General features: G+C 41.4%; 1 non-coding gene and 1 pseudogene across 1 annotated transcript; both read left to right on the plus strand.

Moving 5' to 3' along the window:
- Window positions 1–40,854: 40,854 nt before the first annotated feature.
- Window positions 40,855–41,357, plus strand: LOC118675211 (annotated as a pseudogene).
- LOC118677898 lies at window positions 41,191–41,292 on the plus strand. The gene has a single exon (XR_004974614.1). It is a non-coding gene; the product is annotated as a U6 spliceosomal RNA (small nuclear RNA).
- Window positions 41,358–72,089: the final 30,732 nt, after the last annotated feature.

A 72,089-nucleotide genomic window follows, 5' to 3' on the forward strand; every position in this document is an offset into this window, starting at 1 on the left:
CAGCTGTCAGCCCAGTTTATGGCTGAGCAGAGCTCACCCTGTGGGAGCACACTGACCACCAGAGGGCAGCTCCTGCATTGAGCATCTGCCCCTGGTGGTCAGTGCGTGTCATAGCGACCGGTCATTCCACTGTTAGGGTCAATTTGCTTATCAGCCTTTTATTATATAGGGTTGGTAATAATCCCTCCCATTCCTTTCTTCATGAAGATGTTGAAGGAATCTTAGCAATTTGAAAAAAAGTACTACCTCAGTATATTCAACACAGTGCTTCATCAAAAATATTTCAGGGTCAGTATTGGCAATTAGCCCCCACTGTGCCACTCATGAAAAGAGAGGCCCTTTTCCCTCATCCTGCAATCATTTCCCCGCTTTCATCCCTGAATCCAGTTATAACTCCTTACTTGAAACCTCAGTGCTGAATCACAGGCTTCCCAAAATATTCGGTTGACCATTAGAATCAGCATTTCTTTCTGCTTCTTGGAAATAGCCTGATAATTACCTGATTTCTGCCTGAGGTGTTACAGGTTTAAACTTGAAAAATACTTTGAAGGAAAGTAACAATTTGGGGTTTTGAATTATGATCAGACCCCACTGAGAAAATGCAATGAGTATACTAGAAATTCAGATTAAAAAGGAGGGGGAAACACAATAAGGAGAAGGAGGAGAGACAGATAAAGAAGGGTGAAGGACAGATAAAGGGAAGAACAGAGAAAGAAGTTACAGAAAAGGAAGGCTTTTTCTTCCCATTGAATTGGGCTACTTCAAGCAAGCGCATGTTGCACTCGTGCTGCCTCTCGTAGTGTGACCCCCTGTGTGTCTTTTGCCTCTTTCTCTGGGCCTCCCCACTCACCAGCGATGGGCAAATGTCCCAAGAACAGAGGCTGCCTACAATCTGTTTCTGTGTTCTGGAATCTTGCTCTCAGGCTCCCTCTTGGGACTTTTCTGACTGTAAGTAATTATTCTATTTCCTAACTAGAACAATCACAAGTCAGGGAGGAATTTCCTACATAAAACCCAACTAGAACAATCACAAGTCAGGGAGGAATTTCCTACATAAAACCCTGTTAGAATATTTCCTCTCTGGCCTCTATCCATCACTCCTCAATCCCACTACATCCCATTCATTTTACTCTGAAAACGGTGAGCATGAAAAGGAGCTTTGCCTATTCTGAAAACCAAGAGCTATAGCAACAGCCCTCATCAACTTCCATAGCAGTTTGTGAATCTGGCTGGTAAAGCCTGAGCAAAGCAAGCAACTTATTTCCATTATCTTGGGCAGCCTCCTGCCAATGGCCTGTCTAACCTTTTCAGTGTCTGCACAGGAAGCCTCACTGGCCACTAGCAGAAGGTGAGGGTCTACCTCCACCCCATCCTCCAGCTTCCAGGAGTAGGACAGGATGTGCTTAAACAGGGGGGGAAAAATATGATTTATCCATTGTTGAGTGCTAAAGGCTGGGATGGAGCTCAAAGGGGAGGACCCATGTGAGGCCAGGCGAGTAGTGTCTTCTCCCAACTAGGGCTTGGGGAGTGAGCCAGGGAACATCTCCTGGAGGAAGTGATGATTGGTTTGGGTCCTGAAGGACAGGAGGAAAAGGACTGATTAGAGGGTAAGGAGGTGGTGGGAACATTCAAGGCAGAGCAGGGAGCTAAGAAAGTGTGGGTGCATACACAGAGGACTATAAAAATTCAGGTCATTGGCACATGGTGTGTATGAAAGGAAGAAAGAAGGCCACATCTGGAAGACTTCACAGACATTGGAGGGACTCTGACTGCTGGCAATGGGGAGCCAACAGAGTTTCCAAGCAAAGAAGGGTTTGGCTGTTTCCTTTCAAGTTTCCTCCTTGTCAGTGATTGACACAGAGTTGATTGGTATATATGAGATGAGGCCCATTTTCTGTCAACAGCCATTGATCCACAGGTACAAAACAAAAACAATAAGACAACCTGATAATTTATTTTTTAAAACAAGAACTACTAAATGGTTTACTTTTAAAATTAACCTTTCTATTTTAAAATTATAAGAAATAATAAAAGAATTGAATAGACCCTTCAAATTTGGCTTCCTCCATTAAGTTTTCCCTACCCATTATAGGCAGCATGTTCTGGGCCTGCCAAGATGTGGGACAGCTTCTCTGGACTAGACTACTTTGACTGCAATGAAGCCAAAAGCTCAGGAAATCCAGAGCCAGGTGGTTTCATGAGTATTTTACTTCCATGTGTCTTCTGACTGAAGGGGGAGTTGGATCTCAATTATTTTAATCCTCTGGCTAGTATCACCCACTCAAGAAAATGGATTACCTCACATATCAAGAAGTCATAACATAGGGCAGCTCTGAGCAGGGCTTCCTCTCCATAGTTGCACAAGTCCATCACTGTGTCCTTCAAATGTGTACATTGCCCTCAGACTGGCTTTGTGGCCACAGTTGCCAACAGCAACAGAAACAACATGCTGCCTTGTTAAGAGGCTCTCCTCCAACTGTAGAATAACAGTTCTTCCTCTCAGTCTTATTGGGTCACTGTGGTCACTTGCCCATTCTTAGACCAATAATAAGCAGTTGCTGGAAGAATCCAATGTCCTGAGTGGGTTAAGCCTGGATCCCTGAACCAATCACTGACAAGGAAAGGTGGAATGAGCATGATGAGTTTATTTAAACTGATCAAGACCCATCCGTGGAGTCTTGGGTCATGGAATCATGGGTCAGCTTCCCTTGGGGCACTCAGCCTGCAAAATCTAAGTTCTAAAAAAAAAAAAAAAAAAAAAAGGAAGGACATACAGAATACTTGGCGACAACTAAGAGGGTTCACAACTCTTTAAGAGCAGTAGTCATTATCTATTAATCCCCTTAGATCTCAATTCTTGGGAGTGCCTCATTTAGGGGTTTTCCTGACACTTTTTCATAGTTCCTCAGTGATGTCCCTCTCTTTGGTTTTCCTCAAGAACTCCTTGTCTGAACTGAATCTTGTATTTATTTCACTGTTCTTTTATGTTTTCTTGTCTTGTCTCTCACTAAAATGTAAGCCTTCTGAAGACAGGGCCCAGGACACATAAAATAAATCCTCTGGCAAAGACAGTTTATAATCCTATCTAATAAAAGAGAAACATGGTAATTAGCGTATGACCGCTACCCTTCCCATTGGCTAATCAGGATGATATGCAAATTAACTGCTAGCCAAGATGGCGGCCGGCAGCCAGGCAGCTTGAAACTAACATGAGGCTTGCTTGCTTCAGTGACAGAGGACTCCAACGTTCCCTGCCTGCTGCTGCCGGCCTCTGAGCTGCAACTCTAAGCAACTATGTTACAAATATAGAAGCTAAACAAAACCCCAGAAACCTGCTTTAGTCCGCCGGACTTCAGCCAGCAGGATCACAACATAGTTTCAAATACAGAAGGTAAACAAAGGCCAGAAACCTGCTTTGAGCAGCGGAGGCCTAAGAGCTGGAGCCAAGCCTCAAAGCTAAAGCTGGCCCAGAATAAAAAAAAAAAAGAAAAAAAGGAGCGATTGGGAGCTTCAGTCACCCACCAGCCTGAAAACAGCCCTCAGGCCCTCACCCAGACTGGCCAGGTACCCCAGTGGGGACCCCCACCCTGAAGGGTGTGTGACCAGCTGCAAACAGCCATCATCCCCTCATCCAGAATGGCCAGGAACCCAAGCGGGACCCCCACCCTGATACAGGACACCCTTCAGGGCAAACCAGCCAGCCCCCACCCATGCACCAGGCCTCTATCCTATATAATAAAAGGGTAATATGCCTCCCAGCACCGGGATCAGGGGAGCCTCAGGGCCTCCCAGCACTGGGATCAGCGTGACATGGGGCAGCGCCCAAACACCCTAATTGCCCTGCGGCTCTGTGTGTGACAGGGTGCGGGGCCACAACCTCCCTATCTGCCCTGCTCTGTTCATGACAGGGGAAAGCGACCCAACCCCCTGATCAGCCCTGCTCTGTGCCTGATAGGGGGGAGCTCCCCAACCCCCTGATTGGCCCTGCTCTGTGTGTGACAGGGTGCGGCGCCCCAACACCCCCCTCCCCCCCGCGGGCCCTGCTCTGTGTGTGATGGGGTAGAGCCATAACCTCCCCATCGGCCCTGCCCTGAGTGTGACAGTGGCGGCGCCCCAACCCCCTGATCGGCCCTGCTCTGTGGGTAATAGAGGGTGGCGCCCCAACCCCCTGATCCGCCCTGCTCTGTGTTTGACACGGGGCGGTGCCCCAACTCCCCTATTGGCCCTACTCTGTGCACCGGGCCTCTAGTTACCTTATAATATGCCACATGGTTTACTTATATTTTTTTAATGTTGACTGCTTTTATTTCTGTCTTTTTTTTTACCAAAATGGGAGTGCCATCATGCAAACATGTGATGTATTCTAACTGCTAAGAACAATGCCTAGCTCATAGTTGGCCCTCAATAAATGTGTTGAATGAATAACAGTAGTTAAAGGTTGCCAAATGAGAGAGGGATTCAAGTTGGTGACAGAGTAACCATGGATCTTGTTTACAACACCTCCTACACCAAACTGGAAGTTACAGCTAAATTGGGGAACAATTAACCTGAAATACTAACTGTAGACTATCTGAAGAGGAAACTTTTGACCACACACTGCAGAAGCCACATCGAGACTGTTCTATCAGCACCTGTATAACAACTTGCATGATGTGGTTGGAGGTAAGCCTCACAGTGAGCTACCCTGAGGGTGGATCCCACACACAAATAGGCCAACAGTGATCAAGATCCAGTTACAACAGAGGGCCCACATAATACACACAAAGGACATTCCTATATCATACAATTCTGGAGATCAATGAAACTGCACTAGTGGGCCCCACAGGACACCTACTAATAAGACCACCCCACAAAGACTGGGAGTCATAGCATATCTATCTTATACATAGAAGCAAACACAAAGAGACAGCTAAAATGTAGAAACATAAAAACAGGCCCCAAATGAAAGAACAGGGGGAATCTCCAGAAAAAGAGCTAAATGAAATGGGAGGCAAGTAATTTATCAGATATAGAATTGAAAGTAACAGTTATAAGGATACTCAAGGAACTTAATGAGAATTATAAGGAACTTAGTGGGAACTACAATAGCATGAACAAGGAAATAGAAACCATGAATTAAAAAAAAAAAACAGTCAGAAAGAACAATATGATATCTGACATCAAGAATACACTGGAAGGAATTAAAAGTAGGTTGGATTAAGTAGAAAATCAAATCCGTGATTTGGAAGACAAGGTAGAAAAAATTACCCAATTAGAACAGCAAAAAGGAAAAGTAATTTAAAAGAATGTGGATAGTTTAAGTAAACTTTGGGAAAGCATGAAATGTGACAACATCTGCATCATAGGGGTTCCAGAAGGAGAAGAAAATAAGCAAGGAATAGAGAATCTGGTTGAAGAAATAATGACAGAAAACTTCCCTAACCTGGTGAAGAGAAAAGTCACACAAGTTCATGAAGCACAGAAAGTCCCAATCAAGATGAACCTAAAGACCCACACACTAAGAAACATCATAGTTAAAATGGCAAACATTAAAGACAAAGAAAGAATCTTAAGGGCAGCAAGTGAGAGACAGAAAGTTACCTACAAGGGAGTTCCCATTAGGCTGTCCACTAATTTCTCAACAGAAGCACTTCAGGCCAAAGGGATTGGCATGAAATATTCAAAGTAATGAAAAGCAAGAACCTGAATCCAAGACTATTCTATCCAGCAAGGCTATCATTTAAAATTGAAGGTGAAATAAAGCACTTCCCAGACCAAAAATTTTTTAAAAAGCTAAAGTACATTACCATCAAATCAGCATTGCAATAAGTGTTAAAGCAGTGGTTCTCAACCTGTGGGTCGCGACCCCTTTGGGGGTCGAATGACCCTTTCACAGGGGTCGCCTAAGACCATCAGAAAACACATATATAATTACATATTGTTTTTGTGATTAATCACTATGCTTTAATTATGTTCAATTTGTAACAATGAGATTGGGAGTCACCACAACATGAGAAGCTGTATTAAAGGGTGATGGCATTAGGAAGGTTGAGAACCACTGTGTTAAAGGGACTGCTAGAAGAAGAAGAAGAAGAAGAAGAAGAAGAAGAAGAAGAAGAAGAAGAAGAAGAAGAAGAAGAAGAAGAAGAGAGAGAGAGAGAGAGAGAGAGAGAGAGAGAGAGAGAGAGAGAGAGAGAGAGAGGAACATAGATAAAAAGAATAAAATGGCAATAAATTTTCATCTATCAGTAATCACTTTAAATGCAAAGGGATTAAATACTCCAATCAAAAGACATAGGATAGCTGAATGGATAACAAAACATGACCCATGTATATACTGTCTACGAAAGACGAAACTCAAAAAAAAAGGAATCAAACAGACTGAAAGTGAAGGAATGTAAAAATATATTCCATGCAAATGGAAATGAAAAAAGTGGAGTAGCAATATTAATATCTGACAAAATAGACTTCAAAACAAAGGCCATAAAAGAGACAAAGAAGGTCACTACATAATACTAAAAGGATCAATCCAACAAGAAAATATAACTCTTGTAAACATATAGGCACCCAATATAGGAGGACCTAAATATATTTTTAAAAGACTCTTTATAAGAAATATTGACAGCAATACAGTCATAGTAGGGGACTTTAACACCCCACTGACGTCAGACTAGATCTTCCAGACAAAAAACCAACAAGGAAACAGTGATCTTAAACAACACACTAGATCAGATGGATTTAATTGATATTTGCAGAATATTACATCCCAAAGCAGCACATGCAACATTCTCAAACATAGACCACATGTCAGGACACAAACTAACAAATTCAAAAAGATTGAAATCATATCAAGCATCTTCTTGGATCACAATGGCATAAAACTATAAAAAAAACTACAATAAAAAACCTCAAAAACATTCAAACATGGAGAGGCTAAATAGCATGTCATTAAACAATGAATCGGTTACCAATGAGATCAAGGAAGAAATAGAAAATTACTTAGAAACAAATGAAAATGAAGACACAACAACTCCAACTCTATGAGACACAGTGAAAGTGGTCATGAGAGGGGAATTTCATAGCATTACAGGTTTACCTCAAGAAACAAAAAAATTTTCAAATATGCAATCTAACCCTACAATTAAAAGAACCAGAAAAAGAACAACAAACAAAGCCCAGATTAAGTAGAAGAAGTAAATAATAAAGATCAGAGCAGATATAAGTGGCATAGAGACTAAACGCACACACACACACACAAACAAAAGATCAGTGAAACCAATTCCTGGTTCTTTGAAAAGATAAACAAGATTAATGAACAATTTGCCAGACTCATCAAGAAACAAAGAAAGAGTACCCAAATAAATAAAATCAGAAATGAAAGAATAGAAGTAATAGAAGGTGAAGTGCTTTATTTCACCTTCAATTTTAAAGAAGTAATAGAATTATTCCAGAAATACACAAGATAGTAATAAAATACTATGAACAGTTATATTAGGAAGGATCAGAAAACCTGAAGAGACCAATAATAACTAATGAAATTAAAGTGGTAATAAAAAATTCCCAAAAAACAGAAGTCCTGTACTGGATGGCTTCACAGGCCAGTTTTACCAAACTGTCAAAGAACAACTAACACCTACCTTCTTCAAACTACTCCAAAAAATTCAAGAGGAGGGAAGTCTTCCAAGCTCTTTTTACAAGACTAGCTTTAGCCTAATTCTAAAACCAGACAAAGACTGTAAGAAAGAAAGAAAATTATAGGCTAATATCCCTAATAAACATAGATGCAAAGGTACTAAACAAAATATTAGCAAATCAGATCCAGCAATAAATTAAAAAGATCATACATCATGATCAAGTGGGATTTATTCCAGGGATGCAAGGTTGGTACAATATTTGCAAATCAATAAATGTGATACATCACATAAACAAAATGAAAGATAAAAATCACATGATCATATTAATAGAGGCAGAAAAAGCATTCAATAAAATTCAGCACCATTTTTGATAAAAGTGGGAATAGAGGGGGTCATACCTCAACATAATAAAGGCCATTTATGACAAACCTACAGCCAACATCATACTCAATGGGCAAAAACTAAAACCATTTCCCCCAAGAACAGGATCAAGGCAGGGATGTCCGCTTTCACCACTCTTACTCAACATAGTACTGGAAGTCTTAGCCACAGCAATCGGACAAGAAGAAAAAAATAAAAGGTATCTAAATTAGAAAGGAGAAAGTACCAGGTAAATCTGTCATTATTTGCAAATGACATGTTATTGTACATAGAAAACACACAGGACTCCAGCTAAAAACTATTAGACCTAATAAATGAATTTGGCAAAGTAGCAAGATACAAAATTAATAACCAGAAATCAGCATTATTATACACCAATAATGAACTATCAAAAAGATACACTAGAAAACAATCCCATTTACTATACTATTGCAACAACAACAAGCTAATGTACCTAGGAATAAACTTAACAATGGAGGTAATAGAACTGTACTCAGAAAATATAGGACATTGAAGAAGGAAATAGAGGATGATACAAACAAGTGGAGGCATATACTGTACTCATGAACTAGAAGAATTAACATCATAAAAATGTCCATACTATCAAGGCAATCTTTAGATTCAATGCAATTCCTATAAAAATACCAATGGCATATTTCATAGATCTCAGACAAATATTCCAAAAAATTATGGTATGAAAAAAAGATCCCAAATAGCCTCAGAAATCTTGAGAAAGAAAAACAAAGTTGGATGGATCACAATACCAATGTCAAGCTATAATACAAAGCCATTGTAATCAAAATAGCTTGGTACTGGCACAAGAACAGGCATATAGATCAATGGAACAAAACAGAAAGCCCAGAAATCAACCCATGCCTTTATGGACAATTAATATTTGACAAGGAGGCAAGAGCATACAATGAGTAAAAACAGTCTCTTTAATAAGTGGTGTTGGGAAAATTGGACAGGTACATGCAAAAAAATGAAACAAACTACCAATTTACACCATACATAAGAATAAACTCAAAATGGATAAAAAAATTAAATGCAAGTTGCAAAATCATAAAAATTCTAGAAGAAATCATAGGCAATAAAATCTCAGACATCTAGCATAGCAATTTATATATATACTAGAGGCCCGGTGCACAAAAATTTGTGCACTCGGGGGAAGGGGGGCCCCTCAGACCGGCTTGTGCCCTCTCGCACTCTGGGACCCCTCGGGAGATAACGACTTGCTGGCTTAGGCCTGTTCCTAGGTGGCAGAGGGCAGGCCCAATCCCTAGGTGCAGCCCCTGGTCAGGCTCAGAGCAGGGGTGATTGGGGAGTTGGGGCGCCTTCCCCTGTCATGCACAGAGCAGGGCAGATCGGGAGGTTGTGATGCCACCCTCAGTCACGCTCAGGGTAGGGCCGATTAGGGGGTTGGGGCACCGCCCCCTGTCACACTCAAGGCAGGGTCAATGGGGAGGTTGCGGCGCCACCCCCTGTCATGCACAGAGCAGGGCCCATCAGGGGGGTTGGGGCTCCATACCCTGTCATGCACAGAGCAGGGTCAATCAGGGGGTTGGGGAGCTCCCCCCTGTCACTCACAGAGTAGGGCCGATAGGGGAGTTGGGGCACAGCCCCCTGTCACACTCAGGGCAGGGTGGATCAGGGGGTTGGGGCGCCGCCACTGTCACACTCAGGGCAGGGCAGATGGGGAGTTTATGACTCTACCCCATCACACACAGAGCAGAGCCCGTGGGGGGGGGGGGTTGGGGTGCTGCCCTCTTTCACCCACAGAGCAGGGCCAATCAGGTGGTTGGGGCGCCGCCACTCTCATACTCAGGGCAGGGCCAATGGGGAGGTTATGGCTCTACCCCGTCACACACAGAGCAGGGCCCGTGGGGGGCTGAGGGGTTTGGGCGCTGCCCCCTGTCACACTGATCCCGGTGCCGGGAGGCATATTACCCTTTTACTATATAGGGTAGAGGCCTGGTGCATGGGTGGGGCTCGCTGGTTTGCCCTGAAGGGTGTCCTGGATCAGCGTGGGGGTCCCCACTGGGGTGCCTGGCCAGCCTGGGTGAGGGGATGATGGCTGTTTGCAGCTGGTCACACACCCTTCAGGGTGGGGGTCCCCACTGGGGTGCCTGGCCAGTCTGGCTGAGCGGCTGAGGGCTGTTTTCAGGCTGGTGGGTGACTGAAGCTCCCAACCGCTCCTTTTTTCTTTTTTTTTCTTTTTTTATTCTGGGCCAGCTTTAGCTCTGAGGCCTCGGCTGCTGAAAACAGGTTTCTGGCCTTTGTTTACCGTCTGTATTTGATACAATGTTGCGGTCCGGCTGGCTGAAGCTCCGCTGAGTAAAGCAGGTTTCTGGGGTTTTTTTAGCTTCTTTATTCGCAACATAGTTGCTGAGAGTTGCAGCTGAGAGGCCGGCAAGTCAGGCAGGGAACGTTGGAGTTCTCCATCACTGAAGCAAGCAAGCCTCCCTGTTCGCATCAGCTGCCTGGCTGCCAGCCGCCATCTTGGCTGCCAGTTAATTTGCATATCTCGGCCCTACTCTGTGAGTGACAGGGGGATTAGCCAATGGGAACGGTAGCAGAGTGACACTAATTACCATGTTTCTCTTTTATTAGTGTAGATGTATATGTATGTATTGAGAGAGAGAGAGAGAGAGAGAGAGAGAGAGAGAGAGGGAGAGACATATAGGTGTGTGTGTGTGTAAATATATATATATATATATTCTATCTAATAGAGAGGGAATATGCTAATTGATTGCCCCGTTCTCAAAGATGGCAGTGACCACAGCCAATAAGGAGGGAATATACTAATTGACTGTCACACCCTCAAAGATGGCAGCGCCCACAGCCACAAGATGGTGGAACCCAGTTGCCTCAGCCCTGCCGGGGCGGCAGGTACATAGCAAGGCCTGGTGGGCCTGGCCTTGCCACGTGCCTGCCTCCTGAGTCCCCCAGTCCCCTCAACCCCCAAGCCACCCAGGACCAGCCTGAGGCACAGGTAACCAGGGCTGGCTGAGGCCTGCACTGCTGGCAGTGGCAGCAGCAGAGGTGTGATGGGGGTGTTGCCTTTCCCTGATCGCCAGGTCGCCTTCCGCCCCTGAGGGCTCCCGGACTGTGAGAAGGGGCAGGCTGGGCTGAGGGACACCCCCTCCAGTGCATAAATTTTCATGCACCGGGCCTCTAGTGTATATATATATGCTCCTCAACTGAAGATATTTTTCCCATTAATTTTTAGAGAATGGAAGAAAGGGAGGGAGGGAAGGAGGGAGGGAGGGAAGAAGGGAGGGAGGGAGGGGAGATAGATACAGAGAGAAACATCGATTGCTTATCTCCAAACATGCCCCAACTGGGGCCGGGGATTGAACCTGAAACCCAGGTCTATGCTTTTGATGTGGAATCAAACTCATGACACTTTGGTGCACTGGCCAATGCTCTAACTAGTGAGAAACACCAGCCAGGGCACATAGTAGTATTTTTACCAATGTATATCTTAGGGAAACAAAGGAAAAAATAAACACAACTACATCAAACTAAAAAACTTCTGTACAGCAAAAGAAACCATCAACAAGATGGAAAAGGAATTCACTGCATGGGAAAACATATTTGCCAATGATATATCTGATAAAGAGTTAATTTCCAAAGTATATAAAGAAGACATATGAAAAATGCTCAAGGTCACTAATCATCAGAGAGATGCAAATTAGACTATAGTGAGATATCACCTCATACTTGCCAGAATGACTGCCATCAATAAGTCAACAAACAACAAGTGATGGCAAGGATGTGCAAAAAAGAACCCTAGTGCACTGTTGGTGAGTTGGCAGACTGGTGCAGCCACTGTGGAAAACAATATGGAGTTTCCTCAAAAAATTAAGAATGGAACTGCATTTTGACCCAGGGATCCTGCCTCTGGGAATACATCCTAAGAATCTCAGAACACCAATCAGAAAGAATATATGCACCTTTATGTTCATAGCAGAATTATTTACAATAGCCAAGATCTGGAAACAGTCAAAGTGTCCATCAGTAGATGAGTGGATTAAAAAGCTGTGGTACATTTATACAATGGAATACTATGTGGCTGTAAAAAAGAAGGGACTCTTCTCTTTGCAACAACATGGAGGACCTGGAGACTATTATGCTCAGCAAAATAAGCCAGTCAGAGAAAGGTATCACATGATCACACTCATATGTGGAAGCTAATGAACAAAATAAACTGACAAACAAAATTGAACCAGAGGCATGGATACATGGAACAGTCTGACAGAGGTTTGGGGGCGGGGGGGGGGGGGAAGGGGACTAAATAAAAGAAGGGGAAGAGAGTAGCCAAAGAACAAATACGCATAATTCACGGGCACAAACAACAGAGTAGTGAAGGCTTGGAGAATGGTGGTGGGGGCTGGACAGGGGTTAAAAAGGGGTTCGGAACCAGGGGTATCTACTTATATAAAAACCATGGGTGGTGTTCATCACGACAACAACCGCCGTGACCAAGCAGAAGGAAGTCAGTCCTGCAGGGGGTGTCTTGGCAATGGCTGTGCCCTCCCCTGAGCTGTTTCCCAGAGCTGTTTCCAGCAAGGGTGGGGTTTGAGGCAGGAACCTGCCCTTGGAGCATGGACCCATTGAACCCTGGGTCATTTTGCCAAGGGCTGCATCCTCCCCAGCTGTTTCCAGTGTGGCCTGAAGGAAGAACCCACCCTCAGAGCACCAGGAGCTCCCAGCAGCAGTCAGTCCTGGGTTGCTGAGGTGGAGGCCATGGAGTGGTAGAACTCTGGATCTGGCCCAACAGGGGGCATGGCTGGCCTTCAAACCAGACCCTGACAGTAGAAAGGAGGGAGCCCCATTCCTCACAGAATCCGCTGTTGGATAGCTTGCTGTCAGTGGCCTGCCAGCCAGGAACCCCATTCACCTGCAACCCAGACCCTGACAGGAGGGTGGAGGGAGCCCCTTTCCTCACAGAATCGACAGGTGGCCAGTTTGCTGTCAGGGGCCTGCCAGCTAGCAATCCTATTCACTTGCACCCTGGCCCCTGACAGCAGGGAGGAGAGAATATGTTTAAAGACCAACTATTGGAACAAAGTACCTCTGAAGCCAAAAGAAGCCATTGTTGGTGACAGAATAGAGAGTTAGAAACATCAATGAGAGAGAAACATCAATCAGCTGCCTCCTGCACACTCCCCACTGGGGATGTGCCCACAACCAAGGTACATGCCCTTGACCGGAACCGAACCTGGGACCCTTGAGTCCGCAGGCCAATGCTCTATCCACTGAGCCAAACCAGTTAGGGTAATTAATTCCCTTTTAATGTGCATGAATTTCATGCACCAGGCTACTAGTCTGTAATATTGTCAACAATAAAAAGGAAAGATGTCAAATGAGACATATATAGATGTACTGCTCTGCAATTTGGGAGGTGAATTAATTCAGGCAAACATTTAGCAGCTTCCTTGAAAACCCAAAGTTATGACTGAAGGAACGAAGCAGCAAAGGCCAGTACAGGGAGCAGTAGGCTCCCTGTGTGTTTTAGGTTTTCCTCCCACATAGTCTGTAGCTTCTGGCTGAGCCCAAAACACAGAAAACCCAGGGACTTTCCTAATGAGGAGAGAGGCATGGGGCCCCTTGGCTTTGATTTTGTTTCTTTCAATTTTGCTGCCACATTTATTTTTTATTGATATCTTTTATATACTATAAAGCTCAGCCATTTTAAAGTGTATAATTCAGCACTTTTTAGTCTGTGCCCACAATATTTTATCCACCACCACTATAATCCATTTTAGAACATTTTTATTACCCTAAGAAGATACCCAACACCCTTTGCCTAACCCCCAATCCCTGCACCTCCCCACACCTCTTGGCCTTAGGCAGCCACTAGTCTACTTTCTGTCTCTATTTTTGCCTGTTTTGGATAATTCATATACATGTGGTCTTTTGGGTCTAGCCTTTTTCTGCTGACATATTTGATCAGCACCTGGTCCAGAACACCGTGCCTTTTTGCCAGGCAATACATTTGCAGAGGTGGATTTCGGTTTGATCGACAGAAATTGAGAACCAATCACAAACTTCCCAGGATGCCATAGTTGGAAGGGAAAACAAGGCTGTGTATGCCCAGGACATCCACAAATGTTTCAGTTTTTACTGCAGAGATTTTCTTTCGGGTTGCTTGTCTGTCCCTATCTATCTCAAGAGGCAGGGGAAAGTAGAGGAGTGAGAGCTTAGAACCAAAAAGATCACCTGAAGCAGCTCCAAGTCCCACTTCTGGAGGGCTGCAGAACTTGCAAAGTGCTCTGTGAAGTCTGTTCTGAACCTAGATTGGCCACATGCCAATTCAGGCAAACATTTGTAGCTCCAGCCACATGCCAGGTCATTCTGGGCATTGCTGCTCTCACCAGCTCAGAGCAGAGCTCTGGAAACGCCTAGCCCTAGGTGAACCCGGAGACCAGCTCCTCCAGGCCCTGGGTCCCTCAGGAACAGTGCAGCAGAACTTTATGCCCAATCAACGGAAGTAATTGATCTGTGACTCTGGGTGGCTCCCCTTTTTAGGAGAAACCACCATGTGGTATCTACTAAAAATCTGTTTTTTAAGGAAGTTTCTCTCCCTGTCGTCAACAGCTGACTACGGGTGGTTCAGTGTGTTTTTCCTTAAACACATTGCTGGGTTTCTGGTAGGACTATTGTAAACACTTCCCATCATTCCTTCATATTTTTAGCCCCAAGTGTTGTAGTGCTGGGAGAGACCTGGGTGTTTGGTCTGTCATTTGTCAAAAACCTGCCTGGCAGCAGGATAGAGCTGATTTCTCTGGAGTTGATGATTTTAAAACCTGCAGAACCAGATGTCACCTGACCTGTGAGGTGTCCTACAGAGGTATGAGAAGCCATCAGGAGGGCAATGTCTGGAACTCTGAATACTGAGTATGAGAAGGAAGAAGGTAGGGTAAAGGGAAAAACAAACTCAGGCAGGGGTGGGTCTGGCAAACTTCTTGGGCCACCAAGGTGGCTTCCAGGTGCACCGCGTGACTCACTGATGGTGAGCAGTAGGTGGATGTGAAGGCAGGCAGGCTTCAAAGGGTGGCTCAGCCTCTGACTCACAGTGGGACCTTCAGCACGTCACCCAGTCTCAACTGATTGAAGTTCATCTGCACCTGGTGGCTTCTTTTGTCACATGAGCCAGGAACATGCTACGGACTTAATAATAGTATCATCATATACATTTCTGGGTCCCTCATTAGACCAATAAACCGCTGGAGAGCAGGAACCAGATAGCCTTGTCTTTGTACCCCTAGGTACCTACCCCAATATGTACCTGAAACCTATTAAACATTTTCATAAATCCTGGTGAAATTGAATGAAATTTTAGGTAAGGGAGAGAGTGAGTGCAGATAATTTGGGGAATTCAGTTATCACTTTTCCTTAGAAAAACATTTTATTGTTCTGAGACACTTGGTAATGGGATAGCTCTTACAAAAAATCAGCTTTTGTGAGTTAAGCGTAGATAATCCAACCCATATGTATCAGATTTCCTGGTAAGTGCTTGAACATGCTTTTAGAAATAGAGCAGAGATGGGGGAGGGGAGAAAAGAGTGCTTGGCAGAAGGAATTTTAGTCAAGGCGTGGCTGGATTTTGTCATTGCTAATGAGAAGCAGGTATTGAAAATATGTTACAAACAGTTGAAAATCTTGCCACGAATCGTTTCCGGCTGACCTTTCCCCTCCTCCAGGCCTAGTGATACCAAATGCACTGAACGATAAAGATGTTTACGTTTAAGTTTAAATTTAGGTTCTACCCTGTTGCTTTATCCAAAATGGATTTGAAAAGAAATGCTAGGGCGACTGAGGCTGCAAAGGCTCATCTCAGAGGCTGTGGAAGGCCTCCTGTTCCCCAACCAAGCTGTGCCTGTTCTGTGCGCTCGCCCTCCCTGTCTCCAAAGCGTTCAGTTCTGACCTTTCTACCAGCCTGTCTCTAGCTCAGAAGCTGTTCCTAACTGCCTGCCAGATTTTGGAGAAGAAGGTAACAAGTTCCTACATAAGGCTAGCCAGGACACAGGTGGAGTAAGAGAAAACTTTCATTTTCATTCCAAAGGAGGAAGTGGGGATCCAGCTAGATCTATTTTATTAACTAATAAAGATCTGTAGCTGTAAAATATTTTTAAAGTTTACTTTGGGGTCTTAAAGATTAGAATCTTGAGGACTCAGATCAGGCAGCAACCCAAATTATTCTTCAAAGAGAACATGAAAAGGCAGGGATTATAAAGGCAAAAACCACAAAGTGAAACTACAAGATGGACATGTGCCAGGATGTTTATGGATCCGGGATGGTTTGGGTTTTTTATTTATTTTTATTTTTTATTGATTTTGAGAGAGAGAATCCCAGGGAGGACACTCTAATCAACTGAGCTACCAGGCAGGGCAGCTCCAGGATGCTTTGAACTCAGCTTAACAATGGGTTTAGCAACTTAGTAGCTCTGAAAATTAAAGCACAAGATGTGATAGGCCCCACTTCCCTAAGAGCCTCCTGACTATTTTGAAGAACTCTCTTAGCAGGGCTTATTCCATTTTTTTTTTTCATTGTTTATTTATAGCCCAAAGGAGGCTGACCTCAGGGAACTGCAAGGGTCACACTTCTGAAAGAAGTACAGGGAGCGCCAGGAGCATCCTGGTGCTGTAAGAGGAACTAGTACTCATTCAAGAGTCTGCTCAAAAGAAAGTAAAATTGCAAAACATTCTCCAAAAACAGTCTGCACAGAACAGAATGTGAAGCAATATGGGGGCCCGGGCATCTTGCGATGACCTAGCAGAGTCCACGCACCAGATTGTCCCAAGAATGGTCTGCAAAGGCCTGCGCTGCCCTGAATCACGACAAGCGGGGCACCATAGGCTAAGAGAGCTTCCCTGCGATGCCACAAACACTCGCACAACTCTCCCTCATACAGGGGATTGAGCACCAAACACCTGCCCTCTGCTCTAAGATGTGATGCAGCCACAGAGTCAGAGCAGCTTCCCCACAGGCAGTGGCAGCTGTCTTCCGCACACTACCCCTCTCCCACGCCAGGCTCCAGCACTTTTCCTGTTGTTTTTTTTAATTTATTTATATTTTCTATTTATTTATTTATTGTCTAAAGTTTTAAATATGTCTCCTTTTCCCCCAAATGACCCCCCCCCCCCCCCAGCCATTCCCACCCGGGCAAGCCCCCACAGCCCCAGTATCTGTGTCCATTGGTTATGCTAATATGCATGCATACAAGTCCTTTGATTGCTCTCTAACCCTACCCTACCCTACCATTTGTTTCTGGATCTATTCTTGTTCATCAAATTATGTTGATCATTATATTCCACATATGAGTGAGATCATGTGATATTTATCTTTCTCCAACTGACTTATTTCATACAGTGATTCTCAACCTTCCTAATGCCGCAACCCTTTAATACAGTTCCTCATGTTGTGGTGACCCCCAATTTCATTGTTACAAATTGAACATAATTAAAGCATAGTGATTAATCACAAAAACATTATTTAATTATATATGTGTTTTCCAATAGTCTTAGGCGACCCCTGTAAAGTGGAACTAGCCAACATGAGATCATCTTTTAGGGACTTCATCTACTTACAGGAAAAGTATTAAGTCACTAGTCATCTTTCCCCGAGGATTAAGAAATCTGTCTTCTTTTTAAAAATTGATTTTACAGAGAGGAATGGAGAGAGAGAAACATTGAAGTGAGAAAGAAACATTGATCGGTTGCCTCCCTTTTGCACCCTGACTAGGGATCAAACCTGTAACTTGGGTATCTGCCCTGACCGGGAATCAAACCTGCTACCTTTTGGTGCACAAGACAAATGTTCTCCAGTCCCATCCATGCTGTTGCAAATGGTAAAAGTTTCTTCTTTTTTATAGCAGCATAGTATTCCATTGTGTAGATGTGCCACAGTTTTCTAATCCACTCATCTGCTGATGGGCACTTAGGCTGTTTCCAAATCTTAGCTATGGTGAATTGTGCTGCTGTGAACATAGGGATGCATATATCCTTTCTGACTGGTGTTTCTGTTTTCTGGGATATATTCCCAGAAGTGGTATTACTGGGTCAAATGGCAGTTCCATTTTTAAATTTTTGAGGAAAGTTTTCCACAGTGGCTGCACCAGTCTGCATTCCCACCAGCAGTGCACGAGTGTTCCTTTTTCTCCACATCCTTGCCAGCACTTGTCGTTTGTTGATTTGTTGATGACAGTCATTCTGACAGGGGTGAGATGGTATCTCATTGTTGTTTTGATTTGCATCTCTCAGATGATTAGTGACTTTGTACATGTTTTCACATGTTTCTAGGCTTTCTGTATATCCTCTTCGATAAGTGTCTATTTAGATCCTTTGCCCATTTTTTGATTGGATCATTTATCTTCCTTTGTATGAGTTCCCTGTAAATTTTGGAGATTAAACTCTTATAGGAAATATAATTGGAAAATATGTTCTCCCATGCAGTGGGCTTTCTTGTTTTGCGGATGGTTTCTTTTGCTGTGCAGAAGCTTTTAATTTTGATGTAGTCCCATTTGCTTCTTTTCTCCTTAGTTTCCATTGCCCTAGGAGCTGTGTCTGTAAAGATATTGCTACGGCATATGTCTGTTATTTTGCTACCTATGGAGTCTTGTAGGATTTTTATAGTTTCCCGTCTCACATTCAACTCCTTTAGCCATTTTGAGTTTGTTTTTGTGTATGGTGTAAGTTGGTGATCTAGTTTCAGTTTTTTGCATGTATCTGACCAAATTTCTCAGCACCATTTATTAAAGAGACTGTCTTGACTCCATTGTATGCTCTTGCCTCCTTTGTCAAATATTAATTGAGCATAGTGGCTTGGGTTGATTTCTAAGTTCTCTGTTCTGTTCCTTTGGTCTATATGTCTGTTCTTGTGCCAGTACCACGCAGTTTTGAGAGCTGTGGCTTTGTAAATATAGCTTGATATCTGGTATTGTGATCCCTCCAACTTTGTTCTTCTTTCTCAGGAAAGCTGTGGCTATTTTGGGTCTTTTTTTATTCCAGATGAATATTTGGAGGGTTTGGTTTAGATCTTTGAAATATGCCATTGGTATTTTAATAGGGATTGCATTGAATCTGTAGATTGCTTTGGGTAGCATGGACATTTTAATGATGTTAATTCTACCAATCCATGAACACAGTATGTTCTTCTATCTGTTTATGTCTTTCTCTATCTCTTTTCCAATGTCCTATAGTTTTCTGAGTACAGGTCTTTTACATCCTTAGTTAAGGTTATTCCTAGGTATCTTAATTTATTTTTGTTGCAATGATAAATGGGATTGTTTGTTTAGTTCCTCTTTCTGTGAGTTCATTATTGGTGTATAAAAAGGCCATAGGTTTCTGGGTGTTAATTTTGTATCCTGCTACATTGCCAATTTCATTTATTAGGCCTAGTAGTGTTTTGATGGACTCTTTGGGGTTCATGTCATCTGCAAATAAGGACAGTTTTACTTCTTTTCCAATTTAGATGTATTTTATTTTTTCTTCTTGTCTGATTGCTATGGCTAGTACTTCTAGTACTATGTTGAACAGGAGTGGTGAAAGTGGGCATCCCTCTCTTGTTCCTGTTCTTAGGGGAAATGTGTTTAGTTTTTGTCCATTGAGTTTGATGTTGGCTGTACGTTGTCATATAGGGCTTTTATTATGTTGAGGTATGATCCCTCTATTCCCACTTTGCAGAGAGTTTTTATCAAGAAAGGGTGTTGGATTTTGTCAAATTCTTTTTCTGCATCGATTGATATGATTTTGTGATTTTTGTCTCTCAATTTGTTTATGTGATGTATCACATTTATTGATTTGCGGGTATTGTACCATCCTTGCATCCCTGAAATAAATCCCACTTGCTCATGGTGTATGATCTCCCTAATGTAATGCTGAATCAATTTGCTAGAATTTTGTTGAGGATTTTAGCATCTATGTTAATAAAGGATATTGGCCTGTAGTTCTTTTTTATTGTAGTGTCTTTATCTGGTTTTGGGATTAGGGTAATGGTGGTTTCATAGAAAGAGCTTGGAAGTGTGCCTTCCTCTTGAACATTTTTGGAATAGTCTGAGGAGGATAGGTTTTAGTTCTTTGAATGCATGGTAAAACTCCCCTGTAAAGCTGTCTGGACCAGGGCGTTTGTTTGTTGGAAGATTTTGATCACTGTTTCCATTTCTTCAGTAGTTACCAGCTTATTCAGGATTTTTTATTCCTCTTGATTGAGTTTTAGAAGCTTGTATTTTTCTAAGAATATGTCCATTTCATCTAGGTTGACCAGTTTGATGGAATAGAGTTGTTCCTTGTATCCTATCTAATAAAAGAGAAACATGGTAATTAGCGTACCACCGCTACCCTTCCCATTGGCTAATCAGGGCGATATGCAAATTAACTTCCAGCCAAGATGGCGCCTGGCAACCAGGCAGCTTGAAACTAACATGAGGCTTGCTTACTTCAGTGACAGAGGACTCCTACGATCCCCGCCTGCCTTGCCGGCCTCTGAGCTTGCAGTTTAAGAAACATTGTAACAAATATAGAAGCTAAACAAAACCCCAGAAACCTGCTTTCAGAGAGCCGGGATCTCAGAGCTGGAGTTATACATTGTTTCGATTATAAAACCGAAACAAACCAGATACCTGCTTTCAACAGCGGAGGCCTAAGAGCTGGAACCTCAGAGCTAAAGCTGGCACAGAATTAAAAAAAAGAAAAAAAGGAGCGGTTGGGAGCTTCAGTCACCCCTCATCCTCTCATCCAGGCTGGCCAGGCACCCCAGTGGGGACCCCCACCCTGATCCAGGACACCCTTCAGGGCAAACCAGCCAGTCCCCACCCACCCACCTCTATTCTATATAGTAAAAGGGTAATATGCCTCCCAGCACCGGGATCAGCGTGACAGGGAGCAGCGCCCAAACCCCCTGATCGCCCTGTGGCTCTGTGTGTGACAGGGGGCGGGGCCACAACCCCCAGATCGGCCTTGCTCTGTGACTTATAGGGGGGAGCTCCCCAACCCCCTGATCGCCCTGCAGCTCTGTGTGTGACAGGGTGCAGCTCCCCAACTCCCCCACCCCACAGGCCCTGCTCTGTGTGTGACGGGGTATAGCCATAACCTCCCCATCGGCCCTGCCCTGAATGTGAGAGTGGCGGCGCCCCAACCCCCTGATCGGCCCCACCCTGAGCGTGACTGAGGGTGGCATCACAACCTCCCAATCCGCCCTGCTCTGTGCATGACAGGGGGCGGCGCCCCAACTCCCCAATCGGCCCTGCTCTGAGCCCAACCAGGGGCTGCACCTAGGGATTAGGCCTGCCCTCTGCCACTCGGGAGCAGGCCTAAGCCAGCAGGTCGTTATCTCCCGAGGGGTCCCAGACTGGGAGAGGGCACAGGCCGGGCTGAGGGACCCCCCTCTCCTCCTGAGTGCACAAATTTTTGTGCACCGGGCCTCTAGTTTTTTCATAATAGTTTGTATTTCTGTGGGATCGGTTGTTACTTCACCTCTTTCATTTCTGATTTTGTTTATTTGGGTCCTCTCTCTTTGCTTCTTGGTGAGCCTGTCTAGAGGTTCATCAGTCTTGTTTATCCTTTTAAACCAGTTCTTGGTTTCGTTGATCTTTTGTTTTTTGTTTTTTTTTTGGTCTCTATGTCATTTATCTCCACTCTGATCTTTATTATTTCCTTTCTTTTGCTTATGCTGGGCTTTTCTTGTTGTTCTTTCTTACTCTTTGAGTGGTAGGGCTAGATAATTTATTACCATTGTTTCTTGATTTTTGAGATAGGCCTGTAGAGCTATGAAATTTTCTCTCAAGACTTCTTTCACTGGGTCCCATAGATTTTGGATTGTTGTGTTTTCATTATCATTTGTTGGCATGATGCTTTTTATTTCTTCTTTGATCTCTTTGGTAACCCAGTCATTGTTTAATAGCATGCTATTTAGACTCCAGGTGTTTGATTTTTTTATTATTTTTAATATAGTTGATTTCTAGTTTTATGCCATTGTGATTTGAGGAGAGCTTAATATGATTTCTATCTTCTTGAATTTGAAGAGATTTTGCCTGTGTCTCAACATGTGGTCTATCTTTGAAAATGACCCATGTGCACTTGAGAAGAATGTATATTCTGTGGCTTTGACATCTGAAGATGTCAAGTAAGTCTATCTGATCCAGTGAGTCATTTAGGATTGCTGTTTCTCTGATGATTTTTTATTTAAATGATATATCCAGTGGTGTCAGTGGGGTATTAAAGTCCCCTACTATGACTGTATTGCTATTGATCTCTCCCTTGATATCTTCCAGAAGTTGTTTTTTTTTTTTTTAAAGCTTTTCATTTTTTTAAAAAATATATTTTTTTATTGATTTTTTACGGAGAGGAAGGGAGAGAGATAGAGAGCCAGAAACATCGATGAGAGAGAAACATCGATCAGCTGCCTCCTGCACATCTCCCACTGGGGATATGCCCGCAACCCAGGTACATGCCCCTGACCGGAATCGAACCTGGGAACTTTCAGTCCGCAGGCCGACGCTCTATCCACTGAGCCAAACCGGTCCTGGCCAGAAGTTGTTTTATGTATTTGGGTGCTCCTGTATTGGGTGCATATATGTTTACCAGAATTATGTCTTCTTATTGAATTGCTCCCTTTAGTATTATGAAGTGGCTTTCCTTATCTCTTGTTATGGCCTTTACTTTGAGGTCTAATTTTTCAGATATAAGTAATGCTACCCCAGCTTTTTTTTTCATTTCCATTTGCCTGACAAACCTTTTTCCATCTCTTCACCATCAGTCTGTGTGAATCCCTTGTTCTGAGGTGGGTTTCCTATAGAGAACAGATATATGGGTCATGTTTTCTTATCCACTCAGCAACCCTTTGTTTTTGATTGGGGCATTTAATCCATTTACATTTAAAGTGATTATTGCCCTAATGGGTTTGGCTCAATGGATAGAGTGTCAGCCTGCGGACTCAAGGGTCCCAGGTTTGATTCTGGTCAAGGGCATGTACCTTGGTTGTGGGCACATCCCCAGTGAGTAGTGTGCAAGAGGCAGCTGATTGATGTTTCTCTCTCATCGATATTTCCAACTCTCTATCCCTCTCCCTTCCTCTCTCTAAAAAATCAATAAAATATATTTTTAAAAAATAAATTGATTATTGATAAGTGCTTGTTTGTCACCGTTTTCATCTTTATGCCTGTGTTCCTTCTTCCCTTATTATTTCTTCTTTTTACAGCAGATCCTTTAGCATTTCTTGTACTGCTGGTTTGGTGGTAATAAACGCCCTTAGTCCTTTTTTATCTGTGATTCTTCTGATTTCACCCTCAATTTTGTTTGATAGCCTTGCTGGGTACAGTATTCTTGGTCAGACCCTGGCTTTGCATGACTTTGTATATTTCATTCCATTCCCTTCTGGCCTGATGTGATTCTGTTAAGAAATCAGTCAATAGTCTGATGGGTGATCCTTTGTAGGTAACTTTCTGTCTCTCTCTGGCAGCCTTTAAGATTCTTACTTTGTCGTTGGTGTTTGCAAATTTAATTATAAAGGGTCTTGGTGTTGGTCTTTTGGGGTTCATCTTGTTTGGGACTCTGAGCTTCTTGGACTTGTGTGAGTTTTTTCTTCCCTATATCAGGGGAGTTTTCTGTCATTATTTCTTCAAACAGCTTTTCTATTCCTTGTTTCTCTTCCTCTCCTTCTGGTACCCCACTTACGAGAATATTATTTTGTTTTCTGTTGTCTCAAAGCTCCTTTAGGGTCTCCTTCTGTTTTTTAAGTTTTTTTTCTAGATGCTGCTCTGCTTGGGTATTTTTTCCTACCTTGTTTTCTAGCTCACTGATATGGTCCTCAGCATCTTCTAGTCTACTGTTGATGCCTTCTATTGAGTTCTTTATTGCAGCATGTCATTTTTCATTTCTTCTTGGTTCTTCATTTCCTCTTGGTTCTTACACATATTGTTGAATTTGTTTTCCATCCTTTTCAGTGACCTTATGACCATTTCTCTGAATTCTTTCTCTGACATATTTCTTGCCTCCATTTCATTTACTTTCCTTTTCTGGTGATGCATCTTTTTCTTTCACATGCTGGCTGTTTCTTTGTCTCCCCATGACCACTCCTCTCTGGTGTCTGGTTATGTAGCTCTCTCTCTCTCTCTCGTATTGACTTAAAGGCACATAATACAACACAACAACACACAACGCAGAAGGCACCAAACACAAATGTATTTCAGATACTAATAAGCCCAAATAAAGGTGACCACCAGAGAATAGAGAATTAGGGGATTAAAAAAAAGAGTGCAAAAATTATATTGAGAAAGGGAAAAAATGTAAGAGGGAAAAGAAAGAGAAGAAAAAGAAGGGGGAAAATATATGTATATGGGGAGAAAACTCCTTAAAAATTACAACTAATCAAAAAATGCAAACAACAAACACCCAAATGAATCTGAGGAGGCAGAGCTTATTTCCAGAAGGTAAGGTCAAGGAATTGAATGAATGGAGAAATAGTCACAATTCAGTATAGAGGAGGTAGAAAGAGAATGAGTGTATAAGAAGAAAAGTAAAAAACAAAATACAGAAAAAGAAAATATATATTTAAAAATATATACAAAAGAAATAAAAAATATATATAATTTTTTCTCTTCTTTAATCTATCTATGTATTTGTTAACTATTGGAAAAGGAGACGAGAGAGCAGATAGGCCTGAGTTGGTGATTGGAATTAGTTAAGCTATTAGTAGAAGAAGATAACAAGCAAGGAGAGAAAAAAACAGAAGCAAAAAACAAGAAAACAAACAAACTAATCAACAATCAAACAACAACAACAACAAGACAGAGAGAAAGAAAAAGGCAAAACAAAACAAAAGGAAACAGAAAAAGGAAGAGAAAAACACTTGGGTAGTGAAGAAAGAAAAGGGAGAAGTGTGTATGGACTTGGAGCAGGGGAGTGGAAATTAGATATATAAGTAAGATCAATTTTTTAAGAGGGGGTAAAAAGAAAGGATAGGGGAAAACTAAAGCAGGAACAGGGTAAGAGAAACTGGACAAAAAAGGGGAAAAGTGAGAAGAGAGTGTTGGCATAAAATAAAAAATTGAGAGAGTACAATAATGCTAAAGGAAAAATAAAAATAGAATGTAGAACACTAATCTCAAAATAAAATAAAGAAAAAAAAACTTTAAAATGGTAAAATGATAATAGTCATAATAATAATTAAAAATAAAAATATAGCCTAACTGGTTTGGCTCAGTGGATAGAGCATCGGCCTGTGGACTGAAGGGTCCCAGATTTGATTCTGGTCAATGGCATGTACCTTGGTTGCGGGCACATCCCCAGTCGGGGGTGTGCAGGAGGCAGCTGATTGATGTTCCTCTCTCATTGTTGTTTCTAACTCTCTGTCCCTCACCCTTCCTCTCTGTAAAAAATCAATGAAATATATTTAAAAGATATATAATAATAAAAATGGTAAAATCAAGTGAGAAAAAAATTTAGTTTCTTAAGTAAAAAATAAAAATGTGCAGTAATGAAGGTTGTTCACTTCCTCTACTGTTCTGTTTGGCACATCTGTTTCCTGTCAGGTAGTCAGGACAGTATTGAAGTTCCCTGTGATCCACCACTCCTCTGTGTCATAAGCCACAACTCTGTTCTCAAGCAGGCGGGATCTCTTTGTTTCTCAGCCTGCCTTTAGTTGTATTTATACAAGAGTCAATTTGTGATTCAACTCCTGGGTGTCAGTGTTTCTGTATTAATATCCGGGGCTAAAAGGCCCCTCTACCCAGTGTTTAGATTGCTTTGCCTGCCGCACTTAATACTGGGTTGGGGGGACAAACTACCTCAGAGCTGGTTTTCTGTTCATCTTTCCCCACTCTGATCCCCAGGTTTCATAAAAACAACTTTCTCCTGTCGTCTCTGTGAGTATTTTTAAGTGGAAGATCCTATGTACTGGGCTTAGTAATCAAAAGCAATGATTTAAAAAGAAAAAAAGCCAGAGTAAGCATGCAGACTCACAACTTTTTTCCTCATCTGCGTATTCGGCGCCACTTTGTCTAATCCTTGACAGACTATTTAGGCTCGGGGAGGTTGGAGTCCCGGTGTTCGTGGGTTTGCAGCTGAGGCAGCTGATCCCTGGGTGTTGTGATTGTAGGGTCCCAGAAGGTATCGAGGTCTCCCCTGTTAAAGATAAGGCTGGGCTTCCGATCAAAGCCAGTTTCCACTTCAAGACGGCGCGGTCTCTGCGGCAGAGCCGGCCATGCGGGAGAGATTTCAGCAGCAGTAGAGGCTGCCCGGCCAGGGGAGCCTGGTCCGGCAATTCCCAGCAGTCCCTTGGAATATAGCGGTCCTTCACTCACAAATGCAGACACTCCCAGCACGTCCACACACTCTCCTTTCATTCTCTCACTCACACACTATCTTACAGCCTGCCATCCCATTGGCAGCCATCTTGGATCCGCTTTTCCTGTTTTCTGCATCATTTGTATTATCTATAAAAACAAATATTTTCCTGACCTAAGTGACTTGGTAAAAGAGTGACGTGGCTGGGTATGTCAGGCCAAAGGCAAAATGAGCAGTGCGACTCTAGATGAGGTTGTTCCTCCCACCAGTAAGGGTTGGCAATTCTGAAATTACTTTATATGCATGGCAGGGTTGAACAAATAAGAAAATGTAAAGAATGAGAGCCAGGTTTCTCGCTGTTGGAGAAAGAAGTTACAGATGGAGCTAGAATGAACTTGGGGTGTGCAATTGACATCAAGGTTGTTACTATCAACCCATGATGTTTTAAATATATATCTACAGTAAATAAATAACAGAACTATTTCCTAGCTCTGTTACTGATAAGGTCTAGAAACAGTGACATCCTCCTAGCACTGAGAATACCTGGCTCCCAGATACTATTCTCCAAAAAAAGAAACAGGGCTCCTTGGAAAAGGAATTGATTCCAGAGATGGGGAAAGGAATAGACAAAATGGGCCTAAGCATCTCGTACTGCCAAAAAGCAAGGAAGTACTAAAAAAAAAAAAAATCAAATGGAGACAGCCACATAGGGACAACTTGAAGGACCTCTGGATGGTCAGTGCTGGGACAATGCGAGCAACAATATAAATGATGATAATGCTGGATTATAACCATCCCCCAAATAAAATAAATATTCTTGAGTCCATACTGATATAAATAAATAAGTCAATAATTAACTTCATTGAGTGCATTGAGTGCTGGCAAGTGTACCAATATGTGTAAGTGCATGATGGCTGTACAAATAAAACACTTCTGAGTGTTGTTTTTTTATCACCAAGAACTTATTTTAATGGAAATGAGAAGAATGTTCCTTCATGCAATAAGACACAAACAAAAAACAATGGTTCTAATGAGCTCTGGGTGGAAACAAAGGTGTGTGGACATGTGTCTCTTTCGGAGATCACACACGTTGTGATATAAAAATGAAGCACCGAGCAGTGCTTTAGTTTGCAAAGTAAAAACTTGAGCCCTAGGCATGTTGGCCATTCCCCTTGATGCCGCCCACGAGCACATATATGAGGTGGCAAGTCTGTGTCTGTCTAGCTGCTTGTAAAAAATAAAATGAACTTTAAGCATTTTCATCTACATAGTCCAATAAAAATGTGACTACAAATCATTACAAAACCATCTTTTAGGCAACGAATAGTTCACTGAGATTATGTAGACCTGGATACACTGTGAGATAATATCCAGTAAAGATACTACATTAACACAATAATGCAGTATATTTCAGTAAAAATAGAATAAATAAAAATATTTTAAGCTGTATTTAACAGGTTAATTAAAAAAATGAGAAGACATACAAGGCATAGTGAACATGGCTGCCTGTTTACCGAAGGACAGAATAAAGAATGCATAGATAACAGAGTGTCACTACAACATCATGTCAAACACTGGTGTCCCTGCGCAGAAACACACACACTTTCATATGTACTTTTTGGCCATGGCAGAAAGTGTCTGAACATACTGTTTAACATAAGTAACTTTACAAAATTAACCACATTTCGTATGCAAAGCTACCTTCAAAACAAAGCATCTGCAGTAAAGTTTTCAATATGTAAAGGCTATCATTCATTTTATGTATCCTATAATTGCATATATAAATCAGTTTGCTACTTAAAGCTAGCTCAGTATACCTGGTCCTGTAAATAAACAAACATATGCCTTAAAAAATGAACACAGGGTTCTGGTAGAGATTTCCAATATAAAAGTGGATTTGTTGTTCAGAAGTTTGAAGTTTATCATACTAAAACATTTCATTGTGGAGATCAAGATGAAAGAGAATCATGATTGAATTTGAAAAGCTTTCAAAGGGCACAATATGGATTTTCTTAATGCAATAATTTCTGAAAATGGTATTGGTTACTTCAGATAGAAGCATATAGGCTGGTGAGAAGTATAATTCATTTCTAGAGGGGCATCTTTTTGTCATAACATGAAGGTGCCAGCCACAATTCCAGAATTCTGAGAGGAAACAGAGGCAGGAGGCCACTCCTCATTCCATGTTCTCTGGTGGCTAAGCTGCGTGGATTAGGACTATCTCCACAACCCCTAACACTTCTGAGTAAAATGAAATCAAATGTAGGCTAGGAGGATGCATTTAAAGGATAAATACCCTTTGTAAAACATTTGTAGTTTGGAGAGCAATTTTTCCTTTATATAGGCATATTTAAGGTGTAAGCTCTTCCTATTGAAACCAGCAAGTTTAGAATTAGAAATGTAAACGATTTTATATAGTTTATCTCCAAAGGTTTCCTTAAACCAGTGGTCACCAAGCTTTCGAACCTCACGGACCACCGGTTGGTGACCACTGGTTTATCACATCGGTAATGGGTTGAATTTAAGTACTGAAACCAATTTGCTCAAGTAAGATTTGAGCCTGGTGCTCCACTTTCTCCTGTAACACAGGCAGTCTCCTCGCCCCCTTCCAGAGGTCACTGGTGCAGGGCCTTGCTTTGCTTTAGCAAAAATCCAGGAGGCCCTCTCAAATCCTTCTCAAAAGTTGCCCCTAACACTGCCAATGATCCCCAAGACACCGGTGTCCAGTCACCAAGTGACTGAGCAGAAATGGTGAAACCATCTCAGTGAAAAAGATACTGCAGTGTGAAGACTAGAGGCTGGCAGATGAGGAAATTCCAAAGTTTACCAAATTAACCACAAATACCTTAAAATTACTTTCCCGTAAAAATTCCCAGGAATATTTTAAAAACCAGATTCCCCTCCTGGTGTAGCACCTCCTTTTGGCTCCCAAACTTGGTCTCTCCTCACATCTCCTGCTCCTCCCCTCTCTCTAGCACCTGATGACTACAGACGTCATTCAACTATTCCTCCAGTCTTTCTCACCTATCACCACCTGCTCCCTAGCCTTGGAACCATTTCCTCACATTTCATCACCCTAAGGTAATCCTTCCCACCAACTGACAGCCATTTCAAAACAAGCCAGAACCACAGCAACCCAACACCCCCCAGGTTGCTAAGCCCTCTGAGAACCTCATTGACATGTATGTCATTGCTAATCTCATGGGGCTGTTCTTCCCATACACAAGGTCCATGACAACCACCCAGGAGGTGTGGCTGCTCCCTTGTTCAGCTTTCCACATATTCACCAAGCAGAGTTCCACAGAGACTGAAGGCTCAGGAAATAGTTTTTGCCTCAAGATTAAAAAACATGATAAGTTTCTGAGAGTATGGGAAGTATATCTCATATATTGCTTGTCACTGTGTAATTTGTTACAATCTCTACAAAGACAATTTGGCAATAATTACCAAAATTTGAAATATACATATCCCAAGACCCATAATTCTACTCTTCAGTGATCAACCTACCGTTATGCTGGTATGAGTACAAAATTGTGTGTTTATAAGCATATCCAAGGCAATGTTGTTTGTCTTACATGTTCATCATTGGTGGCCTGATTAAATAAATCCCGGGTATGTACCCACAATGGAATAGTAAGTAGCTATGTAATAGGAAGAGTCAAGTCTACATGTATTGATATGGGAAATACCGCAAGATACAATGGTTAAGTGACAAAGCAACATGCAGAATGATGAGTATAGCATATTGCCATTTGTGTGAAAACTATAATACATATTCACAAATGTTCATAGGACACTCAAGAAGTCTACAGATGTTTGCCCTGAAGGTATTTATATGGAATGAAAAGCAGAGAAGAGAGAAAAATTTGCTTTTCTCTTTTATACCTTTATAATTATGTTTATTCTAAAAAATAAAATATTAAAAAATATATAGTTTTTATCTCTAATGAACTTAGGGGAAGTGAAAGTGTTTTTTAATTTTAACCCATTGTGGGCCTGGCACTATGTTTATTCCTTGGGAAACACAAAAGAAGAACATGAAATAGTCTCTACTCAAGTGAAAATGAGCAGACGACTGTTAGCAAACAATACCAGGAAGGATACAGTGAAATAATGCAATGTAACCACCCCTCACCCCATCCCCTAAAACAATACTAAGGGATCAGGGAGAGCGAGTGGAACATGCCCAGTCATGGTGCAGACGGCCACTGGGAGTGCTCTGGGCAATGTCAGTAGAAATCCAGTCAGATAGTGATTCTGCCCTGGAAAACCAAGTCTTTACTGCTGAATATACCAGCATTTTTGTGAGGATAGTCATTGGAGGATTCAAGGCAAACAGCTTAACAGGAAAAAAAAGAAGTGACTTATTCTATGTTCTGGAAGTGATACTTGTTCTGTGACAGGTCATAGTGTGCCACCCTTAGCTCTTAGTCAGGCAGAGGGAGGGAGTTGCCAGAGAAACAGCATGAGTCATAGAAGCCTTCCCTGTGACTCAGGGTTCACGAGCCAGTGTTTGAATGCTCCTATTGCTTCCTGATTTTCTGGACCTTCAAGGTCTTCCATATCCTGGCCACACTCCCCCAGACTACCTCACTCCCACTGTGGCCCTTCAGGCTGACCCACCTCTCCTTCCCACAGGCTCAGTTCTCTGGGTCAACTTGCTCCAGCTCATTTTATTTATACCTGTCTCCTTCCTCCTGGCCAAATCCTGTGCATCTCTCACTACCTAACTCAAGTCCTACCTTCTTCTTAAAACCTTCTCCTTCCTTTGCTCTTCCACCTCCCACTTAGGGTTTTAATGAGTAGTATTACACAGTTTACCTTTAATTAATTCTAATAAAATTATGCAGTTTTCTTTTCCTAACAAATCATAATCCCCTTGAGAGCTAGGACTAAGTATTTTCCATTTTGGTGTCTTCTCCAGCACCTACTAGATTCTCACTAAATACTTTTTGAGCCACGGTTCTCAAAACTGCCTGGTACTGGCACAAAAACAGACATATAGATCAATGGAATAGAATAGAGAATCTAGAAATCGACCCGAACCAATATGCTCAATTAATATTTGACAAAGGAGGCAAGAACATACAATGGAGTCAAGACAGTCTCTTCAATAAATGGTGCTGGGAAACTTGGTCAGACACATGCAAAAAAAATGAAACTAGACCACCAACTTACACCAGACACAAAAATAAACTCAAAATGGATAAAAGACCTAAATGTAAGATGGGAAACCATAAAAATACTAGAGGAATCCAAAGGCAACAAAATCTCAGACATATGCCGAAGCAATTTCTTCACCGATACAGCTCCTAGGGCATTGGAAACTAAAGAGAAAATAAACAAATGGGACTACACCAAAATAAAAAGCTTCTGCACAGCAAAAGAAACCATCAACAAAACAAGAAAGCCCACTGCATGGGAGAACATATTCGCCAATATTATCACCGATAAGGGTTTAATCTCAATATTTATAGGGAACTCATACAACGTAACAAAAGGATGATAAACAATCCAATAAAAAAATGGGCAAAGGACCTAAATAGACACTTTTCAAAAGAGGACATTCAGGAAGCCAAGAGACTATGAAAACATGCTCAAAGTCACTAATCATCCGAGAGATGCAAATCAAAACGACAATGAGGTACTATCACACACCTGTCAGAATGGCTATCATCAACAAATCAACAAATCAACAAACGACAAGTGCTGGAGAGGATGTGGAGAAAAAGGAACCATCGTGCACTGCTGGTGGGAATGCAGACTGGTGCAGCCACTATGGAAGACAGTATGGAGTTTCCTCAAAAAGTTAAAAATGGAACTCCCATTTGACCCAGTGATCCCACTTCTAGGAATATATTCCAAGCAACCAGAAACACCAATCAGAAAGGATATATGCACCCCTATGTTCATAGCAGCACAATCTACCATACCGAAGATCTGGAAACAGCTTAAGTGCCCATCAGCAGATGAATGAATTAGAAAACTGTGGTACATCTACACAATGGAATTCTATGCTGCTGTAAAAAAGAAGGAATTCTTAGCATTTGCAACAGCATGGATGGAACTGGAGAGCATTATGCTAAGTGAAATAAGCCAGTCAATGAAAGAAAAATACCACATGATCTCACTCATTTATGGATAATAAAGACCATTATAAACTGATGAACAAAAATAGATACAGAGGCAGAGCAGCATCGAACAGACTGTCAAACTACAGTGGGGAGGCTGGGGAGGGTTGCGGGGCGGGAAGAGGGGTAAGAGATCAATCAAAGGACTTGTATGCATGCATATAATCATAACCAATGGATATAAGACACTGCGGGGAGGGGGGCGGAGGGGAGGTCGGGGGAATATCAAGGGGGGGGGGGAAGGAGACATGTAATACTCTTTGTAATACTTTAAGCAATAAAACCAACAAAAAAATAAAAAAATAAGCAGCAAACAAAAATAAATAAATAATATAAAAATATTTTTTGAGTGATTGAATGATTTAATCTCCCCTTCCTAATTATCACATCTAAAAGTCAGGGTCAGATATTCTCACTGAAATCACCTAGTGAGGACTTTTAGACATGTGAATCCTGGGTAACCCTTAAAGGGATACTGAAAGAGAAAGAGTTGCTTGCTTCTTATTTACGTAGAGAAAATAAAGAAAAGTGATTGTTTGTCTCTGGTCACAAGCAGAGGCAAGTCTTCTGAGGAAAACAAAATGGCATGGGTTCTCCCGGTGCGTGTGATGGACCTCACAGAGCAGCTGCATGGTCAGCATCACTGCCAACAGGAATCAGGAATTGCTGCTGTCCAGGTTGACCATGAAATTTCTTCTTGTACCATACAGGAAACAGGGGTTCCCCCCTGAGAGCTGTGTTTCTGTGACCATGGTTGTTCCAGTCCTAATGGTCCCTTTGTGGGTCCCTATCTGTTCCTGCTCTGTTTCTGCAGTCCAGCACGCACCAGTCCTAGCCTTTAAGAGTCTGAGAGTTAGGGAGCAGAGCTCATCTCAGTCCCATGTGGGGAGACCTTTCTTGTACCTCTTCCCAGGACTAGACTAGAAATACAAGTAAGTTAGAGAACATTCACCTGGAATTACCAACTGAGGTCCAGCTGAGGAGGAGACATATCCAAGAAGGACAGAAAGCCCTGGAGACTGGTAGGAAGGGCCAGGTTGCAAGAGGAGCTGACCCAGCTTCCATGGGTGGCAGGCTGAGAGTGAGGAGGGAGCTCTCGGCTATGGGAGGGGCTGTTCCCTCAGAAGACAGAGGCCCAGAAGCCAGGCTGGGCTCCATAGCCAAGAGAACCAAACCAGTAGTCCACATAACATCCAGCTGTGAAAGATGTAGTGCTGCTGGCTGCCAGGGAGTCTGGAGCCAGTCATAAAGCAAAAGTTTGTGGGTTTTGTTTTTAAAGCCCAGAGCACAGGATTTTTATTTATAGCTATTTACCTAAGACTTCAGTGGAGGGCTGGTGGTGCAGATTGAAGGTGCCTGAGGACAGGCTGGGTTAGGAAGCATTGGGGAAAGACAAGGAAAAAAGGAAGATAAACAATCCAATCAAAAAATGGGCAATGGACCTAAATAGATACTTTTTGAAAGAGGACATACATAAGGCTGAGAGACAAATGAAAACGTGCTCAAAGTCACTAATCATCCAAGAGATGCAAATCAAAACGACAATGAGGTACCATCTTACACCTATCAGAATGACCATCATCAACAAATTAACAAATGACAAATGCTGGCGAGGATGCAGAGAAAAAGGAACCCTCATTCACTGCTGGTGGGAATGCAAACTGGTGCAGCCACTGTGGAAAACAGTATGGAGTTTCCTCAAAAAACTAAAAATGGAACTCCCATTTGACCCAGTGATCCCACTTCTAGGAATATATCCCAAGAAACCAGAAACACCAATCAGAAAGGATGTATTCATCCCTATGTTCATAGCAGCACAATTTACCATAGCTAAGATTTGGAATCAGCCAAGTGCCCATCAGCAAATGAATGAATTAAACTTTGGCACATCTACACAATGGAATACTATGCTTCTGTACAAAGGAAGGAACTCCTGCTATCTGCAACAGCATGGATGGAGCTGGACAGCATTATGCTAAGTGAAATAAGTCAGTGAGAGAAAGATAAATATCACATGCTCTCACTCATTTGTGGATTATAATGAACAACATAAACCAATGAACAAAAACAGATGTAGAGATAGAGAAGCATCGATCAGATGCTAAAAACTCAGAGGGAAGGCAGGGGAGGGTGGGATTGAGGGGAAAAGATCAACCAAAGGACTTGTATGCATGCATATAAGCATAAGTGATGGATGTAAACAACAGGGGGTGAGGGTGAGGGCAGGATTGGGGTGATGAGGGGACATTGGGGGGATAAGGATGCATTTGTAATATCTTAATCAATAAAGGGGAAAAAATGTAAAAAAAAAAATGCTCAATACATTTTTTTTTTTTTAAAAAAAGAAACAACTCACAAATGAAAGAAAAGGAGGACACTCCAGAAAGAGAGTTAAATGAAATGGAAGAAAATGAATTATCTGATATAGAGTTCAAAGTAATGGTTATAAGGATGCTCAAGAAACTTTGTGAGAATTTCAATAAACTTACTGATAACTACAGCAGCATAAAACAAGAGATAGAACCACAAATAAGAATCAGTTAGAAATGAAGTATAACATATCAGACATCAAGAATACACTGGAAGAAATAAAAAGTAGATTAAATGAGGCAGAAGATAGAATCAGTGACTTGGAAGACAAGGTATAAAGAAAAAACCCAATTAGAGAAGAAAAAAAGAAAAAAGAATGAAAAAGCAGGAGAATAGTTTAAGTGAAATTTCGGACAACATGAAATATAACATTCATATCATAAGGGTACAAGAAGGAGAAGAAAGTGAGCAAGGAATTGAGAGCCTGTTTAAAGAAATAATGACAGAAAACGTCCCTAACCCAGTGAAGAGAAAATCACACAAGGTCAGAAACCCCAAAAGTTCTAATCAAGATGAACCCAAAGAGATGCACTCCAAAATACATCATAATCAAAATGGCAAACATTAAAGACAAAGAAAGAATCTTAAAGGCAGCAAGGGAGAGACGGAACGTTACCTATAAGGGAATACCCATTAGAATGTTAGCTAATTACTCAAGAGAAACACTTCAGGCCAAAAGGATGAAATATTCAAAGTAATGAAAAGCAAGGACCTGAACCAAAGACTATTCTACCCAGCAAAGCTATTATTTAACATTGAAGGATAAATAAAGAGCTTCCCAGAAAAGAAAAATAAAAGGCTAAAGGAGTACATTACCATCAAATCAGCACTGCAGGAAATGTTAAGAGGACTGCTTTAAGAAGAAGAATTTGAGAGAGAGAGGAACATAGGTATAAAGAAAAAAAAAAGGCAGTAAATAAATACTTATCAATAATAACCTTAAATGTAAATAGATTAAATGCTCCAATTAAAAGGCATAGAGTAGCTGAATAGATAAGAACACATGGCCTATAAATATGCTGTCTACAAGCAAAAGATTCACACAGACTCAGAGTGAAGGGATGAAAAAAAAATTTCCAGGCAAATAGAAACAAAAATAAAAAGCAAGGATAGAAATACTTAAAATAGACTACAAGGGAAAGGCCATAAAGAGAGACATAGAAGGCTACTGCATAATACTAAAGGAATCAACACAACAAGAGGAAATAATCCTGGTAAACATATATGCACCCAATATAAGAGCAACTAAATATATCAAAAATCTCTTGAAGGACTCTAAAGGAGAGATTGACAGCAATACAGTGACAGTAGGGAACTTTAACACCCCACTGGCAGCACTGGATAGATCTTCCAGAAAAAAAGAAATAAACAAATAAACAGAGACCTGAAATGACACACCAGCTCATATGGATTTTATTGACATTTACAGAATATTCTGCCTCAAAGCTATGGGGCATGCTCAAAGATAGACCATGAGTTAGGACACAAAACAAGTTCAAGAATATTGAAACTATATCAAACATATTCTTGAATCAAAATGGCATGAAACTAGAAATCAATTACAATAAAAAAACTCAAAAACATTGAAACACATGGAGGCTAAATAGCATGTAATTAAACAATGAAGAGGTTACCAGTGAAATCGAGGAATAAAAAAACTTCCTTGAAACAAATAAAAATGAATACACAACAACCCAAAATCTGTGGGATACAGCAAAAGCAGTCCTAAGAGGGAAGTTCATAGCATTACTACCTCAAGAAATAAGAAAACCTTTTAATAAATTATTTAACACTAAAACTAATATAATTAGAAAGAGAACAAGAAAAGCCCAAAGTAGAAGGAAGGAAATAATAAAGATCAGAGAGGGAATAAATGACATAGAGATTGGAAATACAATACAAAAGATCAATGAATGCAAGAGATGACTCTTTAAAAAGATAAACAAAATTGATGAAACTTTCGCCAGACTCATCAAGAAACAAAGAGGACACAAATAAATAAAAAGTGAAACAAAAGAGGTGAAGTAACTTCTGACACCATAGAAATACAAAGGATTGTAAGAAAATACAATGAACAACTATGTGCCAACAAGCTGGACAAATTCCTAGAAAAATATAGTCTTCCAAAACTGAATCAGGAAGAATCAGAAATCCTAAATAGTTCAATAACCACTGATGAAATTGAAGCAGTAATCAAAAAACTCCCAGCAAACAAAAGTCCTGGTTCAGATGGCATTACAGGGAAATTTAACCAAACATTCAAAGAACTAACAGCCAACTTCCTCAAACTATTCCAAAAATTTCAAGGAGAAGGAACATTTCCAAGCTCTTTTTTTTTAAGGCCAGCATTAGCCTAATTCCAAAACCAGATAAAAACTCAACAAAGAGCCCAGCAAGCATGGCTTAGTGGTTGATCATCCATCTATGATCGAGGAATTCACAGTTTGATTCCTGGTCAGGGCATGATCAGAACATATGTTTGTGTTGCAGGCTTGATCCCCAGTGTGGGGCATGCAGGAGGCAGCCGATCAATGATTCTCTCTTATCACTGATATTTCCATCTCTCTCTCTCTCTCCCTTCCTCTCTGAAATCAATAAAAATATATATGTTTTTAAAAAGACACTACAAAGAAAGAGAATTACAGGCCAGTATCTTGGATGAACATAGATGTTAAAATCCTCAACAAAATATTAGCAAAATGAACCCAGCAATATATTTAAAAGATAATATACCATGACAAAGTGGGATTTATTCCAGGGATGCACAGCTGGTACAATATTCAGAAATCAATATGTATGATACATCGCATAAACAAAATGAAAGATAAAAAAAATCAAATGATAACATCAGTAGACATAGAAAAAGTATTCGACAAAATCCAACACCCAGTTTTTATAAAAACCCTCAACAAACTGGGAAAACAGAGATCATACCTCAACATAATAAAGGCCATATATGACAAACCTAGAGCCAACATCATACTCAATGGGAAGAAACTAAAAGCATTCACCCTAAAAACAGGAACAAGGCAGGAACGTCTGCTTTCACACTCTTACTGGAAGTCTTAGCCATAGTGATCAGATAAGAAAATAAAAGATATCCAAATTGGAAAGGAGGAAGTAAAACTGTCATTATTTGTAGATGATGTGATATTGTACTTAGAAAATCCTAAGGATTCCACCAAAAAATTACTAGATTTAATAAATGAATTCAGCAATGTAGCAGGATAAAAAATTAACACCCAGAAATCAATGGCATATTTAGCCACCAATAATGACTGCTCAGAAAAAGAAACTAAAACTTTTTATTTTCTCTTTCTGAGATCATTTATCATTGCAACAAAAAAATTAATATACTTCGGAATAAACTTAACCAAGAAAGCAAAAGACTTGTACCCCAAAAACTGCAGGACAATGGAAAAAGAGATAGAAAAGATATAAACAAGTGGAAGAATACATCACACTCATGGATTGGTAGAATCAACATCATTTAAATGTCCATACTACCCAAAGCAATCTATTCAATGCAATTTCTATTAAAATACCAATGGCATATTTCACAGATCTAAAACAAACACTCCAAAAATTTGTATGAAACCAAAAAAGACCCCAAATTGTTGGGGTCTGAAAGGGCGAGGGCTACGCCCTCCATCTTGACCCGGATCCTCCATTTTTGGGCAGCAGCCATTAGCCATGTGTTCAGCAAGGAGTTTCTTCCAGGAAGCCCAAGCCTCTGCTAGCCACACCTAGGATTTCTTTAAACTAACCAATGATAATCAAGGGAAGTGCACGCCATAGACACAACCACATCCTGTGTAACAAGACCCCGACTTGCGCCTGGCCAATCGACAGGGCCCACAGTCCTCTCTCCTCCCCTTACTCCACCCCCCCTATAAAACCCCTCTCCCCACAGAGCTCTCTATGCCTCCTGCTGCTACATTGGCGAGTGTGGTGGACGGGGAGCTCGAGCTAGCTCGAGTAAAGGCTCTTTTGCTTTTGCATCGGACTCGGCTCCCTGGTGGTCTTTTGGGGATCCTGAAATCTGGGCTTAACAGTCCAGCCCCAGCAGGTCCAGGGGTTCCCAAAGGTGTGGACGGAGTCGGTGAAGAAGGAATGACATGGAGGCAGCATTCAGGTGATCATCATAGCCAGGTTCCTCTAGCCAGGATCTCCAGCCAGGTTCTGTCCCGGTTCTCTAGCCATGTTCTCTAGCTAGGTTCTCCAGCCAGGTTCTGTCTTTTATTGTCTTGTTACATCTGTATTTATACTAGTTGATTTTAATCCTGTCAATTTCTATTCCAAAGGTTAGGGCGTTTCTTATCTCCATTCCAGGGAGTAAAGATTATGTAGCTTACGGGTGATTGTTCGTAGTTAAAGTGATTAACTACCCACCTGGCATTTAGTTAAGGGGTTTTATTCCCTCCCTAACTTCAGGGAAAAATCCCTATCTGGGGATACAACCTTTCTCGGAGAGGTGACCTTGGTTAAAACACATAGCACCAAGAAGGTGAGCAAACATATTAAGAACAGTATGCCATATATACCAGGTCCCTTGAAACATATGCTGTGCAGGTGTTTCTTCCCTGCAGCAACTGTGTCAAGCAGCAAGGACGGACCGGCTTCTGGCACCAAATAACCCCAAGAATCTTGGGAAAGAAGAACAAAGTTTGAGGGATAACAATACCAGATATCAGGTTATACTACAAAACCACTGTAATCAAAACAGCCTGATGCTGACACAAAAACAAGCATACAGCTAAATGGAACAGAACAGAGAACCCCAAAATCGAGTTAAATGGAACAGAACAGAGAACCCAAAAATTGAACTAAATTGTTATGCTCAATTAATATTTGACATTGGAAGCAAGAGCATATGATAATGTAAAGACAGTCTCTTCAATAAGTAGTGCTAGGGAAATTGAACAGGTACATACACAGCAATGAAACTAGATCACCAACTTGTATCATACACAAGAATACTCTCAAAATGGATAACAGACTTAAATTTAAGTCATGAAATTATAAAAATCCTAGAAAAAAATGTAGGCAGTAAAATATACATCTCATGTAGCAGAATTTTCACAGATACATCCCATAGGGTAAGAGAAAAAAAGGAAAAAATAAATTAATGAGACTACATTAAACTTAAAAGCTTCTGCACAGCAAAGGAAACCAGCATCAAAATGAAAAGGGAAATCACTGTATGGGACAACATATTTGCCAACGATACATCTGATAAGGGTTTAATTTCCAAGATATATAAAGTACTCATACAACTCAAAAATGGGAGGTAAGCAATTCAATTAAAAGATGGGCAGAAAACCTGAATAGACACTTCTCCAACGAGGACAGTTGCCAGCCCCATATTACCAGGCTGTGGGGCCTCCCTGAGCCCAGAGACTTGAGAGGAGCCCTCCTTCAGCCACACTCCATAGCCTCAGTCCAGATTCCAGGATCCCACCAGCTTCCCTTTGTGGAAGCTAGGAAACAAGCAAAAGAAAGGAAAACAGCCACAGGGTGTATGTGCATTCCCTGGCAGAGGGAAATCTGCTTCCTTATTTATGACTGCCAGACTCATGGGCAACTTTTTCAGTGCATGTGTTTCAAGAAACTTATATTCATGCAAAGGTTCTCTAGATTTCAGATGGACAATAAATCTGAATGCTCTTCTTGAGCTAAGCTAAGCTAATACGGAAATGTGACCCATGTTCAGAAGGCATTTCTGTCCTCGGTTACCAGCCCACTCTGGTTCAGGGCAGTCCAGTGAGCAAGCGCCAGCTCAGAGCAGGCAGGAGAAACGCAGTTGCACCCGGGCCAGCAGCTTTGCGGGCCACAGCCAACTTAATTCCTGCAGTCACTGCAGGGACCAGAAGGCAGCTTGTGGGACCTTAAAAATCCTCTCATTGTCCCCAGTTAACCTTCTGATGAAGTAGCTTCTTGGATATAAATATTTAGATGCTCAATATTTATTGCCCTTGTGGTCCTTTTAAAAATTACTGTTTTTTCCCTTCTCCCGCCTGAGCCGGCTGGGGGCTGGTTTCCGCATCAGGGTGGCATGTTCAGTGGTTGCCATGGAGATTTGGGGCGAGTACCTGCGGCTGGACTGGCAGCAGCAATAGCTGCGGGTATCCTGGAGGCGCCCGAGACGCTGACCCTCTGCAGGGCCTATTGCTGGGCCTGGTGGATGAGGGAGCTGGTGGCCGAACTCTTGGACCCCCAAGTGCAGCGGGAAGCGTGGGACAGAGCGGGCGGCTGCTCCAGACGAGGCCTTGGACGGTGATAATGAAGATGATGCAGAAGATGAAAACAACATTGATAACAGAACTAATTCTGATGGACCATCTGCAAAACAGCCAAAAATATCATCTCAACAGTAGCTCATATGAAATGTAAAAGACGGCTGCCATGCTTGCTTCTGCAGCCCACATACTAAAACTGGAACAATACAAAGATTAGCATAACCCCTGCGCAAGGATGACACACAAATTTGTGACGCGTTAAAAAAAAAAAGAAAAGAAAAAAGACTACAACCATATCGGCATCTGCTCTAATTTAGAAAAGCATTTATTTTGTTCCTCTGGCACAGTTTTGTCAAAGAAAAAAACTTCTGTTTCCAGCAAAGAAAGATATAATAAAATAAATGTTTAGAAATGAAAAAAACAATAACTGTTTTCAGCTGAGACAAAAGGAAAGATCTTACCTATTTGTAAGTGATATAGGTAAAAAATAAAATGAAATAAAAAACTTAGTCTTGTCATAAGAATTGTTTGGTTTTGTATGTTCTGAGTGACAGGAGAGGGAGGAAATGTTGCTAAGCCACACCGCACATCCCTCCCCAAAACTCCACCATCACCTAGCAACAGGCTGCCTGGTATGACCCTCAGGCTACTGAGAAGTAGAACCTCCACAGGTATGTTGCCCGACAGGCCTATTTGCCTCTTCTCTTCTGGACAGTCATTCAGTCTTGCAACAGATGGGTTTACTGAGTGCTTATGAGTCCCCTTGCCAAGTACTAGGGATACAACAAAATGAGGCCTTCAGGGAGAGTTCAGCCTGGTTTTTGGAAAGAGAGAACAGAAACAGATGATTATGCTATCGTGGGGTAGCTGCTAGTATAAAGAAATAAAAAACAGGTTTATCTAAATAGACAAGAGGTCTATCTAGAAGTCTTGATTGAGAGAAAACTGGCTTTATTTGGGAAAACAACTTGATAAACTTCTGGGTCAAGATTTGGCACATGAGAGACAGATGTTGCTGGAAAGAAGAGTCAAGGATGGGAATTCCTGAAAAAAGGTTGGGGGGCAGGGAAGAGAAAAAACTGATAGCCCAGCTATGAGAAATCCTAGCTGGAGGATAAGTATAAAGAATAGTGTGGCCCTATTTGGTTTGGCTCAGTGGATAGATGGTTGGCCTACAGACTGAAAGGTCCCAGGTTCAATCCCAGTCATGGGCACATGCCTGGGTTGCAGACTCAATCCCCAGTAGGGGATGTGCAGGAAGCAGCCAATTGATGATTCTCTCTCATCATTGATGTTTCTATCTGCCTCTCCCTCTCCCTTCCTCTCTGAAATCAATAAAGATATATTTTAAAAAATAAGAGTAATGTGGATTACAAGTTCTTTGCTTTTAAAAGCACTCCCTATAAACCTTCAATAAATATTCTTCTGCTCTGAATAGAATTCAGATCACTTTTATCGTGAAGGGAGAGATCCAAAGAGAAAGCAGCAGAGATAGAAAGCCACAACATGTAGAGAAATGATCAAACAGTTTGTCCAAGGTTGAAAATTGGCACGATTGTAACCTTGAGTGCACAATCACCACACACACACACACGCACACACACACACACACACACACACACACACACACACACGCACGCACATGCACAAATTCAGAGAAATATTGGGATGGTCACTGATTTCCAGTCTGAGAAGCTGGGTAATAAGACCTGAGTTAATCCTATCCAGATCTTAAGGAGTGGTGAGACCTGGGCCAACACCAGACTTTCTTGTAACACAGGTGAGGGGAAGAGAGTCAGAGAAAGGTGCCCAGTGGATGTGACTCCCATAAGAACTTCTGGGAAGAAGAAGGGGGTATGAGCAAAAGCAAACCTCAGAAAATGGAGAATTTGTCATAATGTGATGGGGCCACATTTAGTAAGAAGTAGAGCAGAGGTGTAAACTTCAGAGCTAACATTTCAGCTTCTAAAAATACAACTACATTTTTCTCTCAAATTCACTTCTCAGGAGTATGGCCCTGTCTACCTTCAAGAGCGTCACTATGTTCAGAGGCAGGTAAATGACTAGATAGATAGATAATAGAAAGATGATAGATATCAAGGAAGGACAGAAAACACCTGGAGACTGGTAAGAAGGGCGAGGTCACAAGAGGCATTGACTCAGCTCCCCATGGCAGCAGGCCAGCGGGCCAAGGAGGAGGAGGGAACTCCCGTCCATGGGAGAGTCTATTCCCTCAGAAGATAGAGGCCCAGAGCCCAGGCTGGGTTCCACAACCCAGAGCACCAGATCTGAGACCCACAGCACCCATATCATCAACTGTGAAAGGCGGCAGGGCTGCTGGCTGCAGCGGAGCCTGGAGCTCGTAGACCACAGCTGGATGGAGAGAAAGTGGTAGTTTCATTTTTTTTGTTTGTTTGTGTTTTTTTTTCATTGTGTGTTGTTTTTTTTTTTCTCTAAACTGAGAGCCCAGGAGTTTTCATTTGTAACTACTAACCTGAGGCTTCAGTGCAGGGAGGGAGACATGGACTCCAAGGGCCTGGGGAATGGCTGGGGTGGGAAGCATTGCAGAGAGACTTGGTGGAACAGCAGCCAGGAGCATTTGGTCATAGGTCCCCAAACCAAAACAGCCATTTTTCCTGAGCGGAGCTAGCCACTCCCAGCAGCCAGAGGGCAGATAAAGGAAAAAAAAAACCATCCTTTGTGATACAGCTTGCTCCACCCACAGGTGCCCTGCCTGTTCACCCTGCATTTTGAGCTTTTCAGAAGAAACAAAAGCAGAGGCCATGCCTGTGGGTTTGAACAGTCTCAAGGTGCCATCAGTGACTGGATTGGGGGAGGGACCATCAGCCCCAATATCATGGGAACCAGATTCATGTTTTCTCCACATGGGAGAACTGATAAAAACGCCAGGTTTCCAGCCGACCCCGTTGGTCTCAATACAAGGATCTCTGTCCTACATTCGCAGAGGACTAGCTCTGGGATAGAGAAAAATAACCACCATATTCCCTGAAAGCTAAACAGCACCTCCTCTGCCTAAGGCCATTTGAGAAAAAGACTATTGAGTGATTAAGATTGACAGCTGGCTAGCAGGGAAAGGTGGAAAGTGCGGAGCCAGGGGAACCAGGGGAAGTTTGCTGACCCAGCCCTGGGTCCTGTGCGGCTAACAAACCTACTTTCGGGGGCAGATTGGCCTCTCCTGCTTGCAACCAAGTCCTGTGGAGACAGACACAAGCAGTGGACTGGTGGATCCCTTGGAGCTTCAAGCAGGTTGCCAAAAGCCAAAAGACAGTGGCTGACAGTGGTTAGCACCTAAGATCCTAACAGGAAGCCCAGAAATGGCAGATAGATAATCAAAGTGGGATCCAAAGTGAGCTCCCATGGAGCATTAAATGCAACTAAAACAAACACCACTTCGTTTTTTTCTCCTTTTTTCCCCCTTTTCTCTTTTTCCTCCTTTTTTCTTCTCTTTTCTTTTTTGAGTTTTTCCTCTTTCCTTGCTTTTTTCCCTTTTAATATTTGTCTTTTTTATCTGCTTTATTGATTTGTTATTATTCTAGTCTCTGTTGTTTTGTTCATATATCTAATTTCCCTATTCTCCTTTCCTACTCAATTTTTTTCTTTTTTCTTCTTTTTACTACTTAATTTTTTTCTCTATTTTCTTTCTTTTTTCTTTTCTTCTGCTTTCCTATGTTTTATTTTTCTCAACTTATGACTATCTGCTTTCTCCTCTATTTTTCTTTTCAAATTTTTTCTTATCTACTCATTTCTTTTCTCCCTCCTTTATTTTAAACTGCTTTCCTTCCCCCATTCTTCTAATTGTTTATTCTTGCTTTCTTTGTTTCAGCCCTGCATCTACATATTCTGCCCCCCTTGAGGGTTTTTTTTTGTGCTTTTTTGTTTGTTTGTGCTTTTTGTTTTCTCTTAGTATTTTTTTCTTTCCTTTTTTCTATCATTCTTTTTCTCTTTCCTAACTCTCTACTGTGGTGGTTTCTTTTGTTGGTGCTGTAAGGGTCTTATGTATGTTTCTTTTGTATTATTTTATTGTGTTTTGTTCTGTTCAATCAACACCTTCACAACAGCTAGCATGACATGATCAGGGTGATCCATATAGTCAGCCAACCTGAGAGGAGATTCCAACCATGTCAGGATAATAAAATTCAAAACACAACTATAAGAGGAGAACCCAAATAATTCAAATAATGGGCTCTCCTAGAGCACCTAGCTCAGGAGATTTAAAATACTACACCACTGAGCCCCACAAAGCACCAACTACATAAGACCACCCCACAAAATCTGGGAGGCATAATAATTTGATCTAATACATAGACACACAAACAAAGGGATAGCAAAAATGAGGAGACAAACAACCCACAAATGAAAGAATTAACATAGCTGAAATAAAGAACACCCTTGAAGGTTTCGACAGTAGACTAGAAGAAGCTGAGGAATGAATTAGTGAATTATAAGGCAAGGTATAAAAAACACCCATTCAGAGCAGCAAATGGAAAAAAAGATTAAAAAGCAGGAGGAGAGTTTAAGGGAGCTTTGGGGCAACATAAAACACAACAACATTCTCATCATAGAGGTACCAGGAGGAGAAGAATCCAAGCAAGGAATAGAGAATCTGTTTGGAGAAATAATGGTGGAAAATTTCCTAACCCAGTAAAAGAAAAAGTCACTCAAGTCCAGGAAACATAGAGAGTTCCAGCCAAAATGAACGTCAAAAGACCCATACCTAAAACATATTAACTAAAATCGCAAACATTAAAGACAAAGACAGAATCTTAAAGGCAACAAAAGAGAGACAGACAGTTACCTACAAGGGAGCTCCCGTTAAAATGTCAGCTGACTTCTCAATAGAAATACTTCAGGCCAGAAGGGAATGGAAGTATACAAGGTAAAGAAAACAAGGGAACTGAACCCAAGACTACTCTATCCAACAAGGTTATCATTCAAAATCAAAGGTGAAATAAAGAGCTTCCTAGACAAAAAACAGGATAAAAGAATATAGTAGACCAAACCAACATCACAAGAAATGCTAAAGGGACTGATGTAAGAAGAAGAAATAAAGAGAAAGAGAACAAAACAGGCATAAAGTATAAAATGGCAATAAATAAGTACCTATCAATAATAACCTTAAAGATAAAAAGCTTAAATGCTCTGATAAAAAAACATAGAGTAGCTGAATGGGTAAGAAAATATGACCTATGTATGTGCTGTCTATAAGAGATCCACCTCAAAACAAAGGACTCACACAGAATGAAAGTAAAGGGATGGAAAAAAAAATTTCCAGGCAAATGGAAATGAAAAACAAGCTGGGTAGTATAATCACATATGACAAAATAGACTTCAAAGTGAAGGCCATAACCAGAGAGAATGAAGGTCAATTCAATTCATAATAGTAAAGGAGTCAATCCAAAAAGAGGATATAACCCTGGTAAACATATATGCACCCAACACGGGAGCATCCAAATATATAAAAAACTTCTGAAGGATTTTAAGGAAGAGGGTGACAGCAATATAACCATAGTAGGGGACTTTAACACTCCACTGATATTACTAGATAGATCCTCTAGACCAGTGGTTCTCAATCTTCTTAATGCCGCGAGCCTTTAATACAGTTCCTCATGTTGTGGTGACCCCCAACCATAAAATTATTTTTGTTGCTACTTCATAACTGTAATTTTGCTACTGTTATGAATCATAATGTAAATATCTGATATGCAGGATGTATTTTCATTGTTACAAATTGAACATAATTAAAGCATAGTGATTCATCACAAAAACAATATGTAACTATATATATGTGTTTTCCAATGGCCTTAGGTGACCACTGTGAAAGGGTCGTTTGACCCCCAAAGGGGTCGCAACCCACAGGTTGAGAACTGCTGCTCTAGACAAAAAAAAAAAATCAACGAGGAAACAGCGATCCTAAACAAAACACTAGATCAGATGGAATTAATTGACATTTTCAGAGTATTTCAACCAAAATCTATAGAATACACATTCTTCCCAAGTGCACAGGGGACATTTCAAAAATAGACCATGTGTTATGACACAAACTAAGTTTCTACAAGTTCAAAAAGATTGAAATCATATCAAGCATCTTCTCAGATCACAATGGCATGAAATTAGAAATCAGCTACAATAAAATTAGAAATCAGCTACTCAAAAATAAACACACGGAGGCTAAATAGCATAGTTTTAAATAATGGCATCAAAGGAGAAATTAAAAACATCTTGGAAACAAATGAAAATGAACACCCAACTGAAAATCTATGAACACAGTGAAAGCAGGTCTGAGAGGGAAGTTCATAGCAGACCTATCTCAAAAAACAAGAAAAAATTTCCATAAGTTGTCTAACCCTACAACTTAAAGAATTAGAAAGAAAACAACAAAAATAAAGCCCAGAATGAGTAGAAGGAAGGAAATAATAAAAATCAGTGAGGAAGTAAATTACATAGAAACAAAAATAATATATAATACAAAACATCAATAAAAGCAAAAACTGGTTATTAAAAAAGATAAACAGGATTGATAAACATCTAATCAGAGTCATCAAGAAACAAAGAGAGAGGGCCTAAATAAACAAAATCAGAAATGAAAAAGGCAAAGTAACAACTGACCCCACAGAAATACAAAGGTTCATGAAAAAAAAAAATACTATGAACAACTATATTCCAACGAACTGGACAACCTGGAAGAAATGGACATATTCCTACAAAAATACAATCTTCCAAAATTCAGTCAGGAAGAATCAGAAATCCTGATTAGGCCAATAACTACTGATGAAATTGAAGCAATAATTTAAAAAACTTCCAACAAACAAAAGTCCTGGTTCAGATGACTTCACAGGGGAGTTTTACCAAACATTCAAAGAAGAACTATCACCTATCATCCTCAAATTATTCAAAAAACATCAAGAAGGAACACTTCCAAGCTCTTGTTACAAAACCAGCATTAGCTAATTCCAAAACCAGATAAAGGCACTACAAAGAAAGAGATTTATAGGCCAATATTCCTGATGAACATAGATGCCAAAATCCTCAACAAAATATCAACAAATCAGTCTGGCCAGTATGGCTCAGAGGTTGAGGTCCTCCCTATGAGTGGGAGGACCCTGGTTCGATTCATAGTCAGGGGCATATGCCCAGGTGCTGGACTCAGTCGCCAGTGTAGGACATGCAAGGTACAGCCGATCAATGATTATCTCTCATCATTGATGTTTCTATCTCTCTCTCCCTCTCTCTTCCTCTCTGAAACAATAAAAAGGCATTTAAAAAATATATATCAGCAAATCATATCCAGCAATAAATTAAGAAGATCATATATCATGACCATGTGGGATTTATTCCAGGGATGCAAGGCTGGTACAATATCCCCAAATCAATAAATGTGATACATCACATAAACAGATTATAAGACAAAAATTCACATAATCATATCAATTGATGCAGAAAAAACAATGAAGAAAATCCAACACCTTTTTTTTGATAAAAACTCTCAGTAAAGTGGGAATAGAGGGATCAAAACTCAACATAATAAAAGGCCATATATTAAAAACTACAGCCAACATCATACTCAATGAGCAAACATTAAAACCATTTCCTCTAAGAAAAAGAACACAAGATAGGGATGCCCACTTTCACCACTATTGTTCACCATAGTACTGGAAGTCTTAGCCATGGTGCTCAGAGAAGAAGAAAAAATAAAAGGCATCCAAATTGGAAAGGAGGAAGTAAAACTGTCATTATTTGCAGATAACATGCTATTGTCCATAGAAAAGCCTAAAGACTCCATAAAAAACTACTAGATTTAATAAATGAAATAGAAAACATAGCATACAAAATCAACACCCAGAAATCTATGGCATTTTAATACATCAACTAGAGGTCCAGTGCACAAATTCGTACACTGGGGGTGGGGGGGGGCGGGGTCCCACGGCCTAGCCTGCGGGGATCGGGCCAAAACCAGCTCTCTGACATCCCCCAAGGGGTCACGAATTGCGAGAGGGCAGTTCTTGGGTGACACACCCTGTCATTACTCGAGAACCACAGCTGCAAAGTCACTGCACTCAGCAGCTCCTGCATTGAGCATCTGCCCCATGGTCGTTAGTGCACGTCATAGCTACTGGTTGGCCGAACAGTCAGACAGTTGGCCAGTCACTTAGGCTTTCATACCCTATATAATAAAAGCCCAGCGACCGAACAGCAGAAAGACCAGAACAACGAATTGACCAGTCGCTATGACACACACTGACCACCAGGGGGCAGATGTTCAATGCAGGAGCTTCCCCCTGGTGGTCAGTGTGCTCCCACCGAGGGAGTGCTGCTCAGGTGACCAGGTTAAGCAGCACTCCCACAGCGGGAGCAGCCACTCAGAGGGTGGGTCCACAGCCACTCAGTTGACCGGGATGATCCCCGAACCCCACAGGCCATGCCCCCCTCCAGTGCATGAGTCCCATGCATCAGGCCTCTATATATAGATAATGAACTCTCAGAAAGAGAAACTAAACAAACAATCCCATTTATCATTGCAACAAAAATAAATTAAGATACATAGGAATAAACTTAATCATGGAGGTAAAAGACCTGTACTCAGAAAAATACAGGATGTTGAAAAAAGAGATAGAGGAAGACATAAACAAATGGAAGAATATACTGTGTTCATGGGTTGATAGACTCAACATCATTAAAATGTCCATACTACCCAGAGCAATCTATGGATTCAATGGAATCCCTATTAGAATACCAATGGCATATTTCACAGATCTAGAACAAACACTCCAAAAATTTATATGGAACCACAAAAGACCCCGAATAGCTGTAGCAATCTTGAGAAAGAAGAACAAAGTTGGAGAAATTACAATACAAGATATCAAGTTATACTACAAAGCCACTGTAATAAAAAAAAAAGTCTGGCACTGGCACAAGAACAGGCATGTAGATGAATGGAACAGAACAGAAAATCCAGAAATCAACCCAGGCCATTATGCTCAAGTCATATTTGAAAAAGAAGGCAAGAGCATACAATGGAGTAACGATAGTCTTTTCAATAAATGATGTTGGGAAAATTGGATTGGTACGTGTAAAAAAATGAAACCAGACCACCAACTTACACCATACACAAGAATAAACTCAAAATGGATAAAAGACTTACATATAAGATGTGAAACCATAAAAATTTTAGAAGAAACCATAGGCAGCAAAATCTCAGACATCTCTTATAGTAATATGTTTACCGATACATCTCTGAGGGCAAAGGAAACTAAGGAGAAAATAAACAAAAAGGACTACATCAAAATAAAAACTTCTGGCCGAAGCCGGTTTGGCTCAGTGGATAGAGCGTCGGCCTGCAGACTGAAAGGTCCCAGGTTTGATTCCGGTCAAGGGCATGTACCTGGGTTGCGGGCATATCCCCAGTAGGAGATGTGCAGGAGGCAGCTGATCGATGTTTCTCTCTCATCGATGTTTCTAACTCTCTATCTCTCTCTCCCTTCCTCTCTGTAGAAAATCAATAAAATATATTTAAAAAAACAAACAAACTTCTGCACAACAAAAGAAACTATTTTAAAAATGACAAGAGAGCACACTACGTAGGAGAACATATTCGCCAATGGTACATCTGATGAGTTAATTTCCAAAATATACAAGGACTTCATACAACTTAACAAAAGAAAGACAAATAATCCAATTTAAAAAATGGGCAAGGGACCTAAATAGATACTTCTCCAAAGTGGACATATAGAATGCCAAGAGATAAGAAAAAAAGCTCAAAGTCACTATCCATCTGAGTGATGGAAATCGAAACGACAATGAGGTATTTCCTCACACCTACCAGAATGGCTACCATCAACAAATCAACAAATCAACAAATGACAAGTGTTAGCAAAGATGTGGAGAAAGGGGAACCCTAGTACATTACTGGTGGGATGCAGACTGGTGTAGCCACTGTGGAAAACAGTATGGTATTTCCTCAAAAAATTAACAATGGAACTGCCATTTGACCCCATGGTTCCACTTCTAGGAATATATCCTAAGAAACTTGCAACATCAGTCAGAAAGAATATATGCACACCTTTGTTCATAGCAGCACAATTTACAATAGCTAAGATTTGGAAACAGCCCAAGTGTCCATTAATAGATTAGTAGCTAAAAAAACTGTGGTACATTTACACAGTGGAATACTACGCAGCTGTAAAAGAGAAAGAATTCTTACCATTTGCAACAGCATGAATCTACTTGGACAGTATTATGCTAAGGGAAATAGCCAGTGAGAAAAAGATAAGTATCCTATGATCTCACTCATATGTTGAATCTAATGAATAAAATAAATGGATGAACAAAATAGATCCAGAGACATAGAAGCATGGAAGAGACTGTTGAACCTCAGAGGGAATGCAGGGGAGGATGGGTGGGTGGGAAGAGATAAACCAAAGAACTTGAATACATATATGCATAACCCATAGTCACTGACAATAGGGTGGTGAAGGCCTGGGGTGTGGGGTGGGAATGGGCTAGAAGAGGTCAATAGGGCATAAGGGGGACATATGTCATACTTTCAACAATAAAGACTTTTTAAAAAGGAAAAAAGAAAGATGATAGAGAAACAGACACTAAAGAAAACCCACTACTGTCTCTCTAAGTGTGTATCACAGATCCCCCCTGAGATCAGCCTCTGATTGTGGGCATGCCCAGTGCTCACAGAATCCAACCACTATGCAAAATGAACCCACGGTGCTATCTGGTCTTCCTAAATCGGAGTTTGCAAAGTCTTGAGTTGTTAACATCTTCCCTGCCTCCTTATTTTGAAGGGAAAAAAAATGTTTCCTTTTCTTTCCATGGAAAAGCTCAGGGCCCTCCCTTAGCTGGAATTTCCTGAGCCTGTCATGTCATGTCAGCTCTGTGGCTTCTGCTCTGATGAAGGTAATCTCAGTGCTTAGAGAAAATTGGCACTTCCTACCTGGCAGTGCTGAATATTCGGCTTGGCAATATTGCAGAGCCTGCACTTTGGGCAATGGGTGGGTTCAATGTGTCTGTACATGCCTGTCTGTGGGACTGCTGGTTTTCTTTAAGAAGGACAATTAAATTGAACTCAGCAAATTTAGTTAGTTAGTTAGTTAGTTAGTTAGTTAGTTAGTTAGTTAGTGGTGAGGAAGGTTGGGAGAGAGCATGCCCAGTGTGGTGGTGAAGAACAATACTGAGAAAGGATGTCCTTTAGCAGTGGATGGTGATGCTAAGGGAAATCCTGACTCCTGTTTTCATCCATGCCTTCCAGAGCTGTATGGGTGGAAATAAGAAAGCAGATTGCAAGACAGTGCCTCGCAGTGGGGACAAGAGTCAGGAAGAGTGACAGTGCTATCAGGCTCTGGTCCTTCCTACTTGTTGGAAAAGACTTCTTTTGAGCACTCACACACAAAGCAAGGCTGTGGTAGGTATTACACTGAAGGAACTTTCTTGCATGTATGCATTTGTTGAAGGAATATTTACATGGATGGCTTGGATAAATAAATTCCATGTTCCTCATTGGCCATTGTGATCTCACTGTTTCACACATATACCAAACAGTTCATGCTACAGTGAAACATTAATGGCTCTCTTGAGTCCTCGCAGATCCCAGGGCTTGAAAGCAAGTCTGATCTAGGCCCATCAATTCACCTCGTGTTACTTTACTATACAGCTTTCAAACAGATCATACCCTAGAAGAGTGGCAAGGAGAGCAAGCAGGGAGGCCCTGAGTTAACACTGAGTCACTAGGCTGCCATGGCTCCTTTCCCGATTCAGGGTGTGACTTTTGCTTATTGATTCCAGGAACTTGGGAACTCAGTGATATCAGTGCACCAAGGAGGGGGTGGCCATTGGAAATGAGCTGACATTCCCTGGACTTGCACAGCAGAATGCTGTAGGAAGTACATGCATGATCCTGTCTATGGATCCTGCCCAGCCACTTTACATTTTGCCAATTTGTGCTTTGAGTTTGAAGATAACAGACATTCTTTAGTTGATGAAATCTGTACCTAAGGACCCTTGAAATTGTACTTGAAAATGAAGTCTAGCCAGCCAAGAGATGGATCAAAATTTAAAGTGGAGGGAGGGAGAAGCTATAGCAAAAAGAATGGTAGAGAGGGATGACTCTGCAAAAACAGAGTGAAGATTGTAGGTGTGGTTTCAGGACAAAATGTGAATCTTGACAGGAGGTTGTGAGAGAAGGGAAGAGGAAATGTAAGCATATTAATTTCCTTATTCATAACAAGGATTTTGTAGATATTACCTAAAGTTAGAACATATTGAAAATTAACTGCTACCTATTAATGATTTTCATAAACATTTTAGAAACTAGTATTTTTTTAAGCTGAGGAAACATTTATCTGAAATTCAGCAATTCCTTCAATTATACTTTAGATTTTTTCTGTTAAATTCAAGTAAAATTACACTTGGTATTTATTGTTTAAAATAGATGTATGTACTAACTGTCAAATAGGTTGACAGTGAAATGCTGTCAAGACAGCATTGAGTGAGTGAAAGGTATTTCATTCTTTCACAGGCATTTGCAACATATTCCTAACAAAGTAATGAGAAAAAGGCAGACAATCCAGTAGAAAAACTGGACAAAAGATTTGAACAGGCACTTCACAAAACAGAAACCCCAAATAGTTAATAAATACATTGAAAGGTGCTCAACTTCATTCGTCTTCAGAGAAATGCAAATTAATACCACAATGAGCTACTACATAACTTCCAGAATAGCTAAAATAAAGGGGGAAAAAACCAGCTGTCAATGTGAAATATAGATAAGGTTGGGGATCCCTGGAATTCTCATACACTGTAATGGTAAATTGATACTACTACCTTGGGAAACTCTTTTGACTTTTCTGAATAGAGTTGAGCATATTCATATTCCATGACCCAACAATTCTACTTCTGGGTAATAACTAACAAAAATGTGTATGCATGTGTGCCAGAACATTAAAAGGAATTTCTATAGCAGCATTATTTAAAATAGCTCCAAACTGAAGTAAACCAAATGCCCAAAAACAGTTGAATGCATACATAGATTGTGGAATGCAATGGAATATTATACAATGAAAAATTAAGTATAGATATATGCAATGGCATTGAAAAATCTCACACTTTTGACTCAAAGAAGCCAGATGCAAAATAATAACTAACATATGATTTGTTTTATAAAAGGTCACAAAGAAAAGGCAAAACTAAGTTATGGTATTAGAAGTCAAGAAAATAGTACTTTGACAAAGGAGAGAATAGTCATTAGAAGACTCTTTTTTATTTTCCTTTCAATTGACAAAATTTCATTTTTTATGACTAACACCCATTGCTTCTATATCTTGGCTATTGTAAATAATGCTGCAAAAAACACAGGGGTGCATATGTCTTTTTGAGTTAGTGTTTTTGTTTTCTTCAGATAAATACCCACAAGTGGGATTGCTAGGTCATATGGTAGTTCTAGTTTTAATTTTTTGAAGAATCGCCATACTTTTTTCTATAGTGGCTGTACTAATTTACATTCCTAGTGACAGTGCACAAGGGTTCTCTTTTCTCCACATCCTCATCAACACTTGTTATTCATTGATTTATTGATGATAGCCATTCTGACAGGTGTGTGGTGTTATTTTATTGTGGCTTTTATACTTTGCCAGACAAAACTTTGTACTCAGTACCTGCTGCAGAAACTGTGTGCCACACCTCCTGCCAGCCTGAGTCTGTCCTATCCACAGCTCCTCCCCTGTCTAGCTGCAAGCCCATGGCCATACTCACCAGCATCCCAGAATAAATCACAGAACATGTCCCATTAGAAGACAACATTCTGTAAAAATCCAGCTGCCCCAACCACAGACCCACAGATCCTGGGACCTCCACCTCCAAAGGTGCACCACTCCCACAGCAGTAAGTGCAACGTCCCCCCTCCCCAGAGGCAGAACTCCAGATGCCACATTCACATGTTCCCAACATTCCCACGTTTCCAACATTTGCAGGGCGTTTCCAGTGCACAGACTTCCAGGGCACACCACTCCATAGGCAGCTCTGGGATGCCGCTGTGAACCCCTGCTGGGTGTGATTTTGAACAGACAAGGGCGTGCTGCCCTGCAGTAGAAATTCTGAATTCCCTCTTCCTGAATAACTGCTCACAGACAACCCAGCTACGCATCTTTAGCACCAGGGCCCCTCAAAGTGCCTCAGAGCTCTGCACCGGCAAACTCACCACCACAGTCGCACATTTCCAACAAGCAGGCACCCAGAGCCCATCTATCCACAGGGCGCTCGGGAGCCTCTGCTTGCCCCCACTAAGTGCAATCTTGGACAAACAGAAATGCACTCCCTTCGGCAGTAGAAATTCTGAATTCACTCACCCTTGATACCTTCCCACAGATGCCTCAATTATGTGGCTTCAGTGTCAGGGCCCTGCAGAGTGCTTCAGTATGCCACGCTGGCAAATGCACCACTGGTGCCCCTATGAGCCTCCACTGGGAGCACACACCTATCCACCACTGGTGCAGCAGCAAAAACTGAGTCTGCCCACCCCACAGCTGCAGAACTATGGACACTACAATTGTACGCTTTTCCAGTGCCACTGTGAGTCCCCACTGGGCACATGCGACTTCAACCAAGGGCGTAAGACAGCAAAAATTGGGACACCCCCTTCCATGGCTGCTGCTGACGTCTAGACACGCAGTTGCACATTTCCAGCTCACAGGCCTACATCAAGAGAACCCAAATAGCTCAAGTAGGGAGCTACACTAGATTACCAAGCCCAGGAGACCTGAGAGATCATGCCAGTAGCACCATCCCCAAAAGAACCTGGGTTGCAAAGCAATTGGATCTACAATTAAAACAATACAGGAAAACATGGGAAGACAAAAAAGCAATCCCCAAAGGAAAGAAAAATAAGAATCACCAGAAAAAGAGTTAAATGAAACTGAGGCTAGCAACATATCAGAGAAAAAATTCAGAATAATGGTTATAAGGATGCTCAAATGACTGGATGACAAATACACACAACTCGATGAAAAATACACACAATTCAATGAGAATTATAAGGAGCTGAATGAGAATGTCACCAACATGAAAAGGAACCAAGAGATGAAGAATGACATAGTTGCAATAAAGAACACAATGGAAGGCTTAAACAGTAGACTATAAGAGGCTGAGAACTGCATCAGCAAATTAGAAGACAAGGTAGGAAAAAACACACAAACACAGCAGCAACTGGAAAGAAGATTTAAAAAGCAAGAGAAGAGCCTAAGGGAGCTTTGGGACAACACAAAATGAAACAATATTCACATAACAGAATGAAACTGAAGGAGAGGAAGAGAAGCAAGGAATAGAAAACCTGTTTGAAGAAAAAATGACAGAAAACTTCCCTGATATTGGCAAGAAAAAAACTATGCAAGTCCAAGCAGCATATAGAGTCCCAAACAAGATGAACTCCAAAAGACCAACACCAGGACACATCATAATTAAATTCGCAAACACCAACAACAAAGAAAGAACCTTAAAGGCTGCCAGAGAGAGACAGAAAGTTACTTACAAGGGAGCTCCTATTAGAATATCAACTGATTTTTCAACAGAAACACACTAGCCCAGAAGGGAATGAAATGAAATATACAAAGTGATGCAAAGCAAGGGACTGAATACAAGAATACTATACCCAGCAAGGCTATCATTCAAAATTGAAGGTGGAATCAGGAACTTCACAGACAAAAAAGGGCTAAGAGAGTTTATTACCACCAAGCCAGCAGTGCAAGAAATGCTAAAGGTACTGCTGTCAAAAGAAGAAACAGAAAGGCAAGAAGAAACACAAACATTAAGAATAAAAATGACAACAAACTAGTACTTATTAATAATAACATTAAACATAAATGGGTTAAATGCACCAATCAAAAGACGTAAGGTAGCTAAATGGATAAGAAAACATGACCCATATATTTTCTGCCTGCAAGAGACTCACCTCAGAACAAAAGATTCACACAGACTGAGAGTGAAGGGGTGGAAATAAATTTTTCAGGCAAATGGAAATGAGAAAAAAGCTTGGGTTGTGATACTTTTTGTTATATCTGACAAAATAGACCTCAAAGTAAAGGCCATAACAAGAGATAAGGAAGGCTACTACATAATACTAATGGCAGCAATTCAACAAGAAGATATAACTCTGGTAAACATATATGTATCCAATATAGGAGCACCCAAAAACATAAAACAACTTCTGGAAGATATCAAGGGAGAAATCAATAGCAATACAGTCATTGTAAGGGACTTTTATACTCCACTAACACCATTGGATAAATACTCTAAACAAAAAATCAGCAGAGAAACATCAATCCTAAATGACTCCCTGGATCGGATAGACTTAATTGACATCTACAGAATATTTCACCCCAAAGCTACAGAATATACATTCTTCTATAGTGCATATGGGACATTTTCAAAGATAGACCACAAAGTAGGACACAGGCAAAGTTTCTTCAAATTCAAGAGGATAGAAATCATAACAAGCATCTTTTCAAATCACAATGGCATAAAACTAGAAATCAACTACAATGAAAAAAAATCAAACACTTGGAGGCTACATAGCATGCTATTAAACAATAATTGGGTTACCAAAGAGATAAAAGAAGAATAAAAATCATCTTGGAAACAAATGACAATGAATACACAACAATCCAAACTCTATGGAACACAATGAAAGCAGTCTTGAGAGGGAAGTTCATAGCTCCACAGGCCTACCTCAAAAAACAAGAAAAACAGGTAATAAATGATCTAACCCTACAACTCAGAGTTAGAAAGAGAGCAACAAGAAAAGCCCACAGTATTCAGAAGGAAGGAAATAATAAAGATAAGATCAGGAATAAACAACATAGAGACCAAAAAAACAATACAAAAGATCAATGAAACCAGGAGCTGGTTCTTTGAAAGGATTAACAAGATTGATGAACATCTCGCCACGCTCACCAAGAAACAAAGAGAGAGGACCCAAATAAACAAAATCAGAAATGAAAGAGGTGAAATAACAACTGACCCTATTGATATACAAAGGATTGTAAAAAAAAAATACTACAAACAACTTTACTCCAAAAAACTGGACAACCTTGACGAAATGGACACATTCCTAGAAAAATACAAGCTTCCAAAACTCAATCAGAAAGAATCAAAAAACCTGAATAGGCTGATAACTACTGATGAACTTGAAACAGTAATCAAAAAGCTTTCAGCAAACAAAAGCTCTGGAACAGATGGCTTCACAAGGGAGTTTTACAGAACATACAAAGAACTAAAATCAATCCTTCTCAGATTATTGCAAAAAATTCAAGAGGTAGACACACTTCCAAGCTCTTTCTATGAAGCCAGCATTACCCTAATCCCAAAACCAGATAAAGACACCACAAAGAAAGAGAATTACAGCCCAATATCCCTGATGAACATAGATGCTAAAATCCTCAACAAAATTCTAGCAAACCAGATCCAGCATTACATTAGAAAGATCATACACTATGACCAAGTGGGATTTATTCCAGGAATGCAAGACTGGTACATTATCCGCGAATCAATAATTGTGATTCATCACATAAACGAATTGAGACACAAAAATCACATAATCATATCGATTAATGCAGAAAAGGCATTTGACAAAGTCCAACACCCTTTTCTGATAAAAATGCTCAGCAAAGTGGGAATAGAGGGATCATACCTCAACATAATAAAATCCTTATATGACAAACCTACAGCCAGCATCATACCCAATGGGCAAAAACTAAAACCATTTCCCTTAAGAACAGGAACAAGACAGGGATGCCCACTTTCACCACTCCTGTTTGACATAGTACTGGAAGTGCTAGCCAAAGTGATCAGACAAGAAGAAGAAATAAAAGGCATCCAAATTGGAAAAGAAGAAGTAAAATTGTCATTATTTGCATATGACAAGCTACTGTACTTAGAAAACCCTAAAGACTCCATCAGAAAACTAGTAGACTTAATAAACAAATTTGGCAATGTAGCAGGATACAAAATTAACGCCAAGAAATCTATGGCATTTTTATATGCCAATAGTGAACTTACAGAAAGAGAAATTACAAAAACAATCCCATTTACCACTGCACCAAAAAAATTAAGATACCTAGGAATATACTTAACTATGGAGATAAAAGACCTGTACTCAGAAAACTACAAGATGTTGAAAAAAGAGATAGAGGAAGACATAAACAGATGGAAGAACAAACCGTGTTCATGGATTAGTAGAATCAATATCATTAAAATGTCCATACTACCCAAAGCAATCTATAAATTCAATGCACTCTCTATTAAAATACCAACAGCATATTTCTCAGATCTAGAAAGAACTCTCCAAAAATTCATCTGGAATAAAATAAAAACAAACAAACAAAAAAAAACACCCCGAATAGCTGCAGCAATCCTGAGAAAGAAGAACAAAGTAGGAGGGATCTCAATACCAGATATCAAGATATATTACAAAGCCACTGTTCTCAAAACTGCCTGGTTCTGGCACAAGAACAGACATATAGACCAATGAAATAGACTAGAGAACCTAGAAATTGACCCAAACCATTATGCTCAATATTTGACAAAGGAGGCAAGAACATACAATGGAATCAAGACAGTCTCTTCAATAAATGGTGCTGGGAAACTTGGTCAGACACATGCAAAAAAAATGAAACTATACCACCAACTTACACCATACACAAAAATAAACTCAAAATGGATAAAGGACTTAAACGTAAGACGGGAAACCATAAAAATATTAGAGGAATCCACAGGCAGCAAGATCTCAGATATATGCCGAAGCAATATCTTCACAGACACAGCTCCTAGGGCAATGGAAAATAAAGGGAAAAATAAACAAATGGAGAACATCAAAATAAAAAGCTTCTGCACAACAAAAAAAAAAACCATCAACAAAACAACAAGAAAGCATGCTGCATGGGAGAACATATTTGCCAACAATATCTCCGATAAGGGTTTAATCTCCAACATTTACAGGGAACTCATGCAACTTAACAAAAGGAAGATAACCAACCCAATCAAAAAATGGGCAAAGGACCTAAATAGATACTTTTTGAAAGAAGACATAAGGAAAGTCAAAAGACATGAAAATATGCTCAAAGTCACTAATCATCGAAGAGATGCAAGTCAAAATGACAATGAGGTACCATCTCACACCTGTCAGAATGGCTATCATCAACAAATCAACAAATGACAAATGCTGGTGAGGATGCGGAGAAAATGGAATCCTCGTTCACTGCTGGTGGGAATGCAAACTGGTGCAGTCACTGTGGAGAACAGTATGGAGTTTCCTCAAAAAACTAAAAATGGAACTTCCATTTGACCCAGTGATCCCACTTCTAGTAATATATCCCAAGAAACCAGAAACACCAATCAGAAAGGATATATGCATCCCTATGTTCATAGCAGCGCAATTTACAATAGCTAAGATTTCGAATCAGCCTAAGTGCCCATCAGCAGATGAGTGGATTAAAAAAACTTTGGCAATCTACACAATGGAATACTATGCCACTGTAAAAAGGAAAGAACTCCTTCCATTTGCAACAGCATGGATAGAGCTGGAGAGCATTATGCTAAGTGAAATAAGTCAGTCAGAGAAAGGTAAATATGACATGATCTCACTCATTTATGGAATATAATGAACAACATAAACTGATAAACAAAAACAGATCCATAGACAGAGAAGCATTGATTAGACCATCAAACCTCAGAGGGAAGGTAGGGGAGGGTGGGAGTAAGGGGGAGAGATCAAACAAAGGACCTATATGCAAGCATATAGGCTTAACCAATGGACACAGACAACAGGAGGGTGAGGGCATGAGTGGAGGGGATGTGGGGTAATGTGGGGATAAGGACACATATGTAATAACTTAATCAATAAAGACTTTTTTTAAAAAAGGAAACAGAAAAAAAAGAAAACTGAATTTGTGAATAGAAATTGATAGGTCTGGAAGGGCATTCCAAATGGAATTATTCTTTCTTTTTTAGTTGATGAAATTGAAGTGCAAGGAGGGTAAGCCACCCACGGCCATGCTAGTAAGTAGTAGGCCCAGAATTTTAACCCTGAGCTATCTGAAAACAAGTTGTTGTTGTTTTCCCAAAAGCCTTGGTTTTTGCACAAATTACCTCATTTAATACTCACAACAGTACATTATAAATGTTATCCCCCCCACCCCCCCAACCAGGATGTTTTGGTTTTAAGGAAGATAGACCATGTAAAACATTCAGGTGAAAGGGAGGGTTTTATTTTGCTGGTTTTGCTTTTGGTTGTTTGTTTCTCTTTTAAAATAAAGATATAGGGGCCACCCAGGAAACCCAAATGAGGGGCCAGGGCAGAACCTTATGCATACTGGATGGAGGTAGGTTCTGACACCCGATGAAGACCCTTAGTCTCCTCACAGTCTCTGTTTCCCTCCCCCTCATTTGCTCTTCTCCTCTCCATTTTTATCTTCCTATGACTGAGTTATCTCTGCTTCTTCATCAGCTTATTCACGTCTCCCAAACTTTTCCAAATCTGAGGAGCTTCCAGGCCTTATCTTCTTTAATTCTAAAATGAGACATTTGATTGGAGCTGTTCTCCTACTCTTCAATGCCATCATTTATAAACTGCTGGTCTGATGACCTCTAAGTGCCAAAAATTGTGACTGGAAGCAGTGGGAGTAGAGATATATAGTTCATGGCCACTTGGCAAAGTGGTAGGACTGAGAAATAATATCACCTCAACTTTACAAATGAGAACATTCCTGGAGAGATCACACAGCATTCCAAAGATCACACAATAAGTCATGGAGTGCAAACTCTATAGCCATTTGTTTGGTCTCAGATGCATATCCTACCTTGATTGGTTTCTGACTGATCCCAGAAGTGGTCCCAGGAATTCTGAGACTCAAAAATTCTGAGATTGCTTAGATATTTGAGCTTGAAAGCAGCCATACGCTCTGTGCCAATTTTACGAAACCACATGACTTAAATTATCATCTGCGCTGACTTGAGGTGAAGAGTCTCTTGAAAGCAAGATTTTGGAGCATGAAGTAGCTACTGCACTTGATATGGTAGTAATGATGGTAATGGTAATAATTATGGTAGTACTGATTATGATAGTAATAATGAAGAAGGATAGGGTGAGGGGGAAGCACTAATCTCAGGGCTTTAAACTCTCAGTTCAAGTCAAGACATAGTCACAGAAACTGAGAACTTCCATAGTTGCCTTAACATAATGTCTCATTTTTTACATCACAGTCTGTGGACTAGACCCAAAGTATAGTTTGCAGGCTTCCAAATCACAAGTCCAACCTTCATCCTTGTCATATTACTTATGTTAATGTTAGAAAATTATTAGTATGACTCATGGGGCCTTGAGATTGAGATGAGGAAATTTGGATGGGTTTGTAAGAATCTGAGAACCTTGCACCCAAAATCCACCAAGACTTCCTTGCCAGCAGAAACATCTGTTTCCATGGCACTTGAGGCCACTAACTTGAGATCATTGTCTTTCAAGGAAATTCCTAGTTTCTTGAAGACTTACTATCACCTCGGCACATTCCCTTGTCAACCAAAGGTCATTGGCACCAATTTAACAGGAATCCCCAATTTGGGATGTGGTGAAGAAGGAAACTTTATTCAGTGCATATAGCTCAAGGACCAGTTCAATTGTGATATAGTGTGGCTGTGAGACAGTCCCTCTTCAGCAAGACAGCGGTCTGGTGAGATGGCCTAAGTCTTCCATGAAAAGGGAAAGTGCACTCTGAGAGCTAGAGGGAAGCTGGCTTATATGGACAGAAGTTCTTGGCCCTGGTCTCTGATTGGTCTGATGCGAATGAGGACTCCAAATTCTTGAATTTTGATTGGTCCAAATGGCACTGTCCTGATTGGTCAGAATAGAGTCACTCTGGTTGGTCAGAGCTGCATAGCTCCAATTGGGGAAAGCCTCAGTCCTATTGGTTGACATAAGATTCCAGGAACTCCTTTAAAAGGGCTGGCTCAGGTGGCAGGAGCACAGCACAGCAGGCAGTTCAGTGCAGGGTAGGCAGTTCAGTGCAGGCTTCTCGCTGCAATGCAGTTTGTGTAACAGGCTCCTGTGTAGGAATGACTACTAGTCTCTGGTTTTTAAAATTTTAGCCCAGTTAGCCACCAAAAGCCTTCTTAGTAGGTGTCTTCTTTCTCAGGGTTCATTGTTAGAGTGGAGAGGCCTGTTTCTGGAGGAGAAATAGCTTATATGTCAAAACAACTGCAAGATTTTGCTAAATTTATATACACAAGAACCTGAGATACAATAAAATATTAGACTATGTTTATTGGTATGGGAACTGTTATCCAAGATTCTGGACTTCTTGTGCTAGCTTGAAGACTAGGCGTGGCTCTAACAAGTTGGATGTTTGGTTGACTGAAACCTGGGCCCAATAGTGGCCTACATTTAACAAAGTAGAGAGGCCAGAACTTCCCTGGATGATATCAGGGGAGGAATCCAAAGATTTAGGAATATGAGAAAGGAAATTATTTTGTGCAACTTATCTGCTCACAACCTGACTGTTTCCCAGTAGGACCCAGAGACTCCCCTCTATTACAGTTTTGAGAAATGCTTTGGTGAGCAAGGACCAGCAGCCTTGAAAAGCCCCATGAGAATGACACTGGAAGATTCCCCATTTAAATGAGCTTTCTGATTCAGTGGGAATAATGGGGACCTGGAGCAATCCATGCAGTTGACAATGCTTAGCCAGCAGACAAGGTGAGTACAATCCCTGTAGTGTGCAAAGAGGGTACAGACTATCTTCAGTTTGAACTACAGGATCGCATTCACCTTTGAAATGAAACAAATGGACACCCTACCAAACCTTTAATTTATGTAATCAAAAAAAATCTCGGTCAGCAGAAACATGATGAGTAACAAAAAGGAAGGTATTTCTCTTTCAATTCCAAGAGCTTTGCCAGCTCACAGGAGCCCCAGCCTCTTGATGGAGAGAAAGCTAGGTCTCCTTAGGAAGGAAACTTCAGCACTGTCAGAAATATAACCTGTAAGTCTTCCTCTAAGCATCCCCCAAAGGGACCTGAGGTCATTTCCCAGAGTGACCGTGCATCTGAGAAAGGGAAACAGTGAGACTTTTGAGCACTGATTAAGCACTAAATACAATATTGACATTAATCTCTGGCAAGCTAAAATATCCCTGTGTTCTATAATTCAGATCAAATATTCTATAGTACACCTTATTTTATAGATAACTGTAGTTTATGCTTTTGAGAAACAGGTCTGATCTCCCAATGGACTCTGGTAGAGACTGGAAGGTTGACATGGGACACCAGATCAGTAGGCAAGTCAAGTTGCCATCAAGAATTGGGTGCTATCTGACCCACCAAACCACGTGGTTGTGCATGTGTGGCAGGAATCCATCATCAAGTGAAAAATGCCTTACCTCCTACGATGTGTAAGATTCTTTGATCAGAATAAGAATTTGCAAGATGTGACAATAAATAAAACTTTCTTTGAATCCATGGAGTGTGGGGCTAGCAGAAGAATTGCAGGCAGGGAAGGCACGTTCACACCAGAACAGCAGACTATTATTGTGAGAACAACTGGCCTCCCCCTCCGTGATGGAAAGGGGTCTAATGTAGTTTACCTACCACCTGTAGCCAGCCTCTAACCACCCCACTCTCAGAAATGGTGCCCTATTGGGAAAGAAGTGTTGGCTCCTACCATTAGCAGTTGGGCACTCAGCAGCGGCAGCAGCCAGAACAGCCTCAGTGAGGGTGGTCCATGCTGCTGAATCCATACACAGCCATCATCTTTGGTGCTGTAGCCACTTTGTAAGAAAAGTGGACCATTGAGCAAACTGAGGGGAAAAGCTAATATCCACATATGAACATCATCGTGTACAGTGACTTTTGAAAGTCTCCCCTATTGTGGATGCCACTGAGAAGCAATTTTATTGGACACAAATATCATCATGATCTGTTCATTTTGAGAGGTCAGACCTCCTCCCTAGACTTTCTTGCCATAAGTCTTCCAATTTGTTCTAAGTTCTCAACCAACCAGCCAAACTGTTAGCCACTGCCTGTGAATCAGGGCAGATCCTCACCTCTGGATCTCTCCAGTGCTCGGTTTGCACACTGGGAAGATTCCCCTTCACCGCTGCCCTTCAGAGCCACCCTGAAAGGGACTACATGCAGCAGCAGTCCAGTCCTTGCTGGTGCCAGCATGTTGTGTGAATGTATCTATAAACCAGACCCAAGTTTGTATGTCACTCTCATGTGATCTTGAGCTTCCCTAAGGCCTTGAGATTGGGGTGAGGGAGAGAGATTGGGGTGTAATAGTAGTAGGTGTCACGACACTCTATAACTCTGGACCTTCTTGAGCCCAATCTTAGATTTATTCAGCGATAGAACCAACAGGGAAATGAGGTTGGAGTGCTGTGAGTCAGGGAACAAATTTGGTGCCTCTTCTTCCATAGCAGAAATTCACAGGTTCTGGCATCAAGGACTTGTTTCGCTGGCAGAAGACAGTTTTCCCGTGGCTGCGATCTCGTGGCCAATTTTGAAATTTCCCTCTGGCAAGCAACCGGCAGGAAAAAATATAGCTATAAGTTTGCTTCTTGATTTTCCCCAGAAAAAATTATGGTCATTTTAAATCCAAGGGCTGGGCCAGGCCTGTTTGCCAGCCTCAAGCGTGGTTTTCCAGAGCCACTAGGCACTTGGGACCTTGGAGTTTACGGAATCAAATGATAAGAACTTATACCTAGGTATTTTGAAGTGAAATAATACTGAAATATTGATCTGAGTGTGCCTCATGCTAAATTTAGAGGACAGAATTGGGTATAATCTTTAAATCTTATATACACATATGTATTTGTTGGTCTTTCAAGGTGAATTTCAAAAGTATAACTAAGGAATGACTTTGGGACATTTCACGGGCCCTGAAGTGTTTTCAAAAGTTTATTCGCTCTTTTTAAAGGATTTTTTAATTCAACCAAATTTAAAGACTTTGACTTGAAATACATGATCTTGCGGCACTATCAGTCAACATCCAAGAAGTAACCCTGTAGGTTACTTGGTTTAAAAGAAAAAGATTTTTCTTTTTAAATTGAAATTCTCCAAGTGTAACCCAGCTGTGAGAGGATGAGGATGCTGATTAGAAATTACTCTGCAAGAAAATAATAGAAAGCAGTTTTTCCTTCAAACATCTGGAGGACTGTAATTAAATGTACTAGGTTTAATATAGAAAGGTAAATAATTTCGGTTTTTGCCTTCCTGAATATAGCTAGTGTAAAGTTACTGAAAGACTAATTGAAGAAATTTAATTAATGTCATTTCCAGTTTAAAATTGAATTGCCATGGCCTAGAGCAAAGAATATCCTTACATGATATTATTCTACAATATCATTAATAATTTTTGATATTTCACAACAGCATATTGTACATTTATCCCAAACAAACTTACAAACTAATTCTTTGAATGTTTGGCAGCAATTTAATAAGGACATGAAAAGATTTAATCCCTTCCACTATGTGGAAGGCCCCCTGGGAAGGCACTTGAGCATTCTATATTGACCTCTCTGGCCCTTTTTGGCAAGAGGGTCCCTCTTCCAATTGCCCACAGCTATTACCTGAGCTCTCTGTTCATGCTGTGATTGAAGCCTCATGGTGGCTGGTTCCATGGATCTGTCTCTCGCCCAATGGCATGAGCTGGGCCCTCTCTGGAGAAGAAACCTGGGTTCCCCAAGATTAATGCCGGGGCCCTGCCAGCAGGCAAGGGGATCCCAGGGCAGTTGCTGGGTGTGGAGGCCACAGGGGCATGGGCTACTGGGGAGACGGAGCTGAACCTCACATCACCCTGCTTGGCCCCAGAGGATGGCTGGTTAGCCAGAGATGGATAAGATTCCTCAAGGAAGGAACAACCTAAGACAGGCACAGTCACAGAGGGGCCATCAGGAGAGAACTTGGGGGTCAACAGAGGTGGGGCACAGATCCTCATCCCCCCAACTATGCAGGGGCTTGAACACGCGCCCCTTTTGAGGGAGGTCTCATGCTCCCATGGCTGCTTCCTGCTTCTCATGCCCAGCTCAGATCAGGACCCAGATAACAGAAAGAGACTTGGCCCAGGTGAGATCGGTATCCAGAAAACAGAGACTTGGCTAACAAATGGTAGTGAACCCTCTCCGCATTACCGTATAACCCATTTCCATCCTTAAAAACTTGTTGCAGTCTTCGTCGTCAGGGGAGATTGCTTCACCAGGGAATGCAACAATTCCTGTTGACTTGCATGCTGAGACCTGACTATTTGGGGCCTCCCTATACCACTGAACTAACAGGCAGGTGGAGAAGGGGGGTTACTGAACTGAATGGCTTACATCCTGATTTCCAAGGTGACACTGGATTGGCATTATGCAATGGGAACAAGAGAGGACCAGGTTTGGTACCCAGGGGATTTAGTGGACTCTTCCTAGTATTTCCATGTCCAAAATAAATTCTAATAGAAAACTATAGCTTCACAAATGTTTGTGAATTGGTTGAAAAACCAGAGTTACACACAGTGCCCTGCAATAAACATTTGTAATAGAGGTTATTACGGGAACCATTAGGATCTTTGCAGCCTTGCCCTAGAGCAGCTCACCACTGTTTTGCAACAAATGGTTGCATTCTAAGTTTGTCATTTCATCACATCCACTATGACACACTGCAGAGGAAGGGCTCATGGCCTCCAGCGGACTGTCACTGTGGCACGCTCCCAGGTCTCTGCCTAAGCAATCACTCTTTCCCTTCAGCACACAAGGGAGGAGCGTTTCTTAAAGGAAGTTGTGTTCTGGAAATGAGCTGTTAAGAAAATGGAATATGAAAAACTAGGAATTTTAAAATAGATAAATGAAAAATTAATCAAATGCTTCACCAAAAATATTTATTTTAGTAAAGTGTAACATTCAGAATACCTTTAACTATTAAATCCCTGTAATACATTAAAGCACCATTTTCAAGAACACGTCTCACATCAGAAAGGTTCAGATGTCAGCATGCAGGACATCAGGCACTGAGACAAATTATTCTTGCTTTCTAAGCACTTTCTCTCTTTTGCTGCTCCCAACTTATAAGAAGCTTGTTTCTTTCTTTCTTTCTCTCATTCTTTCTTCTTATTTTCTTTCATTCTTTTTTTTAATGCTTACATAGTTGGATGTTTATTTTTTAGTTCTCAACAAGAGCTGTAAAATGTTGATTTGTAGTGAGTACTGTGTCTTACCTTGTTCATGGATGAGGGCAGTGGTTAATAAGCACTGTATTGAAGCAGCAAAAGCTGATTAGCTTTAAATGGGGTAGAGATGGGTCACAGGCCCAAGATTACCTGGTCTGGCTACTTTACGCCTGTTTTGTGAACCAGTGTCACCTGCGCAATGGTTAGGAACACAGTCTCTAACTCCACCCCAGACCTGCTGGATCAGAATCCACATTTCAGCACAATTCCCAGGTAATTCACGTTCATGGCCAAGTTTGACAAGCACTGCTCTCTGGTGTAGAGGTTTTCACTAAAGCAATAGAAAATTAAAATGGTTGTAAGGGCACTGATGGACAAGGTCTGAATCTGACGCCCAGCCCTGACCATCTCAGACAAGTCCCAGATCTGAAGGAAGGGCAGAGGGAGGCTCTGGTCCCTGAGGGTCCCATGCACACCTGAGGTAGTGGCTGGGGACAGTGAGGGCATGGGGTCTATTTCCAGGTGGGGTGCTGGAAACCAAGATCAACAGTAATTAATATAAATTCAAGAAGTCCACCAGAAGGCTGAGTTTGGGCTTTGATATTCACAGGGTGAATTTGCATTTTATTACCTACTGCTGACTCAATGGCCTAAAGCAAACTCCCCCAAAACCTGATAATCTTACTGTTTACTAAACATTACCATTGATATGTCTGTTTGCATTCCTAAAAGGCGATTGTGTATTCTAGTAAATAAAAGCAGACTGGAATGGAGACTCAGTGGAACTTGACTTCTCCAGTCGAGTTTTCCCCTGGCTTCCCCCCATAATTTCAAAATTAATTTTTCTTGTCTTGTGTGTCAATTTGTGCGTCAGCTCTTTCTCCAAGCTTTTGAACCCGAAAGCCACACTGGCCGTGGCCTTTCACAGTGGGGTGTCTCCTCTTCTCCCCTACGATGCAAGCATGAAGACCACCTGCAAAGGATACCCCTTCCCTCCTGCTGCATTCTCCACAAGGCCCTGGGTAGGTGTCCTGTTCCCAGTTTTGGGAAGACCCTGCTCAGCCTATGGTCAGTTCCTTCCTTCAAGAGTGAGGGGCCCCTTCCCAGGCCCTCCAGCAGACTTCCTCACACACTTCACCAGCTGGCCTTTGTCTAAACCATGGCAAAACAATGAGTCCCAGTGACAGGCTAAGACTGACGAATATTTCTACACTGTGCAAAGGTCACCTTCCCAAATGGTGGATTCCTGAGCGTAACTGGGAAGAAGAAGCTATGTGCATAGAAAGGTGTCCATGCACCTGGTGCAGAGAAAGGCCCTCAGATGTCTGAGTGCCCAGGCTGCACTTCTAAGCCAGCAGGCGGGTGCAGAGGAGAGGCAAGGGCATGGGAGGGAAGGTGGAGGCCGGCATTCCCCTAGCCATGCCCACGCGGGCCCACTGCCCCGTCTGCTGTGCTCTGGAGAGGTGGGAGCCTGCTGCCTCAGAGGTGGAACATTTCCTGCTGGACCCATGAGTGAAGGAAGCAGTTTTTGTCATTTTGTTGAATGAATGGTATTTCCCAAGTCCATGGCACCAGGAACCAACTAATCATCTCCCCTGGAGCCTGCCAGGGTGGGAGATGGGGAATGTTTCTGGTTCCTCTTCTCTGGATCTGCCCCCAATGACCATGGGCCAGTTGCCTGTTGCAAGCAATCTCAGGCACACAGGTCCAGAAAGCCCAGGCTGTGGGACCCCATGTTTGCTTGCTCAGCACACTGGAAAAATGCTTTCCCTCTGTGTGATGGTCTCTCATGGCCCTGGTCAGAAGAGTAGGCAGACAAATGGACTGAACCTAAAGGGACTTCCTCAGATGGTTGAACATGGGGCCCTTCAATTTAAGCAGCCAGCCAGCCTCAGGCCCTGAGCAGGCTGACATCCAGGCCTGTTGAGATCAGAAGCCTGCACTCTGGGCCCTTCTTTCACAATTCACAAAAGATGACTATTAGGTGTGTGTGTGGGCCCCCTTCCCTCATTAGGACCCACTGACCCAGTTCTGGCTGAGACAAGGGGGGAAGGTGGTGTGGGCTGGGGTCTTTGGGAAAGATTCCCTCACTCTTAAAAGGAAGCTCCAGAGAGAAACTAGGTCTTCTTCCACGGGATATTTCAGTGTCTGGCATAATGAGGGCCCAAATTTTGCAGCCCTGAAGGGGTTAGTGTGAGCTTAGCAGTCTGAGGATAGCAGAGCACAGAGATGGAAAGAACCGGGGTCCTTGATAGCATCATGGAGTGGCCATCGCATCTCTGGAATGTCACTTAATAAGAGATAAATATATATATTTTTTTATACAATTTGTTTGAGATATTTTAGAACTGGAAGCTGAGGGCCTCCTAACGTCTCCAATCTCTATGTTCCTTTACTGTTTGTTAACACACAACCACTACTTATCCACTAGTGTGTTTGGGATTGGCTGCAGGGAGGGAAGCACTCCTCCATTGTCAGCAATGGAGAGGGTGTTCTGGTCAGCATGGCAGCCACCCTATAGCAGTAGGGTCACAAGTTTTCAACAGGCTTGGCTTTGGAGCACACTCATTCTGCTCCCCAGAAATGGTGAGAGCCTGACTCAGGCATGTATTTGCATGGCAACATGTAGTTACTACCAGTGACGTGTGATACCACTTAGAACAAAAGCGCATCTAGCCTTTCCACCAGACTGGCCACCTGATTCACTCCAGAGGAGGGCAAGAGGGCAGGAGGGTGGAGGTCTTTGCAATCTGGGCCTGAGGAGCTTGGCCTGGCTGTCTCATAATCTGTGAGTTTTTGGTCCTGACTAGACACCTCTCGAGATCTCTATCTCCAATAGGCTGCCTCACCTTTCTACTTAGGTATCTTGCTCACATCCCAAACTTACTCCATCCCAAAATGTAACCCCCAATTTTCCCTGAAACTTGCTCCTCCATTGGTTCTTCATCTCAATAACACCACCAAGTTATTCAAGCCAGAAACTGGGAATCATTTGGTTTCTAGCAGCATACTCCATGATTCAAACCAGATGCAATTAACCAACATTGTAAGAAAGCTGGACAGTGGTTCCCTTTGAGGATGAGGGTGTGGCAGGGGCTGCGAGGAGCATGGGGCTCTGGAGCCAGTGGTGTCTTCTTTCTTGGTCTGGGCAGTGGTTACACAGTGTGATCACTCACTGAGCAGAAGAAGCTCACCTTCCACTCTCATGACAGAAAAGCAGACAAGCCCGAGGACATCACCTTGCCTATTTTTAAATATATTGGTACTAATATTACCTTATATTTATATGATTGGCTGTCTCAAAATATTAGAATGTCATGTTAAATGACTCGGAACCTAACTCGTCGACTGGACAGAAACTGATGCAGTGTGCTGGCTTTTTTTCACAGGCTGCCTGAGTTTGAATCCTGGTTCTGCCACTTAAGTTTTAAATAACTCTTTGTGTCTTAGCTTTCCTATCTGTAAAATGGGCTGGTGATGATAAATATCATTGTGTCTTTAGTTCCTTGCTTTCTGTGCAAGTTACTTCTATATCTCTATGCCTCCCTGTTCCAGGGGCCATGAATGACTAATGACACTAAAACTACAAAATTTGTGTTTCAGCATTCATTCATTTGATTCATTCATTTGATTAAAGATAAAGGGTAGCCTTGAGGTTGGAGGGCTGATTTGAGCCCCAGGTCTGCACTGATGGCCACTTAGAGTTGTTGTCAGAGAACAATGTTCAGTCATGTAAGTGCTGCTCGCAGCACAGGTGCTTCATGGGTGCAGAACAATTATCACATGAGCATTAGCTGTGACAACTCATTCTAAGAACAAATATGCACTAGTGAAGAATGCATTTGTAACTTCTAACTTCTAG

The sequence above is a fragment of the Myotis myotis genome, unplaced genomic scaffold (assembly GCF_014108235.1).
Source record: "Myotis myotis isolate mMyoMyo1 unplaced genomic scaffold, mMyoMyo1.p scaffold_m19_p_2, whole genome shotgun sequence".
Lineage (NCBI taxonomy): Eukaryota > Metazoa > Chordata > Mammalia > Chiroptera > Vespertilionidae > Myotis > Myotis myotis.